The sequence below is a fragment of the Lissotriton vulgaris genome, chromosome 5 (assembly GCF_964263255.1).
Source record: "Lissotriton vulgaris chromosome 5, aLisVul1.2, whole genome shotgun sequence".
Lineage (NCBI taxonomy): Eukaryota > Metazoa > Chordata > Amphibia > Caudata > Salamandridae > Lissotriton > Lissotriton vulgaris.
In genome coordinates this window covers 189,739,360-189,811,448 of record NC_141693.1, presented here as the reverse complement: position 1 = coordinate 189,811,448, position 72,089 = coordinate 189,739,360, and positions in this window count along the sequence as shown.

The window sequence follows — 72,089 nt, the reverse complement described above, 5'->3', positions numbered from 1 at the left end:
AAAGATCGTGGGGGCGCTTACGTTGGACAATTTCAAAGAAGAGGTCCGTAAGAGTTTAACCTCAGAAGAAATTCAACAGTGGGTGTTACTCGGAGAAGAGCGTCAGTGTCGACAACAGTTACCATATGTCAAGGAAGCCTTATATCTTCCAACCCTCGAGCTTCAGGAAAAAGCTTTGCGAAATTGGCATGACCATCCTCTTGCGGGTCACAAAGGAATTGCCAAGACTCAAGAATTAGTGCAACGTTATTTTTGGTGGCCTGGAATGTCCGATCAGATCAAAAAGTATGTTCAGTCTTGCGAATCTTGTGCTCGGAGTAAACCCACTAGACAGGCTCCCCAAGGGTTGCTTCAGCCTTTGCCCACTCCCCCTTCCCCGTGGCATACGATTTCCTTAGACCTCATCGTAGACTTACCTTTGAGCAAGGGATTTGATACCATCCTGGTGGTGGTAGATACATTCACGAAAATGAGTCATTTCATCCCTTTGTCAGGAATTCCCACGGCAGTCCAATTAGCTAGAGTATTCAGTGAAAATATTGTCAAAATTCATGGTGTCCCTAAAATAGTGGTCTCAGACCGAGGTCCCCAATTTATTTCCCATTTCTGGAAGGCCTTCCTAAAGGGGATGGGGATAGAGGGTAGATTGTCCACTAGCTACCACCCAGAATCTGATGGGCAGACAGAGAGGACCAATCAAGAATTAGAACAGTACTTGAGGCTATTCTTGTTGGATCAAGGTGGGGAATGGTCCGAAAAGTTGTGGATGGCCGAGTTTGCCTGCAATAATGCGAAGAGTGCATCTACTGGTTACTCTCCGTTTTATTTGAACTTTGGTAGACATCCAAACTTTATGGTGCTACAAGAGGAGTTAGACGTCCCTGCAGCCAAGAGGGCCCTTTTAGACTTGAGTTCTTTGCATAAATCAGCTGAAAAGAATCTAGAGAAAGCTAAGGCGTCCTATAAAAGGTTTGCAGATTCACATAGGAAAAAACCCCCACAGTACCAAGCAGGAGATCAGGTGTGGTTGTCCACTAAAAATTTACATTTGAGAGGTAACAGAAAATTTCAGCCTAGATTTGTGGGTCCTTATACTATTGAGAAGGTGTTAGGACCAGTTACAGTAAAACTGAAACTCCCAGCCAAGATAGGTGTACACCCAGTTTTTCATGTATCCTTGCTGAAAAAGGTCCAATTGCCTATACGGCTTACCAAACCTCCAGATCCACTTACAGTCCAAGGGCATCCAGAATATGAGGTTAAGGACATTTTAGATTCCAAGTATGTAAAAGGGAATTTGAAGTATTTAGTGGATTGGAAAGGGTTTGGCCCAGAAGAAAGGTCTTGGGAACCGGTCAGCAACATTCACGCCCCACAACTGTTGAAACGCTTTCATTCCAGATTTCCACACAAACCAAGACCGATAAATCGGTCCTCGGGAGGGGGTACTGTCAGGATTCACCGAGTAGCCACTGTAGTTTCCCCAAGACTGTGGGTTAGCTCCCTGCCTTGGCCCCCGTCTGCACGAGCTAATGTGTGGTTTCCTTGTCCCTCCGGCAGACTGAGAAATTCCAGAGGTAATCCGAGTCAATGAACTAATGAACTGCTAAGACTGTATATAGTTTCCCTCCCTAAGATGGCCGCTCAATGTTCCATTTACTGCATCCAATCGATGCGCCCTCTAGTGGACTTCGGAAAGACGCGCGCTCCTAACTGCGCACTTCAACGAAGATTCCGTTCTAGAAGCTTGTTCTTGTCGCTGCTCCGCGTCAACTATTCATGACGGGAGATTAACAGCAATTATCAAAGACCTTCTAAGTACCATAGTATCAGAGTTTTCAGAGACTTTCGTGAGAGAAATCTTTGTCGTGCGCTCTCATTACTCAGAGAGGCACCTTGGTCAAGCGAAGTTCTCCGTCGCAGTTCCAGAGCTGTGACAGCTGTCATCCACTATCCTGCGGTTCGTCAGAAGAAGACGAGTGTCAACGAGGATTCAACCTGACAAGACGTAGTTGAGTATTCAGCCTGAAGAGAAACTTGAACTCTACAAGTAAGGTGTTTCATCTTCTCGTCAAGTCAACCAATATCCAAACTGTATTGCTTCACTCGCATTTCCCCGCAGTCGTTCCCCCGTGCGTTTCTCCTTACCTTTCCTCCCCTTGTACCTACCCTTTTCCTTTTTGCGTGCTTCATGGAATTTGTGAACTTTAGCCTGCACCTCTAACCCGAAGATATCTCTGCACAGAACCCCAAGACAAAGTCTGACGAAGAACTTCACAGGTACAATTTGGGTTCATAGAGAGAGCGTGTGTCTGGGTCGAGCTATTCTGAGGAGAGATACTAATGTTCATATATGTCTTCCCTGTAGGAAGTTCAGTCAGATAACATTCCAAAATATAGAAGAGAGGCAAATACCTGGGCAGAAACTGGTAGGACAAGTTTCGTTTATCATTTATGAATAGTCAGCACAGTGTGAGAAGGTTGGTGGTATATTCTCTCTCTCTCCCCCTTCTGTGTATTAGGCACCTTTCGAAATGGCGGCAAGATGAATAGCAGTCGCTGGAAGTAGGGTGCCAGTCAAAGTACAGGTATTCTCTTCTCTGTCCACTTCCCCTTTCCCTGCTGCTGGTGGTCTTGCTCTTGTAGCGAGGGTACCGGTGGAAGGGTGATCGGGACATTCGTCAGTACTGCCTCTGCGAAGCGTTGGAGCACCTGGATTCCTGATAGTAGGTTTCATTCGGCATTCTACTTCGCCAGTATCGTCGCCTCTTTTCTTTGTGGCGAAGAAGACTGGTGATTTGCGCGCCTGCATAGACTATCGCGCAATTAATAAGGCAACCATTAAAAATCGATACCCTTTGCCATTGATTCCGGTGCTTCTAAACCAAATAAAAGGTTCAAGTATATACACCAAATTGGACTTACGCGGTGCTTATCATTTAATACGCGTAAAAGAGGGCGACGAGTGGAAAACTGCTTTTCGCACCAAATTTGGACTTTTTGAGTATACTGTGATGCCCTTCGGTTTATGTAACGCTCCTGCAGCGTTTCAATATTTCATCAACGATGTGTTGCACGAACTTTTAGACATCTGCGTCATAGTCTATATTGACGACATTTTAATTTACTCTAAAAATCAAGAAGAACATACTGAGCACGTGCGATTGGTACTGAAAAAACTCAGAGATCACGCTCTGTTTGTTAAACTGGAGAAATGTGTATTCAACTCCTCAAAAGTAGAATTCTTAGGATATTGGTTGTCCCCTGAGGGCATCACAATGGACCCTAAAAAGGTTGAGGCAATTCTTAACTGGCCCTCACCAAACTCAGTAAAAGATGTTCAGCGCATTTTAGGATTTGCGAACTTTTATAGACGCTTTATTGCAAAATTTTCGGAAATTGTGGTACCAATCACTTCCTTGTTGAAAAAAGGGAAAACTTTCTCTTGGACTCCGGAAGCAGAAAAAGCCTTTGAAATTTTGAAAAAGACTTTTACTTCAGCTCCCATACTGGCTCACCCAGATCCGGATAAACCGTTTTTTGTTGAGGCTGATGCTTCTCAAACTGCTATTGGAGGAGTTTTAATGCAGAAAGATAATACGTCAGGCCATTTACATCCAATAGCCTTTTTTTCAAGGAAATTATTGCCAGCTGAGCAAAATTATACTATTGCCGAGAGAGAATTGCTAGCTGTAAAAGCAGTCTTGCAGGAATGGAGACATCATCTTTTGGGAGCAAAACACACTGTGACAATTTATTCTGATCATAAGAACTTACAATTTTATTCCACAGTGAAAGCGTTTACTCCTAGACAGATGAGATGGTTGCAATTCTTCAGTGAATTTGATTTCATTATCACTTATCGTCCAGGAGTGAAACAATTGCTTTCGGATACTCTTTCAAGATTAGTATGTGATAAACAAAAAGATGCAAGCAAAAACTCGCAAAGCATAATACCAATGGAAAAAGTCTGTGCAGAAATCTCATCAGATACCTTTCTAGAATTAGTTAAGGATAAAGTGCGACTACTCGATCAGAAAGAATGGTTATCACAGAATCACAATTCCGTAGATAATGATTTATTCTTTCATAAAAAGAAATTGTTTCTTCCTGATAAGGAATTAAGTCAAGAAGTAATCAAATGGAATCATGATTTAGGATTAGCGGCGCATCCAGGAGTTAATAAAACTCTGGAACTTTGTCAGAGACATTTCTGGTGGAAGGATATGTTTTGTGACATTAAACAATACATAAGCACCTGTCCAGTTTGTTCTCGTCAAAAATCTCTACACTCAGCCCCTAAAGGATATCTACAACCAATGACCATACCACCTTATTCCTGGCATACCATTAGTTTAGATTTCATCACAGACTTGCCAAACTCAAATGGTTTCACCACAATTTTGGTAGTGGTAGATCTTCTATCTAAAATGGGACATTTCATTCCATTACGTAAAATTCCCTCGGCAGAAGAGTTTAGTCAGATATTTTTGCAACAAATAGTAAAACTACATGGTTTACCTGACAAAATTATTTCAGACAGAGGACCTCAATTTGTATCTAAGTTTTGGAGAAAACTTAGCAATTATCTGGGAATTGAACTAGGGATTTCATCAGCTTTCCATCCTCAAACCGATGGTCAAACTGAACGCGTCAATCAACATGTAGAACAGAGTATTAGATGTTTAGTTAATACTGTATCATCAAATTGGGACGAGACTTTGCCTCTAGCAGAATTCTCTTATAATAACACATTGCACTCTGCTTTAGGTTGTTCACCTTTTTACTTTATGACTGGCCAACATCCACGTTCTTTGCCTTAAATAATTCCTAATACAGATCGAGAAATGCCAGCAGTAACTGAGAGGTTAGCCAAATTACAAAGAATTCAGGATCAAGTTAAGAAAAACCTGGCCAGAAATAAATGTAAAATGAAAGAGAATGCCGACAGACATAGATTACCTAGTCCAGATTATAAGCAGGGAGACAAGGTTTGGCTTTCAACAAAAAATATTCAACTAGATGGCCCCAGAAAATTGAAACCACGATTTATTGGCCCGTTCTCAATAGAGGAAGTATTAAATCCTGTATCAGTAAAATTGCAACTTCCGGATGAATATACAATTCATCCAGTGTTTCATGTTTCCCTTTTAAAACCCTTTAATCCTTCCACTCGAATAGATAAACCCTCTCCATCAATTGTAATTGGGGATCATTTAGAATATGAAGTACACAAGATATTAGATGCTAAAAGAATCAAAGGCAGGTTATATTATCTAATAGATTGGAAGGGTTACGATTCTAGCGAGAGATCTTGGGAACCTGAAGCAAATATTCATGCTGGACGCTTAATTAGAAGGTTCCATGCTTTGCATCCAGAAAAACCCAGACCAGTTAGGCAGCCTTTGGGAGGGAGAACTGTTAAGGGTTAATATTCAATTAGGGTCTGGTTTCTCAAGGAAAACTAGAAACTATGAAATCTCCATTGTAACGAACATTTCTAGCAAAGCAAAAGATTGTATTAAATAAAATGTAAGTTTTTTTTTTAATTGCATGTGCATTTGCCAATGTTTGTTTATTTTACTGAGGAAAAGAAACCACTGTTGAATTTCTGAATACATGATGGAGTTGGCACGTGTAAACTGACTGGAGCTCTGTGCGTGCAGCTCGGGCTCATTAGCATGCCAATAGCTATAAAAGTCGGCTCTGAGCTCAAGCCGATGCTTCGCTTCATCAGAGACTCACCACGTGCATCCCTGAAAGACTTTGGCTCACGTCTTTGGTTCCCGAGGTCCTGTGCCCTTCCGGGTTGATTTCCTGCACTCCTTCTCTCCCCGGCTCTTTCCTCCCGGTTGCTTTCCTGTTGACCGGATCCTGCCGAGAGACTCACCCGATCTTCACAAGCGCTCCAGACAGCATCAGTAGTTTTTCCCCTTCCAGACGCACGCTGAGAAACTCATCTCTTTGAACAGACCTTCATTTCCGAATCCCTGCACATGCAGCACGTCATCTCCGGCTGGAGCCCAAGTAAGGTTTCTTTAACTCCTTCATACCTGCAGTAAGAAGAAGACTTCAATCACTAGATGCACGATCTGATTATTTTGACACTTGCAAACAGAACGAGGTTGAGACTTGGACAATGAAAAAACAAGCCTTGGAACATTTAAGGAAGAAACTTAACTAGATTATTATTTGATGTTAACTAGGTAAACTTGAATCTGAGGTTGTGATTGAAACAACACAGGACAAATGGTGCAATGAGAACCTAGTAAATGTGAAAACAGAGTTGTGATTTTAACAACAAGCATTGAACAAGACAAGAGGAGTTAATCATATCTAGACAGGTTTAGGGTGTGGTATCTTTCTCTTGTTGTTGTTTTATTTGTCTTTCAGACCAGAACCCAAATTTGGAAAATAACAACAGTAATAGAGGTATGGCAAGTTGTTGAAAAATCTTAAGTTTTTACTAGTATACTAATTCTTGGACGCTAATTATTTGATGGTATTCAAAGTGTTTAGGACCGACTATCATTAATGTTTATTTCATTTAAGGTTTTTTCAAGAGAAAAAGAACTTGTAATTGTTGTTGAAGTGTGAGCCAGGGCTGAATATTCAAAAGGTATGTTGAATGAGAACAATCCTTGATAACTGATGGAGATAGTGAGATAATCTTGTATATTGATTATAGTTGTAATTGTACCACAGTTATTGAAAGCCCGGCGCACTTAACCGAGAAACAAAGTAAAAGTCAGAAGAGCTCCTGTGTTTTTTCTCTTTGTTTCTCAATCCACTTCCCCTTTTCCCTTGCGGATGAATCCGGGCATTCAGGAGTTGATATCCTTGGTGCTCGAGTTTCTTCGAGGGGGAGTTGGGGGTTTGAAGCAACAAAAGGAAACAATCTAAGCAGGAGCGTGGTGAAGCCTCAACACCCGTGCTCCAGTGGGTCTTGACTCTCGAAGTGTCCTAGTGTAAAAGGGTTCCATCGTAGTCCATCCGCAAGTGTCCCTAAATTGTACATTTTTAACTTCTTTGTTTCCCATAGAAAGTTAATGGTAACCCGCGGCTGTGTTTAGACACTGCACGCGTCTTCCGTGGGTCTCCTACTTCCTAACCTTTGGCTGTTTAGAGTGGCCCCAGCGATTCCACAGGCCCCCGGCCTGCTTTCTAATTCTCACGTGGTTCTTACACCACTATTTTAGTATATGGTTTGTGAGGCCCCTAGGGCATAACGTATACTGTGCAACTTATCATATATTAATTGAGTAACTTGTATTGTACTTTTACCTCTGACCTCATAAAGAGCGCAGAGTGGTTGTGTTTAGAATAAATACATTTATATTTGATATATACCTTGTGTGGTGTCCTTTCATTTGGTGCTCAAGGGATTATAATTGGTAAAACCACTTGCTTAATACGCTCTCTGAAGTCTTAGCCTGATGACTGCTGGTCCATGCTAATACTAAGATAGCTTTCTACAGGGTTGACTTTACAACAACCATCAATAAGGGTCGATTAGACTGGTGCAAGGTGCCCACTAGAACTAGTGGACATCATATGCCAGGCTAACTTCTCACACTTCATATTGTGGGCACATACACAGTGCATAAAGATGCCTACAAAATGACTCAGTTACTTCTTTTTCTTTTTATGTGCCGGTTAAACTCAGATTGGCAAATTAAATGAAAAAACACGTATAAGTGTTTTTTAAAGCGGGTTGTGGATGCAAGAAGGGCAAAAGTGGGAGGGGTAAGCAACACACGAAACTGGTGCAGCTGAAGCAACTAAGGTGGCTGGAAGCAACCTAGAGCATGAGGGTTGGAGGAAGCAACTTACAGGACGTTGGCAAAAACAGCCAAGAGGGAGAGTAACATGAAGCATTGAGGGCAGGGAGAAAGGAAGACAGCAAAAGCAGAATCCACACCCCTCTATCACCACAAACATCCCATAAGTCATCCAGGGATGGGGAAGGGTTTTCCATACAGGGCAGCTTTCTCAACCAGAAGTCAAGGAAGGAACATAAAGAAGTGGAAGGTGTTTCCAGCATTTACCTGACTGGAGCACCTCTTTCACTCTATAGACAAGTACAATGGAAGACAATGGACAGACCCAATCAAGGTAAGCCGACAATTAGAACCATCTGTGAAATTTGGAAGGAGGTGGAGGCAGAATTGTAGGAGATTCCAACAGACACTTGATGATGGAAGCAATTAATTTTCTTATAGGATTCTGGGTCCTAGCCAGTATACCCCTCGTGGAAACCTTTAATGTTGACAGAAGCTTCTTATCACAAGATTAGAGTGGATCAAGAAAGTGACACTTTCCATCCTGATAAGACTCCAGGCTCCTCAGGAGATGAATGAAAATAGGGCACGATTCACAGAACTAACTTAAGACAAAATCCTAAACTTACTACTTTTGGTATTCACAGAAGGCATTTAGTAGTAGTAGTAAAATTAGGGTTTTGTCTTAAGTTTGACTGAAAAAAAACCTAAGACAAACTTAAGACAGACTTTAGACAGACTTAAGTTAGGATTTTGTCTTAAGTCTGACTTAAGTCAAACTTAAGACAACATCCTAACTTTACTACTCCTAAATGCCTTCTGTGAATACCAAAAGTAGTAAGTTTAGGATTTTGTATTAAGTTAGTTCTGTGAATCGGCCCCATATAACCTAATGTATGGATACAGCTGGGGCTTCAAATTTACTGAGTACAGGACATGAAGTGAATATCTTATTGTGATTTTATCTGGAATTAATATAGAAGTAAAAGTCTTGAGAACATATTCTACCTGTGATGTTTTGTGAATGTGGTGCTTTCATAAAGAAAGTGGTGGAGACACAGCAACAATTGAATTAGGCCTTTCATATGCAAAAGACACAAAATGAGGTAAAATGCTGTCAACAGGCCAACAAGCCCACAGCCCACGAAAAAAGCTAAGAAGTTGCAATCCAAATGGCTGACGTAACAGTGGCCTCATGGGTACATCCTTACATAACCTCATCAGCCTTACATAATAGGTAGGACTATAAACCCAGAACTTTTCCATGTCTGAGAAGGTTGCAAGAATAAAAGTACTACGTCATATCCTGAGATGAAAGTGCTGGAGAGAATAGGCTTTAAAGGAAAGACCACCATTTCAAGGACATACACCTAAAACACAGCAAAATGCAGGATATATATAGCACAGGGCAAAAGACATGGCTATAAAAAGTAGACATGATCCACAAGATAATAATCAAGCAGTTTGCATGAGTCCTTCCTTCAGGGATGCATCTATAGGTTTGGCAGTATCCCTATATGTCGCTTAACATATTGTGAAATTAGCCTCTACTTATCAAGAAGCATGTGGTGTTGTTGTGTCATGCCTGGAATCAGGAACACTGCTGTGTTCCGGATTCCATGGGATGACAGTTACGACCCAGGTTAATTGATATGTACTGTTTTACTTTGCTCTTCAATAAATTACTTCTAATCAGCTTTCCTGACTCTGGAACCGACTTCATTTCACTGGCGACGATTGGGCAAGAACCTAAAGTCAACCTGGAGTCCCTACCTGCATCGTTACGCCTCGTCAGATGCGGAGGATCATGAACAGGCGAGAAGAGTTGAAAGCGGTGTCTGCGCTGTGTTACGGTCTGTGTCGGCATTGGGAGAGTGAAACCGCCACTGTTTTATGACCTTAATTGAGGAGGTGAAGTAATTTTGAGCACTTTTGTGATTCCCGGTGAGTCGCGCCGCTCGAGCCAGTGCGCATGCGCGTGACGTAACAACGTCTACGCGAGTCTAGCTCGAGCTGATGCGCATGCGTGTGACGTCACGACGTCGTTTCACGCATTTTGACGCACGGCGGCCATCTTTTGGGATAAAAACCAATGCAAAGCAATGACGATCTGCTGACTTCGTGGATTTGACTGGTTTTCGCGCATTAGCTTATCTCTGGGCATTAATTTCTCATGAATCCTGCGAAAAGGCATTAATTTCACATGAATCCTGCGAAAAGGTTAAAAACTTCACATTAACTCTGAGTGAAAGTTTAATTTTGGTTGACAATTTAAATAAAAAAAAAAAAAGAGGAAATACATAAAGGAAATCAACACTACATTTATCCATCAAAGTGTGTTTTAAGACTTTGCTTTATTAAAATGTAAAGCTTTTCAGCACCACCACCATTTCTTCCAAATCCAGGCGAACCTATTCTTGAATGGAAAAGATGGAAAGAGGGCTTTTATGCTTACATTGAAGCAATTGGTGGAGATGACTATACTGATAAACGTAAACTTGCCATCTTAAAACATTGTTTAGGTGCTGAAGGAAGACATGTCTTGAGTCATTTACCTTTGTCTGCAGGTGGTGTATCTTCTTCTGAGGAAGCGATTGATGTTTTCGAGGAAGCAATCAAACAGTTGGATAAACAGTATATTAAGAAAGTCAACGTTGTAGTTGCCCGTCATAAGTTTTTAAGTAGGGGTCAATTACCAAGTGAATCCGTTGACTCATTCATGAATGACTTAAGGGTTTTGGCATCCAAGTGCAATTATTCAACCTTTCATGATCAGATGTTGCGTGATCAAATGGTCCACAAAATTGCTGATGTCAAGCTTCAAGGAAAACTGTTAGACACTGAGGATCTGACTTTAGACAAAGCGTTAGATATTGCACATCGTTTTGAAAATATGAAACTTGGAGTGAAGGAACTCGCAGAAAAAAGCATTGCTGAAGTCAACATTGTAAAGAAATCTAACTTTGAGGAAAGATCTTCTTTCAGAAACAGAAACCAACAGTTCCAAGAGAGGAGAGAATTTGCATGTTTTAAATGTGGTAGACCGGATCACCTAGCAAATGATAGAAAGTGTCCGGCAATTGGTCAAGTGTGCAGATATTGCAGAATGAAGGGTCATTTTAGCAAAATGTGTAAGAATAAGAACAAGTTTAAAAGTAAGGGTTTTAGTCAAAAAAGGAGTTCTGATGAGCATGTAAATGAAATTGAGGATGATTACTTAGAAGAAGAATTTCTTTTTGCAGTGTATGAAGTCAATGCTTGTGATAAAGATTCTCCCTACTGCACTGTAAATGTTGGAGGGAAGGAAATCAATGTCATGGCGGATTCAGGGGCGAAACGCACTCTCATTTGTGAAGAATGGGTAAAAGAGTTTCCTGGTTTAAAATTATCTCCTCCAGACATAAAGTTGCTTGGGTATGGGAGGAAACCCATTGATATTCTTGTTTTTTTTACGACATCCCTAAGTTTCAAAGGTAAAACTATTAATTCCAAGGTTTATGTGGCTAAAGATGGTTCTTGTTTATTGGGATGGCCTCAACAGAGAGACTTAATGATAAAATTGGATCCCAATCATCCTTAACAAGTACTTGGGTATTCTGATCTTGTCATGAGTGTAGAGTCTGATCTCGGCTTTGAATGTGAAAAGAAATTTCCTTCTGTTTTTTCTACCTCCACGTTAGGTCTTTTGAAAAACTTTGAACACAAAATCATTCTTAGGGAAGATGCTGTACCAAAAGTCCATAAGGTTAGGAATGTCCCTTTACATTTAAGAGATGCTGTAAAATCTGAACTCAAAAGGTTATGTGATTTAGACGTCATTGAGGAGATAGAATACTCTGTTTGGTTATCCCCAGTCGTTGTCGCTCACAAGCCCAACGGCAAAGGGAGACTCTGTGTGGATTTGAGGGATTTAAACGGGAAAGTTTGGGTGGATAGACATCCGCTCCCTAATATTAATGAAATGTTCACTAAATTGAAGGGGGCATCCATTTTTTCTACTTTGGACCTGTCCAATGCTTATCACCAGATAGCGTTACACAAGGATAGTAAGCATTTGACATCTTTCATCACTTCTGAGGGTGCTTTCAGGTACAAAAGGATGCCTTTTGGTCTAATATCAGCATCTTCCGTCTTTCAAAGGGTCATGCACAATCTTTTTAAGGATTTTGACAATGTCTTGTATTTCCAAGACGACATTTTGATTTTTGCATCCAATCCACCTGATCATTCCGAGATTTTGTATAAAGTTTTATGTGTGTTGCAAGATAGTGGTCTAACACTTACAAAAGAAAAATGTAAATTTGGTGTATCTTCTGTTGACTATTTGGGGCATACCATAAGTAAGGAGGGCATTTCCCCGAAAATTAATTTGGTCAAGGCCATAGAGTTAGCTCCAGACCCTGTGAACAAAGATCAGCTCAGATCTTACTTGGGGCTTGCCGAATATTATTCGAAATTCATTCCCCTGTTCTCTGATAAGACTGTGAGCATGAGGAATTTGATGAAAAAGAATGTTCAATTTCTTTGGGATGATAATTGCAAAAAAGAGTTCTTGTTGCTGAAACAAAACATCATATCTGCACCTGCTTTAGCAACGTTTAATACTGCTCACTGTTCGTTTATCATCACTGATGCTAGTAATGTAGGAGTTGGTGCAGTTTTAATGCAGCGTCAAAAAGGCCAATTGGTGACAATTGGATTCGCATCTAGACCCTTAAGGGATGCTGAATGCAAATATTCTACCTTAGAAAAGGAAGCTCTTGCTTGCTGGTGGGGCATAGAATACTTCCGCAAGTATGTGTATGGCACTGTTTTTAAGCTCTGGTCTGACCATCGTCCTTTGGTGGATTTATTTACTACCAAGGGTTGTGGCAAAGCGACTTCAAGAATTGCCAGATGGCAGTACAAGCTTCAGGACTTTCATTTCAAAGTAGAATATATCCCTGGCATTAGGAATGTATTAGCTGACTGCTTGTCTAGATTGCCCATTCCTGATGACAATGTTGTGGAAGAAGATAAGGATGATGATAATGTTGTGTCAATTTGTGAAATCTCCAAAGGTTGTATTGATGGGGATGCATGGAAATTGGCGTGTGGTAATGATTCTGTTCTTGGTGATATTTGCAATTTTGTAAAAACCCAGTGGCCTCGTAAAGAGTTGTTGTCTGATGAGTTTCTCCCTTTCTTTCATGTTGCGCAGGAATTGTCGGTAGTAGAAGGTGTTTTGTTTAGAGGTTTGCAATTAGTGGTCCCTCGTGACTTACAACCCAAGATTTTAGAAATGGCTCACGAAGGCCATCCTGGAATGACATCCATGAAAAGAAGGGTTAGAAGTGAATTCTGGTGGCCAGCAATGGATAAGTGTATAGAACGGCATGTCAGAGACTGTTTGGATTGCTGTTTGAGTGATAAGTCTCAAAAGCATGTTCAGTGTGAACGGTTTCCCATATCTAGACCTTCACGGGTTTGGGAAAGTGTATCATTGGATATTGCTGGTCCTTTATCGTTTAACAAGAGTGTGATGTACGCTATAATTTTGATAGACCAGTTGTCTCAATGGCCTGAGGTAAAGATGGTTTCTAGCATAACATCTAGTGTAGTGATCAAGTTCTAGAATTAAGTGTTTGAAATGGAGAGTTTTCCAGAATCTATTACAACTGACAATGGTGTGCAATTTGTATCCTTGGAGATGAGAGAGTTTATGGAGCGTCATGGTATCAAACATAGACGTGTGTCAGTGTATTATCCTAAAAGTAATGGCATCGTTGAGAGATGGATCAGGGTATTTAAGGAAGGTCTTCAACTTGCCTTGCAGAATGGAAGAGATTGTAAACAAACCATTAGTGAAGTTCTCTGGTGTTACAGAAACACACCCAGGAGCATGGGTGACCTGTCTCCTTTTGAGAAGATGAGAGGGAGGAGGAGTGGTTCCAACTTGTCTCAACCTTGGGTGAGAATGCTTGGTTCCAGGAGGGCTGCTGACGTTGATCGTGCCCCTTGTGGTGGTTCTTCCCAGTTCTGCGTCAATGATTGGGTCCGTGTCAAGAAGTGCAGAAATGTCAAGTCTGGTGAGTCTCGGTATTCCAGTCCTTTGATGGTCACGCGTGTTGGAAGGCAAGTTGTCGAACTTTCAGACGGTAACGTGTGGAACTTGTCAAGGGTGGTTAAGGTTCCTAGGTGGTTGTGGCCCAAGGATGTGTCTCCAGGGTCTAAGGTTTCATCCGGCTTGAGGTCTTCCAATGGAGCAAGCAATTGGAGGAAATTCTCGGGTTCTACAACCCTTCACAGTTTTCCTGAAAATAAGCTTCCTGTTCTTCTGATGACAATATGCCTGTCCAACGTGTACAGAGGAAATGTAATGTTCCAGTCTGGTCTAAGGACTATCATCTTTATAGATAATTCAATCTGTGTATTATGTAATTTGTTTTCCAGATATTTATACTTATGTCTTTTCTTTCCACAATCCTCATTATGTAATTTTTGCTAGTTCTCGTTCTTTATCATTTCCTTGTGTCTCTATAATTTTCCTGTACGAAGGGGAATGTGTGGTGTTGTTGTGTCATGCCTGGAATCAGGAACACTGCTGTGTTCTGGATTCCATGGGATGACAGTTACGACCCAGGTTAATTGATATGTACTGTTTTACTTTGCTCTTCAATAAATTACTTCTAATCAGCTTTCCTGACTCTGGAACCGACTTCATTTCAAAGCATCTTCTGCAAGTTAGGTGCCATTGTCTACTGGCACTTAGAAAAAAACTTAGTAGAAAACTCAGAAGTCCCAAATTGGAGAAAGTCGAATTATACCACTTGCTGTATAGAAAAGCACACAGACGTTTTTTTTCCTGGCTAGATGCAAATTACACAGCATGCTTTCAAAATCAAAGACGGAGAAAAAGTACAAGTCATATTACCAGACACTAGAAAATAAGCTGTGAAACAGAACCTCAAACAATGTTATTGTCAAACTTCATCTGACAAAAAAAGGAATGGTCTTTTATCTAATTGGTCCCAAAGTCAAGTTGATCCATTTGATTTTATATTCACTTCTGTCAAATAAACAGTATCACCATCTTTGACTCCTTCCCAATTCTAGAGTGGCTAACCTATCAGAACAACTAGGGAAGGCCCTAGAAAATAATCTATTGGACTTGATGAAGTGATATTGGGAGGTGCCCCTAATGCCCTCGGATTGATACAAAATATTATTTTCCACACCTCAGGGTTTATTTCAGTTTAGGGTGCTACCATTTGATCTCCTCGGTGCTCCTGTATCATTTTAGATATTAATGGATAATATTTCAGCACCCCATCAGAAGTACTTCTCCAGTCAATCTAGACAACACTATAATCTTTAACCCAAATTTGCAAGCTCATTGAAAGCATGTAAGCATTTGGACATTGAAAGCATTTAAGCACTTGGAAGCAGTACTACTTAGCTTACAACAAGCTACATTAATCATACACCCTATCTAATGACCCTTAGTAGCTGGTCAGGTCATTTACCTTGAATATATTCCAGGGAAAGCTGAAGCAAAATCCCAACAAAAAAACACTGGAAGATGTTGAAAACATACATTTTCAGATTTAAAAAAGGTGTTCAGGCTTTTCTGAGTTTTACTGAGTACTAGCATAATTTTATCCCAACGTTTCTTCAATTATAATTCTTGGTATGGCAATATTGATGTAATATACCAGATTCAGGGTCCTCCGGTTAAAGATGGTTGCTTCTCCCCTCTATTACCTGAACAATCCCAGTACGTCATCTAGGTAAGGACATGGATTTCCCATTGTAGAAGGGTACATACACCAGATAGACGTCTGCGAGGGAACAACAGGAGAGAAGGAGATTACAGCAATTCCACATCAGAAGCATCTTTTTCTTCATACAGAGAAGTACATAGACCTAACCTGAGGGAGGTGTGGGGCGGTATTTCTACCCATCCCAGAAATGTAGAAGGGCCGGAAATCGGACAATAGGATACTCCTTTGGCTCGCTGCTTAAAACAACTATTTCTCCATCTCAGACAATGGAACCTACACTAGATATCCCTAAACGGGACGGACGTTTTTTTATCACAAGCTTAGAGAGATTAACAAAGGGACACTGTTTATCCTAGAAACATTCAAGTCCGTTCACGAGAAAGGAGTAACCCGTTCTTAGTTATGTAGACAATATGGTTAGGATTACAAAGCTAGAGTACATATGTCATATTCAACTTGGTGTGTTCCGTGATTTATAGTAACCAATGGGGCTATTTATTCTTGTTTCTGTGCACAGAATGTAATTGTGTCTGTTAGGATCAGTTTTCACTGTCAGTATGCTAGTCAATATTTTATACCTTACTGAGTGAAATGAATGCAGTAGTCCAAGTTATGGGAGGGTGAATGCCCCAACAAGCTATTTCCATCAAGATCACACCAACGTTGCTCTAATTTAGAAGGAGTTAAACACACACAACTTTATATAACACTACATCACAAAACATTGACATTCCACGAACCTGATACCTCTCCTGTCAATCTTCAACATTATGCTTATCTTTGCTCCTGCAAGTGTGTTAAAGTTTCTGAATGAATTGTTTCAGAGGGAGAATTAATTAAGTTGAAGTAATTTTTAGTGGAAATAATTGAGCACACATTGTCAGCTTTGAACCATCCTAAAGCCAATCACATGGTGGAGAGATTTTGAAGGATGTTGAAAGATAGCATGATGACATTTAATATCTAAAAGTACAACAGAAGAACAAGAGAAGAGCTAGCCTCAGAAATGCAGTGAAAAATGCAATAAAAAATAGGCATTGGCAAAGCCAATCGGTCTAGCCTATGCAAGAGCTATACGTTTTGCCAAATGTGTTTTAGCCATGTTGTACAACAGCCTGGCTGCTGCTCAGCATGGCTAAACTTTAGTGGCATAGAGGAGAGTGGTGTGGAGTGTCCTAGGGTGGAATCACAAAGAGTGGAGTAGAGTGTCGTGGAGTGGCCGAGAATGTCATGTATTGGAGTGGCATAATATGGAGTGGTGTGTAGTGGCATACACTGGAGTGGCATAGAGTGGAGTGGACTTGTGTAGAGTGTATTTGTGTAGAGTCGTGTAGAGTGTATTGGTGTAGAGTGCAGTGGCTGCTGATGCCTCATATAATGTAGCACATGGAAATATTTACCCACTGATTTAGTGTCACTTGCCTACAGTGCAATTGTATGTGATGCATGTAATTATGCTGCCACTGAGCTTGAAAATACACTGCCATGGACAATGCAGTTAAATTCCAGGGGGACATGAAAATACATTGCCACTGACGAATAATACACTTCAATGAGGAACCTGTATGTGTGAGTCGGGATGGGTAGAGCCTGTTTAAAGCAATACTTGTGTGTGTGACTTGTCTGTGTGAGCCCGTGGGAGAGGGACGACAAAACACTGTGTTAGAAAGGAGATCCCTTATATTTGTGGCCCTGCACTCACTCATTAGTGACAATAGCCCTGTCTTGAAGGAGGCCTCCTGGTGCGGGAGCTGGTACAGCTCCTTGTCTTCCCCACTGCACCATCGCACCTGGCACTTGCTCTAAGCGCAGTGTGCGGCACCATGAACTGTTTTGTGTGGAACAATGGTGCAGAACACTGTGTATCTGAGTATCTCCACCTTTGGATGTATGTATGTATGTTTGTGTTTGTGTGTGGTATTGCTGAGTGTTAATGTGTGGTGCGTGAGACAACACTGTGTGTCATAGGCAGCCACTGATGTTTGTTGAGTGTATCATCGCTGTGTGCGAGGTTTGTGTGTGTAAGAGACAGCACTGTGTGCCATTGGTAGCCACTGATGTTTGATTTGTGTGTCAGACTGTGCGACTCTCACTTTGAAGTCATACAAAGAAAAGTAAACAAGTGCTCTAGGAAGACAGCGTTTGACATTTGAATTCAGTCTTTGAATGCACAGCAAATGTGACAAGACAAAAACATAATTTACAGGCCTGTTTAGAGATTGAGAGCACTCGCAAGAATGCTGTAAATAAGGTTTTGTCAATGGGAGGGATGAAGCGAACCTGGAGAGCCTAAAACATGAGTTACAGATCACAAAAGCAGGTCAACTTTCTGAAACTTCCCAAGATGTCTTCAGCAAACGCAGACAGCTGCACTGTCTAGTCGGCTGCGACCTAAAAAGTAGGTGGCCGGACAAGTCCATAGTTACCAGGGGGATGATCAAAGAAGAAAGTGCCTTTGCAGCTGACACTGAAGTAAAGGAAAAGACAGATAAGACAATGAGAACCATTGATGATAAAGTATAGAGTAAGGAAAAAGTAGTGGTAACACTGAATCGTGTGGTGGGAAGAAATGAGTGGTGTTGAGCAGAGTGGGTTGAAAGGGGATGGATATTGGAAAAAGATAATGGAGGAATATGAAACCAAATGTGGATAGGAAGAGAATGAAGCCAAAGACATACTAAGGCTATGTAAAGAAAAAGGTAGGTTTATGTTGTTAATCTATATGGGACGTATGCAATATCTTTTGTATATCGTCCCTCTTTCTATATGTTAAGTCTTACAATTGGTTATTCATTCTATGGAGAATTGATGGGAATTGTAGAGTGTTATCAGTAGCAGTTGAAGAGACCACCTTAGGAGCTGGATCTGGGTATATTCACTGCACCATAGTATTACTAGCAAACCCTTTTCTGAAACATTGTGCATCGACCAGTCATCACAAATGCAAAAGATATTTCTTTTCATTGCCCATGAAAGATCTTTTGTAAATATATCATATACAGTTCAGAATGCCTGACGTCAAAGCAGAACCATCAGTTGTCTGCGTGGCTTCAGGTTGATCTCTTTTAGAAAGGGCAGAACACATAGCAGAGCAAATGTAGCATTGGGTTAATGAGTTGTAGTTTTACAAGCAAATTCTTTTCTCAAATTTGGAAGGTTTCTCACAGTACCCACAGGGTTTAAGAAGGGAGGGATGAAGTAAATATCTAACAAGGCTCTGTCTGGTTACTCTTGAACCTGTTCTCCCACTGGTTCTTCATTATGATTTAAGGGCACCGTAGTAGCAAATTCTTCACCGGCAATAGAAATATACATTTATTTGTTGATGTCTCTATCTTCTCTCCTTTACCAAGTCACTGGCCCAACTGTCTGATCTCATTAGCATGCCCTAGCCTGAATTCTGGATCCAACTGAAGCATTGAACTGTTCTGCACATCTCCGTATCCATGACCAACCATGCACAATAGACATGTGATTGTTAGCAGTAGACCAGAAGAATGAGGTGATAGATAAAACAGGGACACTGGACAGCATCACTCCGGCTTATTGCTCTGACTTCTATTGGGTCATAGTTCAAATCTAAAAGTAAGACTGATTTCTTTAATACCTTAACGCTGTACAAAATCATCAAACACTTCTTACAGCAAATAGTTTACCTCCGGAATATCTCTATGCCACAGGCTCTCTGGGATTCTCACACAGTATTGTAGCTATTTTAAGTCTGTTACCAAACTTTTACTTACTTCCTTAGAATACTGCTCTACCGGCCAGATTTACGACCCTACCAATTTGTGAATCGCAAATTGCGTCATTTTGCGACTCGCAAAAAGGAATGTACAACTGTGTCTAAGACACTGTTTGCAAATACTAATGGGGTCGTAAATTGCCTGCTTCATTAATATTCATGAGGCAGGTGCAGTTTGTGACCCCATTAGGAATGGCTAGCACCCCCAGGTATGGTGGCCTGCTGGGGTCAGCAGACCACCATGTCTGTGACTGCTTATGCAACTCCTTAAAGGAAAATGGGATGCATTTAAAAAAAGAAAAATGAAACGTTACCATTTCATTGTTTAAGAGTAGGCAGTGCCTGCTGTTAAAAAATATTTTCAATGCCAGTCAGGGAAGAGGTCCCCTGGTGACCCCTTCCTGTTTGCAAGTGGGTTACCACCCATTTGAAATGGGTGGTAAACTGCGAGATACCCCAAATCTTACATTGAACTAGGAGTCCCTATTAGGAACACTTGCCTTTGGCACACCCCTTTCTAATAGGGAGTCGCAAACCCTATTTTGCGCGTCGTTAATAGGTTACCGACTATCAAAATAGGTTTTGTTAATAAGGAAGACCTATTTTACGGTCCCAAATGGGCTCATTTCCTGTTTGCAACCACAAAAAATGGTCGTACATCTGGCCCATTATTCTGCCAGATCTGCCAGAATACAGCAGTTTTGCGATTTGCAAATAAATCACAAAATCAGCCCTTTTTTAAAGGTCCTGCGATTTTTACAATAGTCTGCAAAAGTTTTTAAAAAATGTGATTTCAGAAATAGGCTGATCCTCCTTCTTGTATTGCTCAGTGGCAGGCCAGAGTCAATAAAAGCAGGGTGAGCAACAAGCCAGCTGGTGGCAGAGCTGTTAAGTTACGCTGACGCTTGCTGCTATCAGTTTGCGAATGCACAGGGCCCACCTCCTGTGCTAGCAAGCTGCGGCCTGGCTTCCCACACATCTCACCCCACCCCTTTCCTCCCTACTTCCCTTTTTGTCATGCCCCCCACACCCTTGCTACCCATACACTATTCTACACCCCACACCTTGCTGTTCTCCTTCGCCCTTGTCTTCTGTGGCAACCCCTACACTCTCACCTAGATAGACAATCTTGGGTGGGGAGGAAATTTGTCTGTTGAATGTCAGCTTCCAATCTCGCCCTCAAAAGGCAAACAACCAATCTCCAAGGTTTTCACAAGGACCGGCATAAAGGTCCTGTCTACAGCCACAGAGAGTATTTCATTTGCCTAGCAAGGACTCCCTGAACAACTTGGAAACCTGTACTTGATATCTTCAAAATTGCCTCCAACATTTCCAAACATTGACAGTCTTCTATAGTTTCATGTGAAATGTATTGTCCGACTTTGTGTTATGGCACCTGAGCGCCGTACATTCTCCAGACACACTAAGGGGCATATTATCAAGGGGGTTTATCTCCGCTTTTTTGGCTTTAAAAGCGTAGAAAGCGGAGATAAAATTATCTCCCTATTACCAAGCTGTCGCTAACACCAGTTAGTGACAGCTAAAAGGAGATAGCGACCATCTTGGGCCCCGCTTTGCATGTCAGTGATATTTATCACTAATGACATGCAAAGTGGGCGTGCCAAGATGTTAGCGACTGGAAACAGTCCCTAACATCGCTATCTCCTATTACCAACTTTTGGAGATATTCGCGCTAAGCGCGAATATCTCCAAAAGCTAACACCTGCCCTGAGCAGTTCTTAGCCATGTTATCCAATGGGAGGTGGATAACATGGCTAAGAGCATTTGCTCGATAATGCATGAATATCGCGGACTTTTCAGCGATATTCATGCATTGCGGCCGTTTTTTATCGCATTTGCGATAAACCTTGATAATAGCAAGGTTTATCTGCGATAAAAATCGCCTTTGTGCGGCGATAATTTTTGTCTCTAAACAAGTTAGAGACAAAAATTATCGCTAGTTGTTGGTAATATGCCCCTATGTTTTTCTAACTAAGCAAATTAGGCACAAAGTTCCCCGAAAGGCTGAGATGGATGTGTGTGATAGTGTATAGGGAGACCAAGAGGGGGAGAGGGAGGTGGGGGAAACCCCTCTTGGGAACTAGAACCCTCACACACCCAGCAAGCTAGGTGTCATGCTTCATCATATGGGTCCTGCTCCTCGTCGGACTGGCGCTGCAATGTCCGACGGGCACCCGCGAAGGGGCTCTTTAGCGGAGATCTTTTGTTCCTGCCATATGGTGCATGCGTGTGAGAGGGCAAAAAGAGTGTAGTCGTGAGAAGGTGGTGATGATAAAAAAGGGTTGGTCAGTCCACAAGGAACCTTAACTTGGTTGGTCTCTACCTGCAACACCTACCCCCACGAGGATTCCGTGTCGGAACCAGTCGCTCCGGTTCCGACACGGAATCCTCGTGGGGGTAGGTGTTGCAGGCAGAGACCGCACACCGTTAGGGTCCCTGACTCCCCTGTGCAGGTCCCACAGGAGCAGACTGCGGGGCACCTTAGGGATCATCCCAGGGTAGCATTATTCGAAGCAGGTCCAATCGGCCTGCTCCACAGACCAACCAAGTTAAGGTTGTATATTCACTTTATCTTTCACTGTGTAGTACTTGTCACCATGGTCCTGAAGAATTGCTAGTTTAGCATGAAACATGTCGACCACACCAGAGGGTTGTAGATAGTCCTGCCCAAATATCTTCCAAAGCAGTCTATCTCCCCTCCCACCATTTTAATCAAGGGGGGTCAGCCACGCTAATAAAATTCCTTGTGGACTGACCAACCCTTTTTTATCATCAGCACCTTCTCACGACTACACTCTTTTTGCCCTCTCACATGCATGCACCATATGGCAGGAACAAAAGATCTCCGCTAAAGAGCCCCTTCGCGGGTGCCCGTCGGACATTGCAGCGCCAGTCCGACGAGGAGCAGGACCCATATGATGAAGCATGACACCTAGCTTGCTGGGTGTGTGAGGGTTCTAGTTCCCAAGAGGGGTTTCCCCCACCTCCCTCTCCCCCTCTTGGTCTCCCTATACACTATCACACACATCCATCTCAGCCTTTCGGTCAACTTTGTGCCTAATTTGCTTAGTTATTGCCCTGGACATGCACACTGGACCCCTAAAATACAAAAAATTGTCCAAACCATAAGTTCCTTTCCTTGATCAAACACTATGTTTTTCACCAAGCATCTTCATAATTTCAGAGGAACCCCCAGCATTTTCTTGCCCCGAATCAGTGTCTTGATTGTGAATTCAGATTATTACACTTGGAGAGTGCATGAGTAGGTAAAGGCGAGTCTGTGCTGCAGAGCATGGCAGACCTCAAAAATGCAGTGCATCCGCGGTCCCTTGACCTAAGATCATGTATAGGGTCTGCCCTTATAATCTTAATGTTCTGTCTTCTTTCCTCTGTTCAATTTTTAAGTTGAATCAATCAACTTGTCTTAGTCATTGTCAGAACAAGACACTTAGTACAAAAAAAATAGGCACCTGAACTTTCCAATCTAGTAGCTTTCTGAGACTTATGGTTGATGCATGCAATCTCTATCCTGTCCTCAAATTCCTAAAACTCCAGGGGGCATATTACCAAGCAATAGCGATAATTATCGCTATTGCTTGGTTAGAGACAAAAATTTACCGCTGAGCTGCGGCGATTTTTACCACAAAGAAACCTTGGTATTACCAAGGTTTATCGCAAATGCGATAAAAATCGCCGCAATACATGAATATCGCTGAAAAGTCAGCGATATTCATGCATTACCGAGCTAATGCTCTTAGCCATGTTATCCACCTCCCATTGGATAACATGGCTAAGAACTGCTCAGGGCAGGTGTTAGCTTTTGGAGATATTCGTGCTTAGCACGAATATCTCCAAAAGTTGGTGATAGGAGATAGCGATGTTAGCTACTGTTTTCAGTCGCTAACATCTTGGAACGCCCACTTTGCATGTCATTAGTGATAAATATCACTGACATGCAAAGTGGGGCCCAAGATGGTCGCTATCTCCTACTAGCTGTCTCTAACTGGTGTTAGTGACAGCTAGGTAATAGGGAGATAATTTTATCTCCGCTTTCTTGGCTTTTAAAGCCAAAAAAGCGGAGATAAACCCCCTTGATAATATGCCCCCTGATAATTCAAATGTGGTAAAAATTGGCAGTGAATTATCCACTTGAACTGAAATAAAACTGATAAGGATTTTTTTTATGTATTCTTATTTTTATATCTAAAAGGTGTGGCGCACCTCTGCAATTTTTCCCACATCACTTTCTGCAGCTCGAGCCTTCCAAAATGAGGAAAAAGGCTATGTAGCTACCTCAGCATGCATATTTGAGTGCATTAAGCACCAACATCAGAATGTTACTGCCACATATCATATAATAGATGGCACTTATAGCACTTGGTAAATTTCAGTCCTCATGGAGTCAGAGTCTTCTTTCTATTTACCATTTTCAACTGTAGATTTACACCTAGGACTCCCAAGTCAGGAAGTGGAGTCTCTTACAACAGGATTTACAAATATTAAGTTATAACTAGTAATCTTGCACATGCAGGTGGCGAGTTCCACCACCAAGACAGATATCGACCTAATGGAAAACTATTATAGGTTAGTATTCTTAAAAAATATTTAAAAATGTAAAAAACTAAAACATATTTAAAATGTTTATATTATTTAAATATATTTAAAATGTAAAGTCAAAATAGAACTAATAGATGTGTATTAATTAATTAATTAAACATATTAACTCCATTCTTATTTTTTAAAGCAATAATTTTAAAACATTACACCCTCAGTTTAATGTATTATATAGTAAAATCTGATTGAATGTATATGTTCAATTGATTTAAACTATTTTAATAAATCTTTAAAAGCATATTCTTCTAAATTAAGTATGTTCCATTTTAAAATAATAAACAAATTATTTAATAATTATATGTAATCATTATAACAAATTTGTATATGTGTACACATTTCTGTGTATTGATGTGTGTATACACACATACACTTTTGCATTAAATGTCAAAATAATGTAACTATTTTATTATGAGCTCTTATGGTGTGCTATTTTATTTCTCAACCTCAATTATTTTTTACGGGAAGGTTGGGCTGGAGCCCATTTGAGCCTGTTTTGACACTATTAGAACTGAAGTAACTTTAGAAGTGTAGTTTGTGAATAGCAATGGTCTTACATTTTGTGAGTGTCTGTTTTGTAGCATATCCCTCCCTAAACCTCACCTTAAATTTCCCAAAACACCTCCCAATTAGTAGTAGATAGTCCCCATTTTCCCACTGTTCTCCCTTGTCCCTTCCACATTTACTACTAACTAGTAAACTTACACGTGAAGAGATCTCTTCATAGAAATGATAGGTGTGACGGGCGAGATCTTCAGCCCTATGGTTTGTGAATTGCATTTTGTAGTAAGTAGAACTAATGTAGCACTTCTTTACGTGCTACATAATGGAGTTTGTGACCCAGGAAAGGTATACTCTTAAGCGCAGAAAAGTAGTGCTATGGCAGCCTGAATAATCATCCAGAACTAGGATGGTTGTATGTCAGAATATCAAGCACAAAACTATTGTGCTATCAAAATATTTAATTAAGCATCTACATTCAGGTAGCATAATATTTGGGTAATTCCTTCCTGGTGTTGGGATTCTAGTGACCTTTGTTTTTGGACCATTTTAACAAATTCTCAGCATATTTTTATCAAACCCCAATGAGATTTCCAGTCTTTTATAGAGACACACTAAGAAACTAGGGTAAAGGGCAGACATATCATCAAAGGCTTAATATGTTATCTTGCATCTGTGCATCATTGACTTGAACTATAAAAAAAAGTCTATAGTAAGAGACTGGAGTTGAGAGAGCTCCTGAAGTTAATCAAGAAAGCATGGACCAAAAGTGACAAGGATACAAACTTGAAATTTCAGAGTTGTAAGAACCGGGGACCTCCTTTTACCACATGATATGAGAATGTGCAAACATAATGTCATACTGGCAACAAGTTTATAACCTCATTGTCTGGGCAGTGATGTCAAGTCCAAAGCTGGGTATCATGGATGAAGGGACCTCAATCAAAGCACAACAAATGCTGGCCAGATAGGCTTTCTGTAAGCTGAACATAACATAGCCAGACACTGGAGCCAGGCACTAACATCACCAGTGGACAAGTGGATTAATGGTATGCATTTCTGCACAGCAGCTGAATGAATAATTTCTAAGTGGAGGGGTTGGGAGATTATATATATAAGAATACTAGCAGCCCGTCCCGACGTTGTCCAGGTATGAATTGCTGCCGGCCAGTAGTATATTGTTTTGTAGGATTTCGCTTTGATAGCATTTCTTATCTGTGACAGGCCTGTGAAACGCTCCGATTCACAGTGCACTGCTGATGCACTTAAGAGTGCTCGTTCAGTAGTGTGTGAACTCGAGTTTCCCTACTTTATTTTTCCTTGCAATAATATTATAGCTGAAACTCGACAACATGGCATGAGCACAATTTACATTACAGAAGAACACATTCATTTGTCCTAGGCACTGGGAGACAAAGCGATTTGCCTGGAATCCCAGGATGTTGAGCTGATGCCGAGATTCGAACGTAGCTCCCCAGCTCTAAAGTTCGCAATTCTAGAAATTGTGGCGGGAGGTGTGTCTAAAAGTGTATGTCGGTGCTGGCCATCAATGAGAGAGACCTGTGCATTTTTCAAATGGGTGGTGAAAACATATGAGTATGTTGCTGGAGATGTGGGCCTCCGTGCCACCAATGTTCTTACCGGGGAGGGTAAACACCCATTATTCCGCAACTTTCTTTTCGCATACCATCACTCCGCATGCTTTCATTACAAAAGTACCATGACTCCGCAATGCCATTATAACACATGGCATTACATTTTATATTATTTTACCACGCATACATTTACAACGAAATTCGTTGTAAATGCATGAATGGTAAAAGCATGGTTTTTTTAATGTTTGGATAAGGTAAGTATGGGTATAGGGGTATTTGTTCTGGGGTACTGAGGTATATGTTTTGGGGTGTTTGGGTATTTTAAGGGTTCAGATATAGTTTTGGGTTATGGGGTACAGGGGTAGTTTTAGGGTTTAGGGATAGGTATGGGTTTTGGGGTGCAGGGGCATTTTTAGGGTTCAGGGCTAGGTTTGGGTTTGGGGGTATAGGGGTATTTTTAGGATTCAGGGGTAGGTTTGGGTTTTGTGGTACAGGGGTATTTTAAGGGTTCCGGGCTAGGTTTGGGTTTTGGGATACAGGGATATCTTTATGGTTCAGGGCTAGGTTTGGGTTTTGGGGTACAGGGGTATTTTAGGGTTCAGGGGTAGGTTTGGGTTTTGGGGTACAGGGTTAATTTTAGGGTTCAGGGCTAGGTTTGGGTACAGGGGTATTTTTAGGGTTCAGGGGTAGGTTTGGGTTTTGGGGTACAGGGGTATTTTAAGGGTTCAGGGCTATGTTTGGGTTTTGGGGTACAGGGGTATTTTAGGGTTCAGGGGTAGGTTTGGGTTTTGGGGTACAGTGGTATTTTTAGGGTTCAGGCTAGGTTTGAGTTTTGGGGTACAGGGGTATTTTATGGTTCAGCTGTAGGTTTGGGTTTTGGGGTACAGTGGTATTTTTAGGGTTCAGGGCTAGGTTTGGGCTTTGGGGTACAGGGGTATTTTTAGGGTTCAGGGGTAGGTTTGGGTTTTGAGGTACAGGGGTATTTATAGGGTTCAGGGTTAGGTTTGGGTTTTGGGGTACAGGGGTATTTTTAAGGATTCGGGATAGTTTTGGGTTTTGGGGTACAGGGTATATTTACAGGGTTAAGATGGGTTAGTGTTTAAGGGTGTTGGTGTATTTTAAGGAGTAAGGGTGGGTTATGATTATGGGGTGCAGGGGTATTTAAAGGGAGCAGGGTGGGATTAGCACACGATATGAGACATGGCATGAAGGGCAGAAAGTACCACACGCCCCCAGCGTTTGTCCCGCCCCCAGCACACGCCCACAGCACAACGCAGACACGCCCACAAGGGACTACTTTGCTGGCACGTTTTTTTTACCTTTTAAATGTATATGGTGGGCGTCTGCATAGCATATGTCCTTCTGCTGCAACTCCCCTTTCCAACGCTGTATTGGGTGTTGTGATTGGTGCTGTGGTTCCTGAGATTACCCGCCTCAAAGGTTTGGGCTCTCTCTTTATTATATTAGTATGGATGGGCCTCCTGGACTTTCTGTCCGGATCTCCGCTAATATGTTTAAGGATGGGATTTGGTTGAGACCTTGCTTTGCATCAGTGATATATTAATGCATATCATCTGCTTGGTCGTAATGCTGAATGCAATCCACCGTCTCTTGATTTTACTGTTTGTTTATACTGAAAACAAAAAAAAATTGTTATGTCAAAAAAAAAGATAGAATGAACCCTGTATAAAATAATTTTTAGAGTTGGTATCTTGTCCCTAGAAAGTGCAAGGCCCTTCTTTGTTTTGTGGTATCCTTATTGTAAGTGCCTTACCTCCAAATGTGTGAATAAAAGAGGTGCTCACTTTAAAGGATATAGCTATGACAGGCCATTGAGCTCATTGTATGTAATCGCCTGGTGTTGGAGCTCCAATTCTTCTTCCACCTCCTAGAATTAAGGCCTGATTACGAGTTTGGGTTTTGGGTCAGGCATGCCTTCACGCATGCGCACTGCATTTCTTCCTGTTAATTGAATTCTAGGAGCTAGCCAGAGATGAGTGCAGCCAGCAGCAGGAGTAGGTAAGTCCTACACTCCTGTCTTCCTGGCACCAGTAAACTCCACCCTGCAACAAGTGCAGAGTTTTGAAAACATCGCACTCCAAACGGAGTGTGATGTTCAAATTCAAAAACGTTGCAAACTCTGCTGGAGTAGTGGAGTTAGCTGTCCAGGCCTAATATTTTGTACATATTCAGTGGTGGTTGAGCTTGTGCATTACTCAACATTATAACATTTCAATAAAAGGGGAAGTTTGTTCCGATAGAACATTAAAAAAGGTCAGTATCTGAAGAAGTAAAATAAAATCTCTGCTTTTAGTGTGATAATGCTTTCCTAATAATTCTCTATTAAGTATGAAATAGCTTGCAAAAAGCCTTATGTGTGTCTCAAACTGGAATCCTTTAGATATGCTAACACCTGGGGCAAAAGTACTAATATCTTCCGCAATGCAGAGCAGAAAACCTATGCTCATGGCTTGCATTGAATGAGAGGGAGAGAGCCAAATCTATTTTTCCATATTTTATCAGAATTCTTGGCTTGTTGACAGCAGTTACCATCATGCTTTCACTATGTCCTCTATGTGATTTTTTAAGGGTAAAGACCATGGGCCTCATTTATGAGAAATGACGCATCGCTGCGTGAAAGCAGTGGTGCATCACTTCTCAGTGCGCACTCCTTGCCACATACCTGATGCGTCATATTTAATGTATGATGCATCATGTCGCAAGGAGTTACAGATACGTCAGTATTTCTTACGTTTCTGTAAGCGCAAAAGTGACGCATTGCTGGAGTATGTCAAAAAAGTGACTCAACTCCAGCAATGTGTACTTTCACATGGGCAAGTCCCATGTTGTTAGTGCCTGTGTCAGCATGGCAGGCGTAAGATTTTGACGCATTAGCGGCCAAGAAATGGCGCAGTGAAATCTAATAGATTTCACTGCATCACTTCTATGACTCTTTCTTGCGTCAAAACGCCCCCTTGCATACATTATACCTGGTCCAGGTATAATGTGGCGCTGGGATTTGCAAAGTGGCGCATCTACCTAGATGTGTCACTTTGTAATATGGTGCAACAAGGCGCAATTTTTTACACCACTGGTGCATCACAAAAAGTGACGCACCGGTGGTGTAAAAGTGACACACAGCCTCATAAATGAGGCCCTAAGGGCCTTATTTAGAGTGTGGTGGATGGGCTACTTCCTTAAAATGGGACGGATATTCTGGTATTACTAGTGCCATAGGGCTTAATGCACTTTTAGTGCTGCATGGGGCATCTGCCATAGTTGTGAAGAAGTATCCTATCTCCCAAGCTCTAACCAAGGCCCTAAACATGAATATTGAGTTTGGTCAGTGGCAGTCACACATTGTTTCATAAGATGAGGTGCACTAGATACCTAGATAGTAACTTGAGGTCTATCTCTTCCTTTCCCCTCTGTGGCTCGCATAAATACCAGTGTGACTGGGCCATCAGCAGGGGCAGTTCCTCTGCTAAAGCGGAGGAGCGTCGCCCCTCTGCCAGGAGCAGCAAAGAAAGGAAAAATAAAAAGATAATAACAGAATGTTACTATCATTTTATTTTGTCCTTCTGCTGCAGCAGTGCACGAGGGGGTGGGGCAGAGCTGCAGGGGAGGAGTAGTAGAACACTTCGGTGCGCAGTGACGGTTTTGTCTGCACTCTTGGGCCGCCCAAAACAGTCATGCGCACTCCCCTGCGCTCCATGCAGGCTGAACTATAGCCTGCATGGACAACCTGCCCACCCCTTGAGCCCCTGGCTGAGTGCCTTGTCACGGCGCTCAGACCATTCACAATGCTGCATGCAGCGCTGTGATTGACTCCTGGGTGGGAGCCTGGCTGCCTGCTTCCTGTTCTGACCTGGAATCGTACACAGGCAAGCAGGAGACAAGACGCGGGACCTCGAGGCGGCAAGATAAGTTTTAATTAATTAATTTATTTTTTAAAAGCAGTCGACGACCCCTCCACTGTGTGCTCCCCCCCCCCCGTGTGAGCCGTGCCGGCTGCACCTGGCCATCAGTTTAGTTTGATTCTCTAATTTCTCTTGTCTGGCAGAACTGTGCAAAGTAACTGAGAGCAGGCATTAGCTGTGAGTTCTCTCCCATTCCCTAAACAAAGACACCTGCATCAGTGGTCTGTTTCACCTATTGACCTTCCTGGTCTAAAGCAACAGAGCACATAAGTATGTTCAAAATACCCTGGACATTTCTATTTCCTGTGCAACATTTTCTTGTGTGTCCCCATTTCCTGGGAACTATGTTCATGGAAAAGTGTACAAGCCACAGCTCTCTCCATCCTGTACACAAAAATTTGCACTAGAGGAAAGCTCAATGTTTCTGGCCATATTTTATTTTAATATTCCCAGAACATCCTAGCAAGGTAGGTCAGGTGTAGGGTAAAAAGCAGGAACGATCTGTACCTTTGCACTGTGATAGGTTTCACTCACTCCTTATAGGATATACAGCAAATAGTAATGCCTGCCCACATTAATCTTCATTTTAGTCCCTAGCATCGATTCCCTGGTATTACATGGGTAGATTATGAATGTAAAACCAACCAGAGTGGTCTTTTAGATCTCCTGTCCTCTTCCACCCCACCACCCCACACCCACTCCTGAAAAAGTGCAATCAGCCTGCAAAATTCTTCAAATATTCCATGGGCTGGGTATGGGTAAAATGGCAGCACTACCTCCCTAGTGCTGCCGTCGGCCAACGGCAGACGGAGCCCAACCCACTCTATAGAATGCCCGCACCACGTCGGAAAAACCGCTGCGGTTAAGGCGTTAACAGTCCACAAATAATAAAGTGGGTCAGAATATATTTTTAATATGGTTCTTAAGAAATCGTGCTTCAAATTGCAGAAATGTCCACAGCAGGTGTAGAGGCATATACCGTAAAGTTGATGTGGAGACAAAATCGCCAATAGAATACTGCGACCAGTAGATACAGTTGAAGACGCCTTCAGGGATAATACAGCTGACACATTTCATCCTATGGACTTTTCAAGGCTTCTGTATGTCGAAAGTAACTTATCATGCAAATAAGTTATTGTTTAATTGTCAATTGCAAACACTTGTATACCTCTGATGAGGTGAAGCGACAGGTAGGCTGATGTGTACAATTTCTTGAGGACCGGAATAAAAAGAAATCTTGCCCCACTTTATCTTTTGTGAATTGTTGATCATATGTGTATACCATTCTTTTGGACTCTAATCTCATCCATCTATAATTGGATCCATCCTTTCTTTCTTTTCTATCCCTCCATCTATTAATCCATCCTTTTTTCTGTTTTTGTCTCTACAGCTTTCATTACATTGATCCAACATCATCCATCTTTTTTGCTTGTATCAACCTATCCATCCATCCATCACTCCATCCTTCTCTCCCTCCATCTGCCCAACCATCCTACTTGTTATGCCGCTCACTGACCTGCTCATCTGTGCTGATACGAGGAACTGCTTTTCTGCCCAAATCCCAAACCGCATTCCCTGGGGCAGAGGTCGGCTGGTGGGAGCGTCACTGCAATCGGCAGTTTTCCATCTCGCTCTCAGCGCGACCCGCCCAGGTAGCAGTGCATTGGTTGTGCCCACGAACAGCCTACCGGGGGACTGCGAGGCCCAGAAACCACCGCTCTTTGCAGCCGGCGCCTCTTCCCCCGGCGGCCACGCCCACTGATTGGAACGCTGCTTTATAACCTTTCGCGACACCCGCTGCGCGGGTGCCGCTCACTGACCTGCTCATCTGTGCTGATACGAGGAACTGCTTTTCTGCCCAAATCCCAAACCGCATTCCCTGGGGCAGAGGTCGGCTGGTGGGAGCGTCACTGCAATCGGCAGTTTTCCATCTCGCTCTCAGCGCGACCCGCCCAGGTAGCAGTGCATTGGTTGTGCCCACGAACAGCCTACCGGGGGACTGCGAGGCCCAGAAACCACCGCTCTTTGCAGCCGGCGCCTCTTCCCCCGGCGGCCACGCCCACTGATTGGAACGCTGCTTTATAACCTTTCGCGACACCCGCTGCGCGGGTGCCACTCACTGACCTGCTCATCTGTGCTGATACGAGGAACTGCTTTTCTGCCCAAATCCCAAACCGCATTCCCTGGGGCAGAGGTCGGCTGGTGGGAGCGTCACTGCAATCGGCAGTTTTCCATCTCGCTCTCAGCGCGACCCGCCCAGGTTGCAGTGCATTGGTTGTGCCCACGAACAGCCTACCGGGGGACTGCGAGGCCCAGAAACCACCGCTCTTTGCAGCCGGCGCCTCTTCCCCCGGCGGCCACGCCCACTGATTGGAACGCTGCTTTATAACCTTTCGCGACACCCGCTGCGCGGGTGCCGCTCACTGACCTGCTCATCTGTGCTGATACGAGGAACTGCTTTTCTGCCCAAATCCCAAACCGCATTCCCTGGGGCAGAGGTCGGCTGGTGGGAGCGTCACTGCAATCGGCAGTTTTCCATCTCGCTCTCAGCGCGACCCGCCCAGGTAGCAGTGCATTGGTTGTGCCCACGAACAGCCTACCGGGGGACTGCGAGGCCCAGAAACCACCGCTCTTTGCAGCCGGCGCCTCTTCCCCCGGCGGCCACGCCCACTTCTCTTCCCCTACATCTAGCCAGTCTCTAACGCGCCGCGGGTCGCGCGCGGGTCGCTGCCCGGGGCGAAGACCGGGCAAAGACCGGGCCGTTTTAGGCCGTTAGAGGCTGGTAGAGACTGGACTGGGCCACCCCCCTGACATTAATATTATCATCTGACCCTTTTTTATAGTAACATTCTCACGATTTTCTTTAGTTCCACAACCCAACGAGAACAGCAATGGTCCTTACGAGAGGGAACAAAACCAAAACCAAAGCCCCTAGCGCTGCAGGCAAATTACTTGGGCCTATGGATGATTTTCTAGCGAAGGCAAACACTCTCATAGATGAAAGCATATCACTCATTGAAGAAAGGGTCTCCCTAGATCTGGCATTCGCAAAAAGATCCTCATTAGGCATCTTGGCGGAAGCCAGATCCCCAGCACTAGGAGCCCCAAATGCAGAGTTTGCGCCAACTAGAGAGAGACGCAGCCTACCAAACACAGTAGACCTGTCAGTATCTCAGCTAGCGGACTCTCAACTCAGCTTTGATCTAGAAAAAACCCCTGAACTGCTTCCAACAACACCTGCACAAATGTCTTCGTCAGAAAAAAGATTAGAAAGGGGTAGGAGGGAGGGAGCAATTAGCAAGAAAAGGGTACCTAGAAACCCCACCACCCCAGAAAACCTGACAATACCACCAATCATCCCACAAATCCAAGATGATAGGGCGACACATATTGAGATCCTAGCGTCGGTCCATCAGGTAGAGAAGGAGCCATCTTCCCTGATAGTCTTGGACCCTTACTCCACTAAACAAACTCTGGTGGACTTGAATGTTGTCGAGGCTCAAGAACTAACACTCTCTAGTATAGCCAACGTAGTCAAACATGCGTTACAACCTTTAGAACACCGGTTAGCAACCCTAGAATCGCAAATTTCTAAACTTCTAAAAAATCAGCAGTCATCTCTACCACCATGTCCTCAAAAACCAGTACAAAATAATAGCAAAAAACCAATAAGTACCAATGCATCTATTGTCAATCCATCTTTTCCCAATCCACAACAAAAGACCCTCCGGATAACCACTCCAAATCTGCCGACCAATAAAAACACCTCAAATTCGACCAAAACAACAAAAACTGTAGTAGCCCAAAGCTCCACTAGCAATTCACAACAGACCACCACTTCGACTTCCCCAGCTGTGGCTGCTAATACTGCCGCGGTTCCAACGGCACCAAGCAGTACAGCCAATAAAACCCCAGGGAAAATCACACATAAAACAATAACAAAAACCTTACCCCCCCCACCCGTACCACCAAAAACACCTGCGGGCAGGCCCAAGAGAAATACTGCGGGGAATCCTGGTCCTCCAAGACTCCCAGCAGATTTCCCTCCAGAGGCCTCACCCTATGTGGTAGTTATGGCTGGAGTTCCAGAACTAACAGATCTTACCCCAGAACCGGTCTGGTCCCTAAAAAATAAAGCTCAGCACTGGCTCCAGACCAACCGCCCAATCCCATCCTCTTGGCGTGGAAGAATCAGATCTGTAGCCAGGGTACCGTGGGTAGGCAATACCCGTAAAACCATTCCCGGGGACTGTATCACAATCACATTCGAGGACCCTCGAATAGCGGATTATGTCTGTGCCTGGGAAGACATCACCCCAAATGGAGGAATCAAGATCAAGTCCCTCTCCTTTTTTTACCCCTTTAGGCAAGTGGACGGCTATATACAGGAGCAGGAGCCTCCTTGGTCCGTCCCATTCCCCAGGCAGGATGACCTTTCAAACATCAGATATCACGGTCCCCCTAATCCATATGAGCCAGACTACTCTTGGCATACAGTGAGACAACGCCGCCAGGGAGGAAGGTGGGATGATAGAAGACCTTATACACATTGGCCCCCACATAGAGAGCAATCACGATGGGACCCATGGCAAAACATTCCGCTAAGCAATAGGTTTAGCGGCTTAGAAATGGTCGACTGACCATTAACTGAAATCCCTCCCATTGACATCCAATTATCCTCCCCTCTACAGCCCAGTACCACCTCCTCACCTATCAGTAACAAGGACACGATAACCCTAGAAGTAGAATCTGGCGATGACTCTTCATTTATCATAGCCTCTTATTGGAACATCGCGGGCCTCCGAAATAAAATCGAGGATGGCTCTGCGCAGAAGTTCCTAACCCCATACCAAATAATCTGTCTCCAGGAGACATGGTCTGTAGAAGAATTTCATCTACAAGGCTATAAAACTTACAATGTTCCAGCCCTAACCAGTACAATGGGCAGACCAAAAGGCGGGTTAGCAATCTACATCTCAAATTCCCTACCTCTCAATAAAGTGGTCACACTCTCCCAGGACGCCAATCATCAAATTCTATCACTTACCCTTCCCAACAAAGACATTATCATTCTGACCAATACATATAATAATTTATCGGAAGAAAACTTTATAATTCTCCTCACTACTATAACCGATAAATTGAAACAAGCACTCCACCAGAGCCCTGCAAATAAAGCAACCCATTTAATCTGGGGGGGCGATTTTAATCTCCATCCCTGCACAGCTCCCAACTTACTGTGCTGTGGGATCGTGGACGACTTCAACGTCCCACTAGCACACCTCGCTCACTCTAAATTAGGAAATATAATTAACATCGCCCTATCAGATCTGGATCTCCAGATTGCCAATCACGTAAAAGCAGACCCAAATGACTTTATACCGACCTATGTGGGCAGAGGACATAAGACCACAGTAGATTTTATATTTCTTTCCCAAAGCCTAATGACGAAATTTAAAGACTTTGAAGTCATTGTCACTCCCCTCAGCGATCACGCAGCCCTAACAATAACACTGTTCATGCCTGCCAACTTCTCCCATAAATCGGAGATGGCGACCACTCTCATGCAGAACAAGATTGAGGTTGGTAAACGTAATGGACTAACAATCAGATGGGCTAAAATTAACCCATCTGACATAATGAAAAAATTAATAACGCGGTCCTACCGAAATATAATGAAATGCCTGGATCTCGCAACTAGTCATAAGGAAGTCCTGAGGAATTTTAACTTAATATTAGACGCTATAAAGGACCTGCTCACTTCAAAACCTAAACCAAACCGCCCCACAAAACCAAAGTGGTTTAATCATAACTGCACAGCGGCCCTATCAAACTTAAAATCTGCACTCAAAAACAACCCACGTGATGCGGCTCAGATCCAGCTGCTCAGGCGCCAATACACAGGGGAAAGAAAGCTGAGAACTGCCCAACTCAAGCAAAAGCTATGGGATGATCTCCACCAAGGCGCAGTCTCACAAAACAGCGAGCTTTTCTGGCGTACGGTCAGAACCCCATATCTCACAGAAAAGGATACCCCAAAAATAGAAGTCGCCATCGACGAAAATACCTGGGTTTCCCACTTTGAGGAAATTTTCAAGAACACCCTACCAACAGAATCCCCACTCCCCAAGGTTAATTATCCTATCCTGGTCCCCTTTGACATTCCAGACCTCATAGACGCTCTGCAGAGCAGCAAATCAGGCAAGGCACCAGGACCCGACGGGGTCCCGGTGGACCTTTTTAAAAGCAACCAAGACCTCTGGGCCCCCATCTTAACTAGAGTATGTACAGCAGCAGCAAGTGAGGGAATCTTAACTTCTTGGACAAAATCAATAATGGTTCCCATTTTCAAAAAGGGGGACCGACAAGATGTAAAATGCTACCGGCCCATATCACTGCTGGATTCGCTCGGGAAAGTAGTGGGGAGAGTGATTCTAGAGCGTCTCCAGCAGTGGACCGAGGACCGGGGCATAATCTCGGATATCCAATTTGGATTCCGAGAAGGTTTTGGTACCCTAGAGCAGGTCCTCAATCTTACCCTAATAATGGGGAAATATACACAGGCCATCCCCACTAAGATATATATGGTCTTTGTCGACCTTTCCGCAGCTTTTGACTGCGTCTCGCACACAAAGCTGTGGAGGGTCTTAGCACAATTGGGAGTAGATCCACCCCTTTTAGATTTCCTCAGAGAGCTCTATACTGGGGCTACAGCCAGAGTACGCTTCGGCGTTAATGGAGAGTTGACGTCCCCGTTTAGCGTAGGGCGTGGGGTCAGGCAGGGATGTGTCCTGGCCCCCTTCCTCTTCTCACTCTACACTAATGGCTTGGAGGGGGAGATGTTGAGGGGGGCCCAGGACCTCCCACGCATAAATCGCCGCCTGATCCCAGCCCTGCTCTACGCGGACGACGCCGTCATCCTAGCACGAACACCCAAAGAACTCCAGAAAGCAGTGGGCAGATACACGTCCTTCATGGGCAATTTAGACTTAAATGTGAACGTGAAAAAAACGTTCGTAATGACAGTTGGCAGAGGCCAAAAAAGAACCTATCCCATAGTCCTCAACAACGAAAAGCTTGAACCTACCCCCCACTATCCCTACTTGGGGGTCATGATAGATGACCAACTCTGTTGGAAGCAAGCAGTGAGCACAAGGGCACTTTTATTCAGGAGATCAATTGCAGCTCTAATAACTTTCTCTCAGAGATTAGGCAAAAGACCACCAGTAGAGCTCCTTAAGATTTATAATGCCAAATGCCAGGCAATCGCAACATATGGTGCAGGAGTCTGGGGGTATACTGACATTAGTCCTATTCAGAAGGTGGAAAACACCTTCCTAAGATTTTTGCTAGCTACCCCCAAAGGCACCTCAATCTACGCAATGCACCTAGAATTAGCTATACCCTACCTAGAGGATTTAATTAAAATAGAACCTCTGATGTTGTGGCGCCGCATTTGGAAATCAAATAAAAACGCTCTGACTCAAGCTATCATCGCAGACTCAATGAACATGGACAATTCTGCAAAAATAAAGTGGCTCCTATATGTTAGGAACTTTTTCATCGATCTAGGCCTTGAGAACTACTATTCAGACCCGACATCTATAACGGACATGCCAAAAAAAGATCTTAAACGCCAAGCACTACGCCATTTGGAGTCGTTAAGACTCGCATCCAATTCCTCAAAAACGGCAGTGATCCACTCAAATATGATCCAAGTAGCCTTTGTCATTCACCCGTACCTGGAACTCCAAATACCAACTTACGAGAGGATGCTCATCACAAGATTTAGGCTAAATATATTCTTTAGAATGGTCACTTTTCCGTCACAAAACTGTTGGGATGCTATACTTCCGCCCTGTCCTTGTGACGGTCTATCAACGCAGTCGAACTTGCATGTGATCCTGCTCTGTAAATACCACCAAGCCCACAGAAAGACCTGGCTTTTACCGATATTAAAATCTTGGGGATTGAGACAGTGCAGACCTGCCCTCTTAAGACTGCAAATGTTGGAAACGGCAAATGTCTGTTATTTTATTAGTAGTTTCCTAAAGTGTATTATGAAACATAGAAAGAACCTCTAAAAACCTTGTCAGTTCGAGCATAAGCGGCACCTTGCACATTTTGATTAACTTTTTTCTTTTAACTATGAAATGAATTTTACCAGAAACATATGTAACATGTGTATTTTTACTGTGTATGATATTTTGTGTACTTTTATGGTTTTTCCACTGTGAATAAGCCGAATAAAGATTTTATATATATATATACTTGTTATGCTTCTCCTATCCCTTATTCTCTACTTTTTTTCATTTAACTATCTATTTGTCTATACTTTCATCCAGTTATCCTTCTTTCCATCCACCCACATATTTCTCCATCCATTATTCTATTTTTTCATGCTTAGCCCATTCATCAATCTAACCTGCTCTCCACCACCCATCTATCTCCCATCCTTCCATCTAACCACAGACCCATCCATCCATCCATCCATCTCTCAATCCCTTTCTTTGTGCTCTCGTTTCATTTGTTTCCCTACCCTGCACTCCACAGATTCATCATATTATCTTCCTGTAGTTGTATTCATGAGCTTCTTTTTGGGGACATAAAATTGTAAATTGTAAATTGAAAGGAACAGTAACCCTCAATTTAAATGCTAAATATTACTAAGAATTCCCCATTATTATTCACCACTGCTCAGTTTGCTAAAGTGGGGTTTTCATGATGCCTCTGACTCTTTGAAACATTCATTAATCCTTTCTAAAGCCATTGCATTTCTTTGCTTCCTCCCGATTCCTACATCTCCAACTGGATGCCTTGTCAGGATGCTGCTAGAATGGAAGTTTTGTGTTTGGTTTTACAATGCCTGATTTTTGTAGGGTTTGAAATGTACTCTTCTCTTCCATGTTCTCTCCAGGTACCTTAGAGGCCTTGTATCTAGCTATGAGATAATTCTAAATGTGTTTTTGAATACAGGCCTTTGAAGTCTTATTTACGTTTGGAAAACAACAGTAGTGTTCATTTTGTAAAAGAAAGAGTGCCAGTGCTGAAGCTCTGCTCAGCAGTCTGCAGCCTGTTCAATTACATGTCAGTACATTGAATATCAAGGCTGGTTCTCTTAAATCCAGCTTGAGCCTTTTTAATATACCTCCAGACACTCCCTGGCCCTTTACCTCACTTTTGTAAATTCCCGCTTTCTCCGTTTGCGACGGTTTTGCAGTCTTTCTCTTCCGCCGTCTTTCCGATCTGTATGGAAAGGGAAGACCACTCGGTCCCCCCGAACATATGGATGGGTGCCCCGATCCCCCCGGGAAACCATTTTGGGCGGGGGGGGTGGTTCGGCTGGTATGCCCAAAGCGGCGTAGCCGGAGCACGCCCTTCCCGCCCAGAAGGAGTTGTCCTAGACACCCGCCCGGAAGACCGCGCCCAGAGGGCGTACCTGAGGAGGGTCCCCGCCCTCCCGCAGACGGATAAATAGAGCGGGAATCCAAAGAAGCATCCTCTTGTTCCAGTGCTCTGAAGGCTGCACCACTCGTTGCTCGTGAGCCCTCGACGGAACAAGCGGCAATTTTGAGAACTTGTAATCTTGTTGTTTCTCTTTCAGTACCAGGAGTGTGAAGGATCTGGGACCTCGTCGATCAACTAGAGCGGAGTAAACTAAGCTATGGCTGGCAAAAAAGCGGGAAAGAGCTCCGAGCTGGAGAAGGTACTACGCACCTTGTCGAACCAAATGGCGATCATGGACCGAAAACTGGGTAAAGTAGATTCGATCGGTCGAGGTTTGGCCAAGGTTAAAAAGCAGTTAGCGGCCCAGAACAACCCCTCGGGCCGTCCTAAGAAGGTGATAGGCCCGGCCTTGCCGGGAGTCGGCCCTGAGGGTAGGGGGAAGCGTATTAAGAAGAGGGCGGTTTCCGGGGAGGACCCAGTTCCGGAGGTGCCCCCAACTGCCCCCATCACACCGGCGGACAGCCTGGTACCGAGTCCGGATATAGGTTTACCAATCCCTGTTGTAATTACCCCGGTTAATGATGATCAGATGCCCCCAGAACTGGCTCTTCAGTTAGCGGCAGTGTTGCCCTGGCTTAAAAAGAAAGCAGGGGGGGCAGTGGCTGCGGGGGATCTGGCCGAGGACGCTAGATTAATAATCGAGCAGTTACGGCAGTCGAGAGAAGCCGGGACGGCGAATGTTCCTTCTATTTCCCCAGAGGTGGCGCCAGGAGTAACTACGGTTGGCCGGGAAAACACAGCAGACACGGCGGTTGAACCCGGTAAGAACCCATTGCCAATGGCGGGGGAAAGTTCAGTGCCTTCAAGGCGCGAGAGTGTGGCACAGCACATCCCAACGGCCACGAAGGAAATGATATGGGGGGACAAGTATGTTAATATGTTTTCATTATTGACCGACCATCGTGAGATGGAATACGCAAAGACCCAGAAAGATTTATGGCACCCCAGCGTATGGCGGGCCAAGATGGCGGAATTTAGGGTCGAGTCGAGACCGTAGCGAACTGGGTGAAGGCCTTCTCTATATTTACGGCAGTAATGGGGGAACGTAAGCCTGAAGTGTTGCCCGAGCTATCCTGTTACCAGAATAGGATCATGGATTTTTATAACATGTACGGGGGGAATGAGTGGAAAGGATATGACATGCAATTCCGAAAGTCTAAAGAGTTTGATGTAACTTTGACATGGGATTGCCTTGATACGGTATCGTGGCACAAGCAGCTCTTGCCTGGATCGGCAGGTACGTCCTCGCCGGGCGGGAGCGGGCCTGGGACAGTTCAGCAAAGGCCTGCGCAGCCCTTTCGAGCAAGCTCCGGTGGGGAATCACAGCCCAAGACCGGCGGCAATGGGGGCAAGAGCGGGGTTTGTTGGGGTTTCAACAGAGGTAACTGTAACAGACCCCAGGGAACATGTAGGTTCCGGCATGCTTGTGCGGGCTGTGGGAACTCCTCACACCCGGAGAGTAGCTGTAGATCCAAGAACGGTCATTCGGGAGGAAAGGGGGGTCCAAGCAAGAGTGAGGTGATGCTTGGGAGGCAATCGTCTTCACCCGTCGACATCTTGGCTTTGACTCCCTGGTTGAACAAATACCCTGATCATGTATCCGCCGTGATTTTGAGGAATGGTTTCCTATATGGCTTCAACATCCCAGTGGGGAATTTTCGGGGGACCCCCTTTTGTAAAAATCAGCAATCCGTCCAACACAACCCAGCAGTGGCAGCCAGGAAAATTGCCAAAGAAGTCGGCTTGGGGCGGGTAGCAGGGCCTTTTCCATGCCCGCCGGTGGCGGACTTCGTGTGTTCACCTCTAGGAGTGGTTCGGAAGAAAGACCCAGGGGAGTATAGACTCATTCACAATCTGTCGGCCCCGAGGGGCGCTTCAGTGAATGAAGCCATTGATCCGGATGTCTGTTCAGTTCGGTACGCATCGTTCGACGATGCCGTTGCCCTACTGAATCACCTGGGCCCCGGTGCTCTGATGGCGAAATCGGACATCGAATCGGCATTCAGGTTGCTCCCGGTACACCCGCGGGACCAGCGCTTGCTAGGATTTACATTCCAAGGGAAGTATTACATGGATAAATGCATGCCCATGGGTTGCTCAATTTCTTGTGCTTATTTTGAGATGTTCAGCTGCTTTTTAGAATGGGCATTCACCGAGGCCACAGGGCATAGACAAGTGATGCACTATTTAGATGACTTCCTGTTCTTGGGGCCGGCCGGCAATGCAAAATGTGCACAGGCACTGCAGGACTTCTGCATTCTCATGCAGGAGTTTGGAGTCCCATTGGCACCAGGTAAGACGGTGGGGCCATCTACTTCACTGGAGTTTCTGGGAATTGAGCTCGATTCAGTGGAGGGATGCTTCTGTTTGCCAATGGAAAAGGTGGCCAAGTTCAGGGCTTCCTTAACACAATGACTGGGCAAAGAAAAAGTGACCCTGCACCAGCTACAACAAACAGTGGGTCAGCTTAACTTTGCCTTGAGAGTAATACCGATGGCTCGCCCCTTCTCACGCTCCATTGCACAAGCTATGGTCGGCCTCAAGGAGGGACACCACCGCACGAGACTGTCGGCAGAGGTTCGCCAGGATATGCGCATTTGGTTGGCATTTCTGGCGGACTTCAACGGTCGAGTAGTGTGGAACAAACCCCCAGCGTCGTCGGACGAACTGGGTTTGTGGACCGATTCAGCCGGGAGCGTCGGATTTGGCGCCATCTTTGGTAACCGATGGTCGGCGCAAGTATGGCCGACGTGGTGGCACTCCAGTGGCCTAACAGGTAACATTGGGTTCTTGGAGCTATTTCCCATTTGGGTGGCTCTGTTGGCATGGCCAGACGATTTTAGGGACTGCTCAGTAGTGTTTTGGTCGGACAATATGACTGTGGTTGAGTGCATTACTCAGCAGGCAGCCCGCTGCAAGTGGACCTTGAGACTGTTGAAAGAAATTGTGTTACGTTGCATAAGATTGAATGTACAGTTCAGGGCAAAACATGTGCCGGGTGTACTAAATAATGCAGCTGATGCACTCTCTCGTTCACACATGCAGGCTTTCAGGGGCTATCTACCCACAGCGGACCTAGTAGCGGCACCGTTCCCCGAAGCACTATGGCTGATCGGTGCCCCGGATTACAAGACCTTGTGGCAGCCAGCTTAGCGCCCAGGACGAGGAAGGCTTATGAGGGAGCGTTTTGTTCTTACTGCGCCTTTTTAGGCCCGGCAGGGAGACATAGCTGGGGGCAGGAGGAATCCTTCCTGGGGTTCTTAGTAGCGCTGCACAGAGAAGGCCGATCAGCCGCAACTGCCAACAGACATAGGGCGGCCATATCATTCATGGCACAGCTCCACGGCATAAGGGACCCAACGGGTTCCTTTTTAGTCAGAAAGGCGCTTCGCGGCTGGCAACGCCTGGAAGGTCGCAGACAGGATACGAGGCGCCCGATTGGTTTAGAGAGATTGTCTCGGCTTTTAGCAAAGCTGGATGAGAAATGCTCCTCCCCTTCCGAAGAAGTTCTGTTCCAGGCAGCTTTCGCCTTGGCATTTCATGGGGCCATGCGGGTAAGCGAACTTGTGGCGAGGAACAGGCAAGATATGGAGGGACGCTTATGCAGGGATCACGTGCAAATACGGGGTGATTCGATGCTAATCTCGATAGCCAGGTCCAAGACAGACCAGGAAGCTATGGGGGATAGGGTGGTTGTGCAGCGTGCTCGAGGGTGCCCCACTTGTCCGATAAAGTGTTTAGAGGAATACTTGGCACAGAGGCCGGCGACATGGGGAGGGAGCCTGCTTAGGCACAAGGATGGCACCCCTCTGACGAGATTTCAGTTTCAGAGGGTGCTAGCACTTACAATCGCTGCGGCGGGCATGGACCCTTGCGATTTTGGGACCCACTCCTTCAGAATAGGGGCCGCTACTGAGGCTACGGCCCGGGGTCTGGGTGCGGAAGAAGTGAAACAGCTAGGCCATTGGTCCTCGAACTGCTTCAAGAGGTATGTGCGATTGCACATGTTGTAAAAGACTGATGAAATGCACTCACGCTTGTTGTCTTTTGTTTGGATTACAGTTTCGCAAGCCTGTGACGCGGGGCGGAATTTGGAGTCAACCCATCACCAGGAGACCAGCGGTTGAGGATCACCGACTGGAGAGCAAGTGGTATGGGTCGTGGGCCACTCATACGTGAGGCGCGCCGGGGACGTATTCATGGCCGGTGACGCGACTCACGCATCTGGGGAATACGGGTTTAGAGTGACCTTCCATGGGAAGGGAGGCCTCTGTTTTGACCAATTTCAATCGTTTGTGGAGGGTTTCTTAGGGCGGCAAAGGTCACCGCCATCTATAGTCATAGTACACTTAAGGGGGGCAATGACTTGGTAAGACTGGGAAGACGAGTGTTAGTGGAACACATTTTGTCGGCAGTCAGCTGGTTGGCTAAGAGGCTCCCGGGGTGCACAATCGCCTGGTCCCACATGATCCCCAGGAAAGTTTGGCGGGGGGGTTTCTCTGTGTCAGCGTTGAACCACTCGGTAAAGAGGGTCAACAATAAAATTGGGAAATTGTTTCGCTCCGCGCATTTGCATAGCATTCCCCATGGGTGTATTCGGGGTGATCACTTTTATTTGAATGATGGGGTTCACCTGTCCAGGGCGGGGAATGATTTACTCATAGGAGACTTCATAGCATGGCTAAGGGGTTTGAGGAGGCATGACCTTTAGGAGGTGAGGGGGGCCGAATAGTCGGTCAACTATCCGGCCTGTGGCGGTAAGGTCATGATCGGTGAGCAGTAATTTCAAGGTCCCTAGGGGGGGCGCCACCCAGAATGGATGGGAGCGCCCGGGGGGAGGCGGCCATTGGCCCCTTCCACGGGGAGGCGGCACCCACTACGGATGGGGCGCCTAGGGGGAGACGGCCATAGGCCCCTCCCAGGGGGGAGACGGCTAGATGCCCCTCCTACGAATTTCCCGGGGGCCGGATATCCGCTCCGGCGGAAGAGAGTGTGGGGAAGGGGGGGAGTCCACGCTGTCCTTCTTACAGATACCTCACATGGGTACTCAGACGACCTTTAAGATGGCGTCGAGTGAAAGGGGGCCCCCACGACAAGGGAAGTTACAGTTGGCAACGAGGGTAAAGTCCTCTGCGCATGCGCCACTCACACCGTGAGGGCGGGAGTTTGGTAGTAGGGATCTGACACCGGTTAAGACCTTGCCGTTGGCCCTTAATGCTAGGATGTACAATTTTAATTTAGAATGTATGCATTTTCAGGATGCTAGACTCGGCTAGGAAACATTTGTATTAGAGATCTGTTAAGGTTAGCCAAAGAACATGTCTTCATCAAAATGTAATGAAAGTAAAATTGTACATAATTCATGAAACGTTTTTAATTTAATGTTTTAAATTTTGTTTCATATTTTAATAAATACGGCCGGGGGGGTAACTCCCCCCCGCCTTCCAAAAGCTCAAACCTGTGTCTGTCTCCTCCCCTTGGGGAATTGGTGTTGGGAGGGGGTGGCGGGCATCCCGGCCATATGGAAAGGGAAGACCACTCGGTCCCCCCGAACGTATGGATGGGTGCCCCGATCCCCCGGGAAACCATTTTGGGCGGGGGCGTGGTTCGGCTGGTATGCCCAAAGCGGCATAGCCGGAGCACGCCCTTCCCGCCCAGAAGGAGTTGTCCTAGACACCCGCCCGGAAGACCGCGCCCAGTGGGCGTACCTGAGGAGGGTCCCCGCCCTCCCGCAGACGGATAAATAGAGCGGGAATCCAAAGAAGCATCCTCTTGTTCCAGTGCTCTGAAGGCTGCACCACTCATTGCTCGTGAGCCCTCGACGGAACAAGCGGCAATTTTGACCCACCCACCAGCCCCTCTTGCAATGTTTGTTTGAATAAAGTAATTGTTGATGATATCCGATTGTATTAAAGAGATGCAGTCACGTTGTTTCAGCATTTATGTATGCCTTGGATTGAATAAATGTGTATAAGCCTTTTTTCCTTTGTAGAAAAGTAAAGGAATGTATCACATAATGAAATTGTCTCGTGCTTTAGGACTTTTTTCCTTTGTAGAAATGAAAAGTTGATGAATCGTCAAGCTGTGTCAGATTAGGCGATTTTTCTTCCCTTAGTAGGTAAAACAACTGTCGTATTTATTTTTGGTCGGGCGGTAAGGTCATGATCAGTGAGCAGTAATTTCAAGGTCCCTAGGGGGGGCGCCACCCAGAATGGATGGGAGCGCCCGGGGGGGAGGCGGCCATTGGCCCCTGTCACGGGTAGGCGGCACCCACTACGGATGGGTCTCCTAGGGGGAGACTGCCATAGGCCCCTCCCAGGGGGGAGACGGCTAGATGCCCCTCCTACGAATTTCCAGGGGGCCGGATATCCGCTCCGGCGGAAGAGAGTGTGGGGAAGGGGGGGAGTCCACGCTGTCCTTACAGATACCTCACACGGGGACTCGGACGACCTTTAAGATGGCGTCGAGTGAAAGGGGGCCCCCACGACAAGGGAAGTTACAGTTGGCAACGAGGGTAAAGCCCTCTGCGCATGCGCCACTCGCACCGTGAGGGCGGGAGTTTGGTAGTAGGGATCTGACACCGGTTAAGACCTTGCCGTTGGCCCTTAATGCTAGGATGTACAATTTTAATTTAGAATGTATGCATTTTTAGGATGCTAGACTCGGCTAGGAAACCTTTGTATTAGAGATCTGTTAAGGTTAGCCAAAGAACATGTCTTCATCAAAATGTAATGAAAGTAAAATTGTACATAATTCAGGAAACGTTTTTAATTTAATGTTTTAAATTTTGTTTCATATTTTAATAAATAAGGCCGGGGGGGTAACTCCCCCCCGCCTTCCTAAAGCTCAAACCTGTGTCTGTCTCCTCCCCTTGGGGAATTGGTGTTGGGAGGGGGTGGCGGGCATCCCGGCCATATGGAAAGGGAAGACCACGCGGTCCCCCCGAACGTATGGATGGGTGCCCCGATCCCCCCGGGAAACCATTTTGGGCGGGGGGCGTGTTTCGGCTGGTATGCCCAAAGCGGCGTAGCCGGAGCACGCCCTTCCCGCCCAGAAGGAGTTGTCCTAGACACCCGCCCGGAAGACTGCGCCCAGTGGGCGTACCTGAGGAGGGTCCCCGCCCTCCCGCAGACGGATAAATAGAGCGGGAATCCAAAGAAACATCCTCTTGTTCCAGTGCTCTGAAGGCTGCACCACTCATTGCTCGTGAGCCCTCGACGGAACAAGCGGCAATTTTGACCCACCCAACAGCCCCTCTTGCAATGTTTGTTTGAATAAAGTAATTGTTGATGATATCCGATTGTATTAAAGAGATGCAGTCACGTTGTTTCAGCATTTATGTATGCCTTGGATTGAATAAATGTGTATAGGCCTTTTTTCCTTTGTAGAAAAGTAAAGGAATGTATCACATAATGAAATTGTCTCGTGCTTTAGGACTTTTTTCCTTTGTAGAAATGAAAAGTTGATGAATCGTCAAGCTGTGTCAGATTAGGCGATTTTTCTTCCCTTAGTAGGTAAAACAACTGTCGTATTTATTTTTGGTCGGGCGGTAAGGTCATGATCGGTGATCAGTAATTTCAAGGTCCCTAGGGGGAGCGCCATTCAGAATGGATGGGAGCGCCCGGGGGGAGGCGGCCATTGGCCCCTCCCACGGGTAGGCGGCACCCACTACGGATGGGTCGCCTAGGGGGAGACTGCCATAGGCCCCTCCCAGGGGGGAGACGGCTAGATGCCCCTCCTACGAATTTCCTGAGGGCCGGATATCCGCTCCGGCGGAAGAGAGTCTGGGGAAGGGGGGGAGTCCACGCTGTCCTTCTTACAGATACCTCACACGGGGACTCGGACGACCTTTAAGATGGCGTTGAGTGAAAGGGGGCCCCCACGACAAGGGAAGTTACAGTTGGCAACGAGGGTAAAGTCCTCTGCGCATGCGCCACTCACACCGTGAGGGCGGGAGTTTGGCAGTAGGGATCTGACACCGGTTAAGACCTTGCCGTTGGCCCTTAATGCTAGGATGTACAATTTTAATTTAGAATGTATGCATTTTCAGGATGCTAGACTCGGCTAGGAAACCTTTGTATTAGAGATCTGTTAAGGTTAGCCAAAGAACATGTCTTCATCAAAATGTAATGAAAGTAAAATTGTACATAATTCAGGAAATGTTTTTAATTTAATGTTTTAAATTTTGTTTCATATTTTAATAAATACGACCGGGGGGGTAACTCCCCCCCGCCTTCCAAAAGCTCAAACCTGTGTCTGTCTCCTCCCCTTGGGGAATTGGTGTTGGGAGGGGGTGGCGGGCATCCCGGCCATATGGAAAGGGAAGACCACTCGGTCCCCCCGAACGTATGGATGGGTGCCCCGATCCCCCCGGGAAACCATTTTGGGCGGGGGGCGTGGTTCGGCTGGTATGCCCAAAGTGGCGTAGCCGGAGCACGCCCTTCCCGCCCAGAAGGAGTTGTCCTAGACACCCGCCCGGAAGACCGCGCCCAGTGGGCGTACCTGAGGAGGGTCCCCGCCCTCCCGCAGATGTATAAATAGAGCGGGAATCCAAAGAAACATCCTCTTGTTCCAGTGCTCTGAAGGCTGCACCACTCATTGCTCGTGAGCCCTCGACGGAACAAGCGGCAATTTTGACCCACCCAACAGCCCCTCTTGCAATGTTTGTTTGAATAAAGTAATTGTTGATGATATCCGATTGTATTAAAGAGATGCAGTCACGTTGTTTCAGCATTTATGTATGCCTTGAATTGAATAAATGTGTATAGGCCTTTTTTCCTTTGTAGAAAAGTAAAGGAATGTATCACATAATGAAATTGTCTCGTGCTTTAGGAGTTTTTTCCTTTGTAGAAATGAAAAGTTGATGAATCGTCAAGCTGTGTCAGATTAGGCGATTTTTCTTCCCTTAGTAGGTAAAACAACTGTCGTATTTATTTTTGGTCGGGCGGTAAGGTCATGATCGGTGATCAGTAATTTCAAGGTCCCTAGGGGGGGCGCCACCCAGAATGGATGGGAGCGCCCGGGGGGAGGCGGCCATTGGCCCCTCCCACGGGTAGGCGGCACCCACTACGGATGAGTCGCCTAGGGGGAGACTGCCATAGGCCCCTCCCAGGGGGGAGACGGCTAGATGCCCCTCCTACGAATTTTCCGGGGGCCGGATATCCGCTCCGGCGGAAGAGAGTGTGGGGAAGGGGGGGAGTCCACACTGTCCTTCTTACAGATACCTCACACGGGGACTTGGACGACCTTTAAGATGGCGTCGAGTGAAAGGGGGCCCCCACGACAAGGGAAGTTACAGTTGGCAACGAGGGTAAAGTCCTCTGCGCATGCGCCACTCACACCGTGAGGGCGGGAGTTTGGTAGTAGGGATCTGACACCGGTTAAGACCTTGCCGTTGGCCCTTAATGCTAGGATGTACAATTTTAATTTAGAATGTATGCATTTTCAGGATGCTAGACTCGGCTAGGAAACCTTTGTATTAGAGATCTGTTAAGGTTAGCCAAAGAACATGTCTTCATCAAAATGTAATGAAAGTAAAATTGTACATAATTCATGAAACGTTTTTAATTTAATGTTTTAAATTTTGTTTCATATTTTAATAAATACGGCTGGGGGGGTAACTCCCCCCCGCCTTCCAAAAGCTCAAACCTGTGTCTGTCTCCTCCCCTTGGGGAATTGGTGTTGGGAGGGGGTGGCGGGCATCCCGGCCATATGGAAAGGGAAGACCACTCGGTCCCCCCTGAACGTATGAATGGGTGCCCCGATCCCCCCGGGAAACCATTTTGGGCGGGGGCGTGGTTCGGCTGGTATGCCCAAAGCGGCGTAGCGGGAGCACGCCCTTCCCGCCCAGAAGGAGTTGTCCTAGACACCCGCCCGGAAGACCGCGCCCAGTGGGCGTACCTGAGGAGGGTCCCCGCCCTCCCGCAGACGGATAAATAGAGCGGGAATCCAAAGAAGCATCCTCTTGTTCCAGTGCTCTGAAGGCTGCACCACTCGTTGCTCGTGAGCCCTCGACGGAACAAGCGGCAATTTTGACCCACCCACCAGCCCCTCTTGCAATGTTTGTTTGAATAAAGTAATTGTTGATGATATCCGATTGTATTAAAGAGATGCAGTCACGTTGTTTCAGCATTTATGTATGCCTTGGATTGAATAAGTGTGGATAGGCCTTTTTTCCTTTGTAGAAAAGTAAAGGAATGTATCACATAATGAAATTGTCTCGTGCTTTAGGACTTTTTTCCTTTGTAGAAATGAAAAGTTGATGAATCGTCAAGCTGTGTCAGAATAGGCGATTTTTCTTCCCTTAGTAGGTAAAACAACTGTCGTATTTATTTTTGGTCGGGCGGTAAGGTCATGATCGGTGATCAGTAAATTCAAGGTCCCTAGGGGGGGCGCCACCCAGAATGGATGGGAGCGCCCGGGGGGAGGCGGCCATTGGCCCCTCCCACGGGTAGGCGGCACCCACTACGGATGGGTCGCCTAGGGGGAGACTGCCATAGGCCCCTCCCAGGGAGAAGACGGCTAGATGCCCCTCCTACGAATTTCCCGGGGGCCAGATATCCGCTCCGGCGGAAGAGAGTGTGGGGAAGGGGGGGAGTCCATGCTGTCCTTCTTACAGATACCTCACACGGGGACTCGGACGACCTTTAAGATGGCGTCGAGTGCAAGGGGGCCCCCACGACAAGGGAAGTTACAGTTGGCAACGAGGGTAAAGTCCTCTGCGCATGCGCCACTCACACCGTGAGGGCGGGAGTTTGGTAGTAGGGATCTGACACCGGTTAAGACCTTGCCGTTGGCCCTTAATGCTAGGATGTACAATTTTAATTTAGAATGTATGCATTTTCAGGATGCTAGACTCGGCTAGGAAACCTTTGTATTAGAGATCTGTTAAGGTTAGCCAAAGAACATGTCTTCATCAAAATGTAATGAAAGTAAAATTGTACATAATTCATGAAACGTTTTTAATTTAATGTTTTAAATTTTGTTTCATATTTTAATAAATACGGCCGGGGGGGTAACTCCCCCCCGCCTTCCAAAAGCTCAAACCTGTGTCTGTCTCCTCCCCTTGGGGAATTGGTGTTGGGAGGGGGTGGCGGGCATCCCGGCCATATGTTTTTCTCTCCTGCCCTCGGAAAGTATCAGTTGAAAAAATAAGTGCTGGTCCCCAAACATAAGTGTGGGTGCCCCCCACCAGAAACCAACTGCTCAGATTAAGCACTGGGCAATGGAAACTCCTCCAGTTTCTAGAATTGATGCTAAATTTGCAAGAGATTCTTTTAGCAGGATTCCATTCATCATACTATCACAATTAAGAAGGACATTTCACTGGCAGATCACCTCCAGATGTAGCACTTTCTGCACAAACTGGAGAATTTTCTGTTACACAAACTCTCAGACTAAAACAGGTTGCAAACATGTGCTCCTCAAAGGAAGTGTGCTGCTTCTAAAAAGTTTTTTTTATTTGGGAATTCATTGAAGGGTGTTGGGTTCGGAGAAGATTCAGAACAATGTCTGCTCTTTCTGAGGTCACCAGGCAACCTTTGCAAATCAGTTACCTTCTCCTTTGAAGTGTTGGTAAATTATCAATGGCTTGCAACCGTAACCGCATCAAAAGTATCAAAGGATTGCAACTGTGGTTGGAAACCATCGATACATAACACTTGTACTTGTAGTTAGAAGGAGACACCCCTTTCATGGTCCTTCCTAATTGTGAATCAGAATGGATCAAAAAGCCCATTTCAAAAGCTGGAAAGGCATTTCTGATGTGCACAATGGTGTTTAGCATATTGCACATAATAGTGATAGACGGTCATGTTATTCTGAAATTTGTAGGGGTGCATCATAATCACTGTTAGTCCGCACCCACATCTGTAGCCTTGTTTGAACTAAGTATTAATCATTAGAAAATGTGGATGTAATATTGAACAATGTATGCGTAAGGTTAGAAAAGTAGGTGTGTTAGTAGAAAGGGTAAAATGACATTCAATTGGAACAGCTTATTTCAAGTGCTTAACGTATCAGTTTGTTTTTTAATGTAATGCATTAGATTTGAAACGTGCATTATAAAGGTTTGCACGTGTAGAAGATAATTAATTGTGCCTTAAAATAAAGAAATGTAATGCTTATAATTGTAACTGTTAGAAATGGGGGTCTCTAGTTGGCAATGGCTGGTGCCAATGTCCAAATAGGGACCCTTTTCCTAAGTCAGGGCAAGTGGGCTACCCCCTTTGACAACCCCTGCTCAACCCTGTGGTAACGTAGCACAAGCAGTTAGGCCTATCTCAGAAGCAGTGTGTGAAGCATTTATGACCATGCACAATATGGCAGCAACAACACCACAAAAGGACACAACTCAGGTAGGTATAGAAAAATAATATATTTATCTAAGGTTTAACTCAAGACTCTCAACGCGTTTTAACAAGCTACAATGCACGTACACCAGTAGGGACTCAGAAAGACAATAACATATTCACCAGAACGTGACACTGACTGAGTTCAAGGCCGTGGCCTACGCTGAAAGGGGACAGAGCACGCAGCTTCTCGAAGAAGCGGAGACGGTGACAGGCGGACACCCAGCGACCATTGTCTTGGCTGCAGGGGCCCACAGCGTGCACCCACAATGATTCGGGCACTCAGGGATGGGCGGGCTCTCAGTAGCAGCAGCATGCAGCTGCGATGTCTCAGGCTAGTGGTGGCGATGACTCTCATCTTGCAGCTCCATGGTGGGCTCACCGCGGCAGCAGCTCTCTCTTAGCTGTGGCAGCCCACAGGACGAATCACGATGATACAAAATTGGCAAAGGTGCAGGAACTCACCCGCAGAAGCTCTCTCTTAGCTGCGGCGGCCCACAGGATAATCACGATGATGCAAAATTGGCAAAGGTGCAGGCACTCAGCAGCAGCAGCTCTCTCCTAGCTGCGGCGGCCCACAGGATGAATGGTGATCTCGGCCAGGCTGTCACAACAGTGGGCACTCCGCGGCTTCAGCTCTCTCTTAGCTGCAGCGGCCCACACAGATTCAGCGAAGGTTCAGAAGGTTCAAATTCAGGCGGGCTCTCAGCGGCGGTGGCTCTCTCTTAGCTGCAGTGGCCCACACAGATTCAGCGAAAGTTTCGAAGGTTCAAGTTCGGGCGAGCTCAGCAGAGACAGCTCTGTCTTAGCTGCAGCATCCCACACAGATTCAGCGACGGTTCCGAAGGTTCGAATTCAGGCGGGCTCTCAGCGGCAGCAGCTCTCTCTTAGCTGCAGCGGCCCACACAGATTCAGCAAAGGTTCGAATGCAGGTGGTCTCTCAGCGGCAGCAGCTCTCTCTTAGCTGCAGCGGCCCACACAGATTCAGCGAAGCTTCAAATGCAGGCGGCCCCTCAGCGGCAGCAGCTCTCTCTTAGCTGCAGCACCCCACACAGATTCAGCGAAGGTCTTCAGTCAGCGTTCCTTACAGTAGACCTAGAGGCTCCGGATTACTCGACGGAGGCCTCACCTGCAAGCAGAATTCCTTGCACAGGAATTCCAATGACCGACGGGGTGAAGTCTAATGTCCCTGAGACTTCAGCAGGAGGCGCTCTCATTTCAGGCCCTCGGGTAGTTTCTTCAGCAAGCTTGGTGAAAGTTTCCAAGTCCTTTTCCTCTGTTCACTTGGATAGAGTTTCGACTTGACATCCAGAAGGAACACACTTGAACAAAGTTCTAGCGCAACATTTTATACCTAAAAAGTCTTTGTTCACTACAGTCACAAATCACTCCATCCAGTCAGAACCAGTTTGGTGGGGTCGGGGAGCACTTGGTTTACGAGGCAACATCCTGCCCTTTCAAAATGCTATCAGACGCCCCACAGGAGGTGGAGCCATCATTCACCTTGCTAGGCACGAACTTGCTCAGATCAAAGAGTCACCCCTCCCCATGCTCTGAATACCGATCTCTCTCTCCATCCAGGTCTGAGCCAGCTGGCCCTGCTGCTGCAAAACCAGACAGCCAATACACATACTAGCAAAGCCTACAGGAAAGCTTAGGCAAGAAAATACCGCGTTCTCAGAAGAGGCATTTTCGAACATGGGATATATAAAGGGTCCTTACTAAAAGGTGTATCTCAATGTCCTGAGCATAAACATATCAAACTCGAAGTTCCTATCAGGTTCCTGGGTCCAGGTAGGAATATAGAAGGTAATCCTCAGCGTGCCCATTCTGGCCTATGAGAATGGGTAGCTTCACAATAGTAACAGTGAAATTGAGGGTAAATTGCTATTAGAACATGCTACACAGATCTGGCATGAAGGTCATCCTAATTCATACAGTCATCTTTACGCAGGGAGCATTCATGCTGTGGCACTGATTAGCCGTGGCACGGCGCCCAGAGCATCTAAATCCAGCCAACATAAAAGATAGGAAGCAAAAAGAGGAAGGGAGACCCACGCCAACGATGCCAGGTCTAACAGTAACATTATTAATTGTGTCGATTTTGGATGTGTAAAGGCCTGAAATGAAAATTTGTGTTTAGTCATGGAAGGCCTGTTCTTGGTTTCTTATGTTAGCAGAATCGAGAAGGCCTGAAATATATTTTATCTTGGGAAGGCTCTCAGTTGAATGTAGTCAGCAGATTTGTAGGTGCAAGGTTGATTTTATTCACATGCTTTCCGTAGCAGGTGCAAGGACATTTTACTCGTTAGTTAGACTGATGCTCTTTGTTGTAGGAGTTAGGTATGGAGGAGACCTGTTACAATGGTACAGTGGAATTTGATAATTGGAAGCTCGCTGGAGAAGTCTGGGACTCAAGGACAACTCAACCATTCTTGGACGAAGCATAAGTTGTGAAAAAGTACCTGCCGAAGATGTTCATCCAGAGGAGGTGTTTTGGGGCATTTTCTTTGAGTTGTTTGTTTTGTATTAGGGACAGTGCCCCGGGGAAATAGAGTCAGATGAGGCAGAGAGGGCTGATGAGAGCAGAGAGCCATTCGGAGTGTAAGAGAAGGGATCGATTCTTAGAATAAATACTTAGCTAGTTTCCTACCCGTTCCTAAGTGAATGTTCTTCTTAGGAAGTCTTCATGAGCTGACACCTTTTCTCGACTTTGCCTGGGAAATGCTAGGTAGGGATGTCACCTTAGCGCTAGAGTAGGGACAGAATTAACCAATTAATTTTCCTTTTTCTGTAACGGATGAAGGCTAATTTGGATATTGGAGCAATTGTTGCTTGTTTAATCCTTTTGAAGTTGATTATCCTTTTCACGTTTCACCGAATTAGATTAATCCGTAGAATGAATTTTGTGTTAATGCCCATGTATTTTTTTTACCTCTTTATGAGGTAGTTGTATGTTCCGCTATTTTTGGCATTGTAATAAAACCCTTAAATTGTAAGTTGGAGTTGAGTGATGTTTCCAGAGTCGGAATTGACAAGTCTTGTTGATGAAAGTGATTGAATTGGTTTTCTCCCCTTTACACTTCTCAACAGATAAAAAGGTCCAGTTAACCAAAAATCCTTATAAATGGTAAGGTCTGATAAAACGAGATAAGGATCTGCCTTAATCAGTTGGTAGCAGAGTATGGTTATCTCTGGAGTAAGGGGAGATCTGGAGGAAGGTAGTCATTGAGTCCCCATAGTCATAGAGCCCAAGGGGATGGTTGTCCGTCGGATTGCGAGCGGAGGGCGACAGATGGAAATCGACGGAGAATGGCGGTGCAGAGGAAGGAGCTGTTCGTCAGAGAGTGAGTATGAATAGGGTTGTGTGTCTGTTAGATAGTAGTGCTGTTTTGGTTGTGTGATGTCTTGCGGACTTGGAATGAGAGTTGAGTAAGCCAATTGAATTGAATAGTAATAAAACAGATGTGATGATAGTAGGCAATGCACCGAGTCTATGGTCTTCTGCATGGTGGCCAGAAACTTTGGGACATGTCCCGATGCCAAAATCAGAAGTAAAAATATGGGAGTCATGTTTGACCCTAAACTGTCCCTCGAGGCAAAGATTCGAAGGGTAGTGAGCAAATGCTTTGGAACCCTTAAAACCCTGAGGAAAATCTTGGACCTTCTACCACCAAATGCAAGGAAAACCACAGTGCATGCGTTGGTAACATCACAATTGGACTATGGTAATGTACTGTATTTGGGAGCTCCCAAAAGGGAGCTAGCCAAATTACAGGTGGTGCAGAAGGCGGCTGCACAGCTGATATTAAATCTCCCTATAAGAGCATCCACAAGGAAAGCTCTGAAAGAACTGCACTGGCTGGTGGTGGAAGAAAGGGTCCTCTTTAAGTCTATGTGCTATTGCCATAAAATACTTGCAAAAAATGGTCCCCACTACCTACACCCCCTAACTTCTAAATATGTCCCAGGGCGCAATTTACGATGAGAAGGTAGGTCACTAGTGAAAGTTCCGAGAATTCGTAACGCAAGAATGGGGGCCCGGTCCTTCAGCTATCTTGCAGCAAAATATTGGAATGGACTCTCAGAAGCCATTAGAATGGAACCATGCGAAGGCCAATTTAGGAAGAAGCTAAAAACCTGGCTATTTTCCTCCGCATACTAAATTATGGGAGAATCATAAGATTGCATTAGTTGGCAAATTATAGCTGAAGTGCGTAATGTAGGTCCTAGTTGTGAACCTGCTAGCTCTGGGACACGCCAGATGGCGTAACCATGCTCTTTAGAAATGTTAAATAAATAAATAAATTGTGGTTTTGGGCCGAACGTGTGCAGTCCATGAGATTTGATTTTGATATCCCGGGATCAGAGATTGTGGCGTAGAAGACACCCAGAGTTGAAATTGTCTGACCAGAGATTGTGGGAGTCATGAGACGTTGTTGACTAACCCACCGGTGATAGGGAAATGTGTGTGTGATTGCGTGAGTAACTGACACAGGCCGTGGGTTACTGTATGTAGAAACCAGAGTGATTGGATCCTATCGATTAAGTACAGGACTGTCTGGGTGTTCGTGAGCAGATAATCTGTGGCAGCTGTCCGGTCGTTTCACGGACAGACAGCTGCCAGTGTTGAAGTCGACAATTGTGAGAAACTGTACGGTCGTTTGGTGGACTGACAGTCAGAGAAGTGATTGTTCGGGCATTTCGTAGACAAACAGTTATTTCTTTTGTATGAAAGAGATGCGTAAGAGTGTGAGAGACAAATTGTAAAGGAGGGGAACTGCTGCAAGTGGAGTAAGGGTGACATCAGAGAGTGCTGCGCTGCGATAGGTCGATTGGTGTGAAGCTGTACTTGTATTGGTGGATTGACATCAGGAAGTAAATAAGGTGCGGTGAAAAGAGGAAAGTTGATTTCACCATGAATTGTTTTAAAGTTTTACAAGATACGTGTAGAGGAGAGAAGGGTGATTACTCGTGGAGGAGAAGAAGCTCCGCCAGAGGATACCCCAGCTCACTACATGGCCACGAATGTGGGTCTGCATACCATACTTTTGCTCAAAAATTAGCATAAAATGACTGAAGGAAATGAAGAATTGACTTTCCCTCGCTATGGTACTTTTAGGTTGGAGGTGTATCAGTTGAAAACAGTGATATCTTCCTTACAACCCCTACCCAGACCAACACGGTTTGAGGAGCTACATGCATGGATTAGAGCAGCCCATGGCAAGAAGAGAGATCGAAGTCAGGAAAGAGTGAAAAGGTCAATCAGGGGCATTTCAAGATGCGAGATGGGACGCGTTAGAGAAAAGATGGAGAGTAGAAACCATTGAGGAAGAAAGGCTGTTCCCGTTGTTGGTAAAGGTAGGAGACGTCCAAAAGAAGTGTGTTGAGGAGGATGATAGTGATACTGATGACCGCTTGATACAGAGACTATTATCAGAGAGACCCCCTCCCTACAATCCAGATTCAGTAGAGGGAAAGGCAAGAACCACAGAGGTCAATAGAGGACCACAGACTCAACCTAGTGCAACAGTGGTTGGAAGAATCTCAACAGGAACAGAAGGGGTGGGAACGCAGATCCCCACAGGAACAGAAACTCATGGAATTACAGGTGCCATGAGGTTACCAAATGCTCTTACTGTTTCGGTTACCATTGGCCTCACAGTGTCAGTGTATGACCCAGACCAGGTGAGGAATGGGAGTCTAGCACAGTCCGTAGCAGGAGAAGAAACTGGCTCTGGAGGAAATGGTACAGTAAGAGGAATAGCTCACCTACCGAGACCTATAGAATTGAGTACCCCATTGCCAGCCACTGCGAACTTCTCAAGGGGACAAGTGGATACAAGGACAGTGAGGCCAAGGTCCCTTGCCAATTCAAGATCTGATTTAAGGATGTTGGAGCCACCCGTGAGGAACCACAATGACAGGATGACAGGAGGTTGGGATCATGGAAATGCAGGGAATAGACCAGCTCATAGGGACATTTAGGAAGGGAACCAAAGCGGAGATCAGAGTAATGACAATGAAGAAGCAAGTGGAGCACCTAGTTGAGGGACTATGAAAGTTGCCATAAGAGAAAAGATGTTGGATGTGGTGACGTTGAAAGCTGAGGTAGATGAGATCATACATGGGAACTTGGATAGGGTGGATTTATACAAACCCGAAGAATTATTATTTGTGGCGAAAGATGTGACTCGCAAGGCAAGGTCAGCACATGAGAAAGTTACCAGATTTGGCAAAGAGATATGAGGTAGATCTGTACAAAACTAAGATGTTGCAGGGAAGTCACAGATTGCAGTATAGTGACCAGGAGTTGGAAAAGAAAAGAGTTATATTGTTGAAGGCTCACATTTGGGAATTGATCATAGGGATATGTGCATGAGGCATGATTGACAAGTGGGAGGAAAGATGGTCCAAAAAGAGGAGCACCAAAAAGGGCATAGGAGAGACTCTGCCTCCAGGAGGGGGAATGGTAGGAATGGTGAATTACCCTTTACAAGAGTTATCCAATGGAGGGTATGTGCATGTGCTTTGGAGTAGAGGTGACTTGTCAGCCTTTACTAATGAGTTTCCTTGGCTGAGGGAGAAACCTGTCGAATGGTATAAACAGGTTGATCGGGTTGTTAAGATCTCAAAGGTGTTGTGGGTTGACTTGAACACATTGTTTGACGTTGTAGTAGCAGGCGACTTGTAGGCAGCTTGTAAGGTTGAAGTTGATTGGCCTACCTCTGAACCAGATAGGGACCCTGTTACAAATGGTCCTTCACCTATTGTCATGAAAAAGTTTGAGAAAGTAATCATATGGTTGAAATCCAAGATATCGCCACAGGATATTGATTGGGTTAAGATAGATCGAACCATTCAGGAACCAAAGGAAACAGTGCTTGAGTATTATGAGCGGCTCTTACAAGCCTTTGAGCAGTACAGTGGGCTAGACACCTTAGACCCCTAAGATATGGGCCAGTTCGTCTTGGGTTTGAGACCGGAAATTAGTTTCATGATTCAGCATCATTTGATCTGCTGGCAGAATAAGTCAGTGGATGAAATAGTGTGATATGCTAGTTATTGCAGTGATGAGGTGGTCTCAAAACAGAGAAAGCTTAAAGATAAGCTGATGCTAGTCCAAATGCAAACGGTTGACAGGGAACTCCAGATACAGCCAAGTGGAGGAACGTTAGGAAGAAGACAGGGGAACAATCAGGGAGGATCTCAGAATGCTCAGGGCCAAGGAAAGGGAAAGCCTGTAGACCCCAAGACAGGGGTGGATGTGGCAACACTAAAAAAGACCACTGAGTGTCATCTCTGTCCCAAAATTGGGCATTGTAAACGCGAGTGTAGATTGAATCCAGCAAATCAGGTCCAACAGGAGGAAGAGGAGGTGGTGCAGGTACCTGAGGTCTTGAATACCATGACAAGACCCAGGTCCATACAAGGGGGGACATTGACACCACAGGTGCAAGTTCCACAACCTCTGAGGATTCCACAGGGAGGTAAAACATACAGAAAAATGCCCCTGTTTGAAGATTTTGATGAGTACTGTTCAGTTCCGTTGCAATGACGGTGCCTGAGGGGTGGAGGAAGACTGCGCTCTTGGGGCAGTCTTAGAGGTAGACCAGAGGGGACCATTTGTGGAGGCGGATGTCAACGGTCATCCTACCACCTTTCTGGTTGATACTGGTGCTACCCTCTCTACTGTTAGATCTGCAGTAGTTCCCAACCTACCCCTCTTGGGACAATCAATCCAAGTCTTAGCAGTAGCGAACAAGAAGATGACTAACCCACTGACTGAGCCGATTCCTGTAAGGATAGGACCTTCCGAGATCAACACCAGTTCGTAGTGTGCGACTCAAGTCCAGACTGTCTGTTAGGACGAGACCTCTTGTGCAAGCTCAATCGTACCATCTATTGCACCCCTAATGGAGTTGAATTGCAGATCAATGATGATGATGCCACCTTTAAGGTTACAAATCAACATTTGTGAATAGAGATGTATCCTGTGTGAACAGTGGAAGAGCTTTCACTTGACTTGATAGACTATGTCTCATTGGATGTGTGGGATTTTACAGGAGAAGATATTGGACTGATTAAGGGTGTTGAGCCAGTTAAGATTCAGGTCAAGCAAAATGTTGAGTTCCCAAGAACACCCCAGTATAATTTGTCACCTGAGACGCTTGTAGGGATTAAACCTGTAATTAAGTCCATGATCAAGCAAGGAATTCGAAAGGAAATAATGGGCAGTCCATGCAATTTGCCCATTATGGGATAACAGAAACCGAGTGGGAAGTTCAAGATCGTGCAAGACCTTCGAAAGGTCAACACGATTGTTGTTCCATGTTGTCCAGTAGTATCAAATCTGTCAGTGATACTGTTCCAAATTCCATGCGAGGCCGAGTGGTTTACTGTAAGTGACCTGTGTCAAGCGTTATTTTCGATACCCCAGCATGAGGAAAGCCAATACTTGTTTGCTTTCCGGCTCTAAGACCGTGTGTTAACATGGTGTCGTATCCCTCAAGGGTATACTGAGAGTCCATCAATCTTTAATCAGATCTTGAAAAAGAACCTTGAGAGTCTCGTGTTGCCGCAGAACTCTGTTCTAATGCAATACATTGACAACCTCTTGGTCGCGTCAGAAATGGAGGATGCTTGCAGGATTGACACGATTCCCCTATTTAATCACTTAGCGGACAATTGACACAAGGTGTCCCCAGACAAGTTGCAGTACTGTTTGAGTAAGGTACAATACTTGGGTCATCGAATTGAGAAAGGCAAGAGAAAGTTGTCGCCAGATCACGTTGAGGCAATCACTGGTATGGCTGTGCCTACTACTCAAAAGGAGGTAAGAATGTTCCTAGCGATGGTTGGCTACTGTCGCCAATGGAGTCCTAATTTCTCTCTAAAGGCGAAGCCTTAGCAGAGGCTGCCGCACAAGGATGTGAGCGATCCGGTACCATGGAACGACGATTGTTTGAGGACTTTCTTAGACCTGAGAGAGGGCTTGTGTTGTGCTCCAACTCTGGGAATGCCTGATTACAACAAGCCTTTTTCACTGTTCTATTGTGAGAGGGAAGGTTGCACATTGTCAATCCTGACTCAGAATCATGGAGGTGTCCGTAGACCATTTGCCTACTTCCAGTAGCTTCAGCGTTGCCTGGATGTTTCAAATCTATTGCTGCAACCGGTGTCAGCATTGTGAGATGTGAAAGTATTGTTATGGGTCATCCTCTGATTGTGCATGTTCTACATTCAGTTGAACTGTTGATGACGAGGACTAAGGGCCATATGTATCAAGCCGTTTTTGAATCGCAAAGGCCGAAATTTCTGCGACTCGTAAATGGCCGTTTTGCACGTTTTGGAATGTATGAAACATTCCCAAAATAAGGAATTGCAAACTTGTGCGATTCCTTATTTTTCCATAGCATTTAGGGAATCGCAAATTTGCGATTCCTTAAATGCTATGTATGTAGCAATTTTAGCTTGCGAATTATGTTTAAGAATTTGCAAATTACCACCAACTTTGAGTTGATGGTAACTTGCGAATTCTTCCAGAAATGCACAAATTGGCATTTTTAAAGGTGGCATATGATGCACACACATGCCCATAGGGCATGTATGTGCACCATATGCACACACATGTTCTTTTCAGGGGTGCAGCAGGGTGTCTTTGAGACACCCCTGCACCCTTGCAAGAATTCTCAAATTGCGATTAGCAAATTGCGAATTCGCAATTTGAGAATTATTTTGCATGCATTCCTATGGGCTCCTGGCCCATAGGAATGCATTGGAAATTATTCCTTAATTGCGAATTCGCAAAATGCGAATTCGCAAATAAGGAAGCTTAAGGAATCGCAAATAAAAAGCGATTTTGTTCATACATACCATTTTGCATTTCCTAAATAGCAATTCCTTAAAATTCGCTATTTAGGAAATGCAAAATAGTTTGATGATACATATGGCCCTATGAAACAGCACATGACCAATAACAGACTCACACGCAACCAGCAGGTCATACTTGCTGCGGATAATGTGACTCTGAGAAGGTGTTCTGTCTTGAATCCTGCTACATTGATGCCTTTGCCAAATGTAGATGGTGAAGATTTTGAAGACCATGACTGTCTCGATGTTACTGAACTTTGCACCAAACCGAGAGCTGATATTGTTGATGAACCTCTGCCTGACCCTGATGAACGTGTCTTTGTCGATGGTTCGTGCCTAACAGACAATGTTGGTCAATTGAGAGCAGCGTTTGCTGTATGAATCATCACAGGAGTGGTTAAAGCTGCTTGTTTAGAAGGAGTATACTCAGCACAGGTGGCTGAAATCATTGCCTTGACTCGCACCTGTCTGGCAGCTGATCAGATCCGAATCACCATCTACACAGACAGCCAGTATGGGTTCGGCGTGGTTCATGATTTCGGATAGCTATGGTCTCATAGAGGTTATATGACATCTTCTGGTTCTCCCATCAGGAATTGGGAATATGTTATACAACTGTTAGAGGCTTTGCAGTGCCCTAAAGAAATTGCTGTTGTGAAATGTACTGCACATGGGAGGGGAACAGATTTTGTTTCTCTTGGCAATGAATACGTCAATGAGATTGCACGCTTTTGTGCCGAGCATGGTTGTATATTTACTGGAGAATACACAGGAGAGAGCCAAGAGAGAACCGAGCTCAACATGATGTTAACCATGGCAGACACTTTGGATGAACTCAAGCGCCTGCAGGACGAGGTCTCAGAGCAGGAAAGGAATGCATGGATCAAGTCTGGATGTGAGAAAGGGGATGTTGACATTTGGGTTTCAAATGATGGACGAACAGTGTTACCAGACGACCTTTTGAGCCCGATGGCAAGGCATATCCATGGTGTGGTAAACCTTGGAAGAGATCCGATGATATGAGTGTTCAGACAGACGAGGTACAATCCATGATTGTGTACGATTGCTGAGGCTGTGTGTCAGAGATTTGTTACCTGTCAACAAATGAATGCTGGGAAAAAGACTGTAGTCACTTTGAGTCACATTGGGAGGTTGGGAGGACCCTTTAATAGGATGCAGTTGGATTTTATTGAGATGCTGAAGTGTAATGGGTTGAGGTACATTTTAGTGGTGGGGTGTGTGTTTTCACAATGCATTGAGATGCCGAAGTGTAACGGGTTGAGGTACATTTTAGTGGTGGTGTGTGTGTTTTCATGATGGGTGGAGGCTTACCCAACAGGAAGATGTAACACCCTCACTGTAGCAAAACTGCTACTGAGAGGGCTGATTCCAAGGTTCGGTTTTTCGGTTTACAACCTCTTTGGAGTCAGACAGAGGAACACACTTCCACAGCGAGATCATGAAGTTGCTTTGCACGGCTTTAAACGTTGATCAGAGACTTCATTGTAGCTATGGGCCAGAGGCTTCTGGGATAGTGGAGCAGATCAATGGAACTTTGAAAGCACGGATGGCAAAATTGTGTTCGTCTACATCCCTGAAGTGGCCTGATGCATTGCCTCTGGTGTTGATGAGTGTTCGCAGTGTACCAGATAGGAGGACCGGTCTTTCCCCACATGAGGTCTTAATGGGGAGGAGGATTCGGTAGCCAGCGGTGCCAGCCACAGCGTTGATAAACATCACTGATAACTTAATCCTTGATTACTGCAAAGGACTAGCTGATGTAGTCCGCTCTGTGTCTCAGCAGGTGTAGGCTGCCGCTGTCCCAGCTGCAAGTGACCTTTGCCACAACCTGTGTCCAGGGGATGGGATACTTGTCCAAAAGCACATGAGGAAGAGTTGCTTGGACATTCAGTGGCGAGGCCCTTACCAGGTGATATTGGTAACAAGCACAGCAGTGAATTGTGGAGGGTTGCCAAACTGGGTACACGCTTCCCATACCCTCAGAGTTTCAGCACCCATGGAAGAAACAGCACCTCTTCTGAATGAAAATTCAGCTGTGGTGCAGGGCCACAAGAGAGGACAATCCAAGCTGTGAGGGTTGCTGAAGAAGCTAGCTGTTCACCAGGCCGAGCGGAGGAGGGTTACGCAATCCAGAATCCAGACATTGACTCTGAGGAAGAAAGCCATTCCGGGAGTGGTCTAGAGTCAAACTCAGCAGAAGGAAGTGGTGTGCAGAGTGACCGAGAGGAAAGCAGAAGGGCTAAAAGCACAGAAGAAGAGTGCCCTGGGAGGCAGAGAAGGCTGAATCTGCGACTGGCTCCCGAGAGGGATCTTGCTCTGGTGTCCAAGGTCTCTGAATCGAAGGCGAAGAAGAGCAGAATCAAGGCCTGAGGTGGTCCAGGACAAGGGTGCCTTGCCAGAAATACGCTGCCCCAGAGTGTACTTACGCAGCAACTGATGCCAGAAGTAGTTAGTTCCAGGAGGCTGAGGTCTGTGAGTGTGGTCAGCAGGAAGCCTTGAAATCGAAGGTACACTGACGATCATCGTTCTGAATCCTCCGGTCTTGAGCAAGGTGCCAATCCTGATCTTACACAGGCTGGTTTTCCTGACGTTTGGATTTGAAGCATCAACTCATGAACTGGTAACTGTCCATCTTGAAATTTTGCAACATGTTCTAGCTGCAATAGGATCCAGACTCAGTGTAGATTGTCAATGAACTGTGTTTTGTAAATAGGTGTTTAAAAGAAGATAACCTAGGCCAGAGTGGAAGAAGAATAAAATTAGGGACTTTCCATAGAAGAAGAAAGAGCTTTAAGGAAGACTTATGTGAACTGTGTAAATAAGGAACAAAAACTGCTGAAAAGGAGGGGATTTGCAGCTCATCAAGAAGCGGTGCTTGGACTGGTTAAGCCACAACTGGTGGTGGAGACAGAGACTCTAAGTGTTAGTTGTTGAAACTCAACTCAACGGCGAGAATGGAGGCTGGAACCCAGAACCGTAGGTCCAAATGTATGATAGGCACACTCCTAGTAGGAGTGATAGTTTCAATAGTCATAGTTATCATAGTGTCAGTTGCTATTTCACATAAGGTAGAGGTTGGAGAGGTGAAGGGAACACCTACACCTAGCACTTCAACCAAGAAAGAGCACATCATAGGAGCTGAAATGGCTTTGCTAGAACAAAATATTTGTAAGTTGCATGTAGATTTGTCCAAAGGTGATTTTAAGCTTAATGCATATGCCAAGCTGCTATATGAATATGTTGAAGCGATGTATGCAAAGGATTGTTATGTGTGTATGCAGTTGCCTGCCTCAGTGGATGAGGGTATTAAGTATCACCATCTTCCACTGACTTATGGCATTACATGTAATTTGTTGCTTAGTATATTCTATGGGAGAGGCTGTTATGAGTATTTCTTTTCAAATTATAATGCAGTGCTTTCAGAGGTACCAGCTTATAAGTACCTGAATAAGTATGATTATTACAAGCAGGAAGACAGGATTGGGAAGAACGTCATACCAGATACAACGCTAGATACCTCATACACCCATAGGCATAATTTGACTTGTTCAGTAACAGATGTAGAAAACAAGTTTGTAGATCAAATAGAAGATAGATATAGACAATTAACACGTCACACGTCACACCAGAGATAGTCCAGTAGATTGGATGGATGAGGAGAGAGCTCACAGAGCGAAGGGAAACTATGGTCCTATAGCATTGGAGCGCAGGAGGGGAAGTTGTGTTTGAAACGTGTGCAGACCTATTATGATATGATTTTTGTAGGACAGAGTTCGTGTGATCATGTATTCACCATGGAAATGTCTGCGAAGGACTTTTTGCAAGGTTCTGTGCAAGTGGTGCCAACAGTATGTTATGTGTGTGGAAGGAATGCTTATGTACGGATGTCTGCTAATTGGTATGGTACATGTTATTTGAGTATGATTTTTCCTAAGATCTACCACGCAGATGATTTGGAACTGTTGGAAGGGGAAAAGCATTCTAGAGCAGGGAGGGATGCAAGTGCAGGAGCGGTGATTTGAGACATTTTTCGAGCAGTGATACCAGGATTGGGAGTGATTTTGAATGATGTGAAGATTGTAAAGTTGGTGACAGTTGTGGATCAATTCTCGGCAAACACAGCTAAGTCATTGATACTCGTTGATGGAGAGATGTTGTCGGTAAGGCAATGGTGATGCAGAACCGTCTTGCGTTAGATGTCTTATTGGCAAAAGAGGGTGGAGTCTGTAAAATGTTGAAGATTCAAGAGTGCTATACTTACATACCAGATAACAGTAAATATTTGGAGAAATATATAAGTAACATCACTGTGCTCCACCATGAGATTAAGGATATGACTGAGGAAGGTGTTTGGGAGAAGGTTGGTAAAGGGTTTGGAGAGGTGGGAAACTGGTTTGCAAATTTTGGGAAAGGTATCATTGAATATATTCTGAAGCCTATCATTATCATTGTAGTTTGTGTGGCTTGCCTGAGGGGATTTGCCAGAGCTTACCAGTGGTACAGGGCGAATCAAGTCAAAAGATCTCTTAGAGAGCAAGAGATAAGAATGGCTAGACTGCAGGACAGCCACTATCAGAATATTAAGAATTTAGAGAAATTCCTTCAGGGGAGAGTGGCTACAAGTTCTGTGTAGATTGGTTCTGTCTCCAAGGAATTGTGATTTTGGTGATGATACTAGTCATCAAAGGGGGAAACGGATAGAACGTCACGTTTTTCTGAAAATTGTAGGGGTACATAATAATCACTGTTAGTCTGCACCCATATATATCTCCTGGGTTGAACTAAGTATTAATCATTAGAAAATGTGGATGTGATAATGAACAATGCATGCATATTGTTAGAAAAGTAGGTGTGTTAGAAGAAAGGGTAAAATGACATTTAAATGTAACCGTTTATTGCAAGTGCTTAACGAATCAGTTTGTGTGTGATGTAATGCATTAGATTTGAAACGTGCATTATGAAAAAGTTTGCACGTGTAGAAGATAATTAATTGTGCCTTAAAGTAAAGAAATGTAATGCTTATAATTGTAACGTTATTATTTGTGTAGGATTTTGATATGTAAAGGCCTGAAATGAAAATTCACGCTTAGTCATGGAAGGCCTGTTCGTGTTTTTTTATGTTAGCAGAATCAAGAAGACCTGAAATTTATTTTTCCTTGGGAAGGCTCTAAGTTGAATGTAGTCAGCAAATTTGTACGTGCAAGGTTGATTTGTTCACATGCTTTCCGTTGCAGGTGCAAGGACATTTTCCTCGTTAGTTAGACTGATGCTCTTTGTTTTAGAAGTTAGGTATGGAGGAGACCTGTTACAATGTTACAATGGAATTTGATAATTGGAATCTCACTGGAGAAGCCTGGGACCCAAGGAAAACTCAACCGTTCTTGTACGAAGCGCAAGTTGTGAAAACATACCTGCCGAAGATGTCCACCCATAAGAGGTGTTTCAGGGCGTGTTCTTTGAGTTGTTCATTTTGTATTAGGGACAGTGCCCCGGAGAAAGAGAGTCAGATGAGGCACATAGGGCTGATGAGAGCAGAGAGTCATTAGGAGAGTAAGAGAAGGGAATTAATTCTTAGAATGAAGACTTAGGTAGTTTCTGACCTGTTCCTAAGTGAATGTACTTCTTAGGAAATCTTCAAAAGCTGACATTTTTTATTGACTTTACCTGGGAAATGCTAGGTAGGGATGTCACCTTAGCGCTAAAGTAGGGACAGAATTAACCATTTAATTTTCATTTTTTTGTAATGACTAAAAACTACTTTGGATATTGGAGCAGTTGATGCCTGTTTAATCCTTTTGGAGTTGCATTCCCCCGCAAAAGTAATGCAGGGGTTGTGATGATGTTTTGAGAGCGAATCAGACAGGCAAAACTTGGCCCCCTCCTTCACGCGTCAATACAAGGAAAAAGTGCCAGTAGTAGATGAATGCTGCCAGGGCAAGGTTGATTATTCGGCAACAGTGAACCAACTTATTTGACACGAATAACTTAGCACTGTATCATTTTAATTAACATTCATACAAATGTTGTCCTCACTATGAACAATCGAAAGGTGTATTAAAAAATAATAAATATTTGTTAGTTATTATTGAAAACCTTATTCAGTAACACATCATTTTGTCTTGCATGAAAGCACAGAAAGTCAATTTTACTATCAATAGCCCATATCAGTCTCAAAGTGAAATACTGTAGTTCATTCATTGCTGCACCAGGGGCGTAGCTATCATTTGTGCATCAGGTGCAGTGGCACCGGGGCCCAGAGCCCGAAAGGGTCCTTTGAATCCTGATAATTGCTGTATTTTACTACTCCAACAGCACTCACAGGGGTCATTTTCCATGGCCTCCTTGCTATTCTACTTTTCGACACTTGAGAGAAACAAGCCTACTTGGGCCCACTTTTTGAGAACAAGCATTGGCATAGCCAATAGGTCTCGCCTTTGGGACCTTATAAGTGTTTAGTTATGTAGCACAATATCTTTCTGCAACAACATTAACTGTTTCATGGCTAAGGTCTTATAAGGTCCCAAAGGCAAGACCTATTGTCTATGCCAATGCTTGTTTGTAATTATTGATCATGGGTTCTGCTGTAACCTTGTTTTTGAGTCGTGAACGATGTTGGACACCCCTTTGCTTCACTTCTTGATTAGTTCTTCCAATGTACATTCATGAAAAAGGGTAATTATTGCGTATACCACGTTCTTTGTTTTTCAATTGTGAATTCATTACGCCTCCATTGCACTTGGCCATCTGTAATGTTGAATCCTTCAATAGTAGAACTGCAGACCTTGCAATTGTCACATGTCCTACATTATAAATACTATGCACCATGCCCTTCTGGGTGGTTTGTGCTATCTTAGGGGTGACTTATAACTTTAAAAAAGTAAAATTTAGGCCTGGCAAAAGGTTTATTAAGGATGGATTAAACCCAGATCTGTGACTGGGGGTGAATGTTTTGCCAATGTGCAACATTCCGTCCATCATCTTGTGTGTTTTGCTGTTTGCCCTATGTGGGATGGGAATGCCCAGACGTGGGTCCGGTGCTCACTACGCCACTGGAGTCAAGCTATCCAGGCTGATGACCGCTGATAGCCAGAAACCGGTCCTAGGATGCTTGATTCCGGTCCAGGGAAGACATGGCTAGGCAGTTCAGGCTGGACTGTTCAAATTTCAGTTTAGAACTGCACTACAGGATGTAGAGGCAGACATGAGACATGTTTGAAGGGCTAAGTTAGTGAGTGGCACGCTGAGTGCTGGAGGTCCACAAGTAGCATTTAATTTCCAAGCCCTGGATACATGGATACATGGAGCATGATTTACTATGGACTTCCAATTAAATGTGTCAATTCATTTAGTTCAATGTTACCATGTTTAAAGGAGAAAGCACAAGCACTTTAGCATAGGTTAGCAGGGGTAAAATGCACATAGTCCTAATGTCAACAAAAAAGAATTAATCAAATCAGGAGTGATGGCAAAACATTGGTAGGAATGTCATGCCAAGGATGTCAGGTCTGGAAACTTTCTTCATATTAAAACTAACACCACCATCAAATGCATTCAGATGGTAAAAATGAGGAAATACAAAAGCCAGGTAGCAGAAACCCACCCAATTATGAGGTAGGATAAAATAGGCAGTCTTACCATACATATAATAAATTCCTCTAAGTATTGTTTCTCGCCAACCAGAAATTCCCCACTGGTAACATAACTTTTTTCACACTCACTCTTTCCTTCAAACTATTGGTCTAACTCCTGTAGGGTTATGACGGACAGTGGATAATTCACCTTTTCTCTCATGCTCCATTCTTAACCTAGGATGCAAATTTGAATTCTAAAATTCCTCTTCAGCCTTAATAGGTTCTCTTATTTTCCTTTCACCTTCCAATCTTTCAAAAAAATGTTTACTCTCCTTTCTTAACAAGTTCATGCTCTTCTTTAATCAGACTGCACATGTTCTTCTTTTTGGTTATTTTAGTGTTTTGGTTAGGTTGTGCAATTGATTTTAAGTATTTAATGTAGAGCATGGAACATCCAGAAACTACAGGAGCAGGAAGGTCTTCCAGCATAGCATTGAAAACAGATAAATATGACAACACAAACTCTTGCTTATAGCACAACAAACTATAAGACATTGGCAGGTGATAATATGTTGATCCTTCAACTGCAGAAGAAGGGAGAAAGGTACAAACAAAGCAGTTCCAACTTCCTTGATATCAATTTATTCTTTCAATAGATTTGCTAAGCTTTATTCTCAAAATGACTCACTAATCTTTCCCTTTGTGTCAGTGTCTTGAGAGGTAAGGCACAATAGTATACCAATTAAAGCTATTAACATCACTATTAATAAAATCACACTAACACTTTTACAGCATGCGCAGTGTACCATTTTTACTGAGGGTCAGATTCAAAATATATATATTCTTTCTCTTCTCAAAACAACGATACATTTTCAGTTTTTAGGTCTCGACCTCTGCCAATGCCTCTGGCATTGCATATGTCGAGATTATAGAGTTGGAACCAGGAAAGCTAAACCAGGCGGATTGCGCCGAGTGCATGTGCCCGTGCATGTGCTTTCCATTTGGTCTCCGAGGTGGTGGATGTGGTGGTGGTGGATGTGGTGGTGGAGGATGTGGTGGTGGTGGATGTGGTGGTGGATGTGGTGGTGGTGGTGGTGGTGGATGTGGTGTTGGTGGTAGTGGATGTGGTGGATGTGGTGGTGCATGTGGTGGTGGTGGATGTGGTGATGGATGTGGTGGTGTGGATGTGGTGGTGGTGGTGGATGTGGATATTGTGGATGTGGTGGTGGTGGTGGTGGATGTGTATGTGGTGGTGGATGTGGTGGTGGTGGATGTGGTGGATGTGGTAGTGGTGGATGTGGTGAATGTGGTGGTGGATGTGGTGGTGGTGGATGTGGTGGTGGTGGATATGATAATGGTAGAGGTGGATGTGGTGGTGGTGGCTGTGGTGGATGTAGCGGTGGATGTGGTGGTGGTAGATGTGCTGGAAGTGGTTTATGTGCTGGATGTTGTGGATGTGGTGGTGGTGTATGTGGTGGTGGTGTATGTGGTGGATGTGGTGGCGGTGGATGTGGGGGTGGTGTATGTGGTGGTGGTGCATGTGGTGGTGGTGGATGTGGTGGTGGGGATGAGGTTGATGTGGTGGTGGTCGATGTGGTGGTGGTGGATGTTGTGGATGTGGTGGTGCATGTGGTGGTGGTGGATGTGGTGGTGGATATGCTGGATATGGTGGTGGTGGATGTGGATATGGTGGATGTGGTGGTGGTTGTGGATGTGGATGTGGTGTATGTGGTGGTGGTGGATGTGGTAGTGGTGGATGTGGTGGTGGATGCGGTGAATGTGGTAGTGGATGTGGTGGTGGTTAATGTGGTGGTGGTGGATGTGGTAGTAGTGGATGTGGTGGTGGATGCGGTGAATGTGGTGGTGGATGTGGTGAATGTGGTGGTGGATGTGGTGGTGGAGGATGTGGTTGTGGTGGATGTGGTGGTGAAGGAGGTGGATGTGGTGGTGGTGGAGGTGGATGTGGTGGTGGTGAGAGAGGTGGATGTGGTGGATGTAGCGGTGGATGTGGTGGTGGTGGATGTGCTGGATGTGGTGGATCTACTGGATGTGGTGGATGTGGTATGTGGTGGTTGCGGATGTGGTGGTGGTGGATGTGGTGGTGGTGTATGTGGTGGTGGTGGATGTGGTGGTGGTGTAGTTGGTGGTGGTGTATGTGGTGGTGGTGTGTTTGGTGGTGGTGGAAGGGGTGGTGGGGGATGTGGTGGTGGATGTGGTTGATGTGGTGGTGGTGGATGTGGTGGTGGAGGTGGATGTAGTGGTGGATGTGGAGGTGGTGGTGGTGGATGTGGTGGTGAATGTGGATGTGGTGGTAGTGGTGGTTGCGGTGGTGGTGATGGATGTTGTTGTAGAGGTGGATGTGGTGTTGGATGTGGTGGTGGTTGTGGTGGTGGTGGTGGATGTGGTGGTGGATGTGGTGGTGCATGTGCTGGATGTGGTCGATGTGCTGGATGTGGTGGATGTGGTGGTGGTAGATGTGGTGGTGGTGGATGTGGTGGTGGTGGGTGTGGTGGTGGATGTGGATGTGGTGGATGTGGTGGTGGTGGATGTGGTGGTGTTGGATGTGGTGGTGGAGCATGTGGTGGTGGATGTGGTGGTGGGTGTGGTGGATGTGGTGATGGAGGGTGTGGTGGTGGTGGTGGATGTGATGATGTTGGATGTGGTGGTAGATGTGGTGGTTGTGGTGGTGGTGGAGGATGTGGTGGTGGTGAATGTGGTGGATGTGATGGTGGTGGATGTGGTGGTGGTGGATGTGGTGGTGGTGGATGTGGTAGTGGTGGATGTGGTGGTGGATGTGGTGAATGTGGTGGCGGATGTGGTGGTGTTGGAT